The 72,089-nt window shown below is 40.6% G+C and overlaps 1 pseudogene; it reads right to left on the minus strand.

Annotated features, from left to right (window-relative positions):
* Positions 1-40,184: 40,184 nt before the first annotated feature.
* LOC117286177 lies at positions 40,185-40,285 on the minus strand (annotated as a pseudogene).
* Between the last annotated feature and the right edge of the window lie 31,804 nt (positions 40,286-72,089).

Consider the following 72,089-nt stretch of genomic DNA (forward strand, 5'->3'; position numbering starts at 1 on the left):
GAGAGCTACAAACTAGAAGGAATACTCTTTGTTCCACCACAGGGGGGGAGTATACTAGGAAAGTAACACAGTTTCACCTGCTTGCTCTTAGGAATTACTGCACATTTTGGTTTCCGTCCATTGAGTTCAATGGGAAAAACACTGAGGAAAACTCTTGCTGTCAAAAGTGTAGTTCCAACTGCAGAAGGACTCTGCAAATTGTGCTTGCTTTCTTACATGAACTTCTACTTATCATAAAATTGATGGTTCTCCAAGCACTTTTTGGGAGTGGTAACTGCTCAGCACTCTGTGTGCTGTTTACCTTCAGGATACATGTGTCTGAGAAGTGCTACTCTCTCTGCCATACAGAGAGCTACAATCTAGAAGGAATACTCTTTATGTTCCACTACAGAAGGGGAGTATCCTGGGAAATTAACAGCATTCCAGCTGCTTGCTCTGAGGAATCACTGCACATTTAGTGAAAAGCACTGCTTAAAAAATGTTGCTGTTAAAAGTACACTTTCAACTGCAGAAGAACTCTGCAAAGTTCGTTTGCTTTCTAACATGAACTTTTACTTATCCTAAAGTTGACAGTCCTCCACACTCTTTTTTGGAGTGGGAACTGCTCAGCACTCTGTGAGCTGTCTACCTTCAGGATATGTGCATCCGAAAAGTGTTCTACTCTGACTACCCTACAGAGAGCTACAAACTAAAAGGAATACTCTTATTTTCCATTACAGAAGTGGATTACACTGGGAAACAGTGTTCCAGCTGCTGGCTCTGTGGATTCACTGCACATTTTGTGAAAAACACTGTGGAAAAATGTTGCTGTGAAAAGTATACTTTCAACCGCAGAATGACTCTGCAAAGTGCATCTGCTTTCTAACATGAACTTCTGCTTATCCTAAAGTTGACAGTCCTCCAAACTCTTTGTGTGAGTGGGAACTGTTCAGCACTCTTTGGACTGTTTTCCTTCTGGATTGAAGCATCTGAGAAATGTGTTTCTCTTTCTGCCATATGGACACCTACAAAGTATAGGGAATACTCTTTGGTTCCACTATAGAAGTGGAGTACACTGGGAATGTAACAGAGTTCCAGCTGCCTGCTCTGAGGAATCACTGCACATTTTGTTTTTCCGTCCATTGAGATCAATGGGAAAAACACTGTGGAAAAATTTTACTGTGAAATGTGCAGTTTCAACCACAAAGGACTCTGCAATGGGCTTATGCTTTTTAACATAAACTTGTACTTATCATAAACTTGACAGTTCTCCACATTGTTTTTTTTTTTTTAGTGGGAACTGCTCAGCACTCTGTGGACTGTTTGCCCTCAGGATCAAAGTATCTGAAAAATGTGTTTCTGTCCACCATAAAGATGGCTACAAAGTAGAAGGAATACTCTTTGGTTGCTGTACAGAGTAGAGTATACTGCAAAACTAACAGAGTTCCAGCTGCTTGCTCTGAGGTATCACTGTGCATTTTATGTTTCCATCTATTGAGATCACAGGGAAAAACTGGGGAAAAATGTTGCTGTGAAAAGTGCCGCTTCAACTGCAGAAGAACTCTGCAAAGTGCTTATGCTTTCTAACATGAACTTGTACTTATCATAAAGTTTACAGTTCTCCATGCTCTTTCTAGGAGTGGGAACTGCTCAGTACTCTGTGGGCTCTTTGCCTTCAGGATCAAAGCCTCTGAGAAATGTGCTTCACTATCTGCCATACAGAGAGCTGCAAACTAGAAGGAATGCTCTGATGTTCCACTACAGAAGTGGAATATCCTGGAAATTAACAGAGTTCCAGCTGCTTGCTTTGAGGAATCACTGTGGAAAAATGTTACTCTTAAAAGTACACTTTCAACCACAGAAGGACTCTGCAAAGTTAGTTTGCTTTCTAACATGATCTTCTAATTATCATAAAGTTGATAGTCCTCCATGCTCTTTTTGGGACTGGGAACTGCTCAGCACTCTGTGAGCTGTTTACCTTCATAATCGAAGCCCCTAAGAAATGTGCTTTTCTCTCTGTATCAAGGCCGGCAAAGGGAGATGCGATGTCTAAGCAGAGGTGCTTTTCCTGGATCTCATCTTCCTGGCTGGTGATGAGGCAGTGATGTCTTTGTCCATAGCAGAGGGCTTGGCTACTCAACCTGTGGGCTTTTTCCAGGCTGACAGCGGGAGATTTGATGTCAGAGTGGCACCATCTGCCCGGATCTCACCTTACTGGTTTGGGCTGGTGCAGCAATGGTATTCACACAGCACAGTGCACAGTGACTCAGAAACATGGACTGGGTCCAAGCCGGCGGTGGGAGGTGCGATATCTGAACTGAGCCACTTTCCTCAAATCTTACCTTGCTTGCTGGACCTGGGGCAGCTATGGCATTGCCCACAGTATGATGCGCAGCTCCTCCAACCCATGGCCTGTGTCCAGGCAGGCAGAGGGAGATGCAATGTCTAAGGTAAGCCACTTTCCCTGGATCTCACCTTGCTGGCTGGTGCTGTGGCAGTGATGGCGACACCCACAGCAGAGGGCTGGTCTTTTTGGACCCGACTGCTTGGTCCAGGCAGGTAGAGGTACATGTGATGTCTGAGCAGAGCAGCTTCCTCGAATCTCACATTGCTGGCTGGACCTGGGGCAGCAATGGCGGCATGAGAAGCAGAGGGCGCAGCTTCACAGATCTTTGGGATGAGTCCACACCTGAGGAGGGAGATGTGAAGTCCAAGCTGAGCTGGTTTTCTTGGTTCTCTCTTTGCTGGTTGGCACTGCCGGAGCAATGGTGGCGCCCTCAATAGAAGACCAACTACCAGGGACCCTTGGGCTGGATCGAGGTTCATGGTGGGAGATGCGATGTCTGAGCCTAGTTGCTTTCCTCAGATGTAGTCTTGCTTGCTGGTGCTGGGGCAGTGATGGTGGCACCCAGAACTGAGGGCATGGATACTCCAACCCGTGTGCTGGGTCTAGGCCTGTGGAGAGAGATTCAATGTCTGAGCCGAGCCGCTCTCCTGGGATCTCACCTTGCTGCTTGGCATTGGGACAGCAACAGCACTGACGAAGGAGAGGGCCGCCAGAGGGAGATGCAATTTCAGAGTGGAGCCATCTCCCCGGATCTCACCTTGCTGGCTGGCCCTGGGGCAGAGATGGTGATGCACGCAGCATAGTGCACAGCTACTCGGACTTATGGCCTGAGTCCACATGGAAGAGCAAGATACAATGTTTGAGCTGAGCCACGTTTCATGGATCACACCTTGCTGGTTGGGGCTGGGGCCATGATGGCGGTGAATGCAGAAGAGGGCCCGGATACTCGGATACGTGGGCTGTGTCCAGGCTGGCGGAGGGAGACGTGACACCCTAACCGAGCCATTTTCCGCAGATCTTATCATCATGGATGGTGCCGGGGGAGCGATGATGGGGCCAGCAGCAGAATGCATGATTCTAGGACCCATGGGCTCTGTCAAGGCAGGCAGAGGGAGATACTATGTTCAAGCTGAGCCACATTTCTTGGATGACACGTTCCCAGTTGGAGCTGGTGCAGCAATGGCTGTGCCCACAAAAGAGGATGCAGATAAGGTAGTGATGACGGTGCCCACAACAGAGAGGGTGTGGCTACTCAACCGGTGGGCTTTGTCCAGACCAAAAGAGGGAGATGCGATGTCAGAGTGGCTCCATCTCAACGGACCTCACCTTGCTGGCTGGCCTTGGCCAGCGATGGCAATGCACACAGCATAGTTTGCATTTACTCGGACCCATGGACTGGGTCCTTGCCAGGGGAGGGAGATGCAATTTCTGAGCTGAGCCGCTTTCCTCAAATCTCACCATGCTGGCTGGTCTTGGGGCAGCGAAGGTGATGCATGGAGCATAGTGGGTGGTTACTCTGACCTCTGGACTGGGTCCAAGCCAGCAGAGGGAGATGTGATTTCTGAGCTGAGCCAATTTCCTTGAATCTCACCTTGCTTGCTGGACCTGGGCAGCAATGGTGGCATCAGAAGCAGAGGGCGCAGCTTCTCGAAACTTTGGGATGGGTCCACTCCTCTGGAAGAAGTTGAGATGTCAGAGCCCAGCCACTTACTGCAGTTCTCTCTTTTCTGGTTGGCACTGCAGGAGTGAGGGCAGCGCCCAGAGTACAAGGCATGGCAACCCGAACCCTTGAGCTGGGTTGAGGCCTACAGTGGGAGATGGGATGACCGAGCCTAGCTGTTTTCCACAGATGTCAACTTGATTGCTGATGCTGGGGCAGCAATGGCAGTGCCAACAACTGAGGGCATGGCTACTTTGACCCATGTGCTGGGTCCAGGCCTGCAGAGGAAAATGAGATGTCTGAGCTGAGCCACTTACTCCTGATCTCATCTTGCTGGTTTGCTCTGGGACGGTAACTGCACTACTCAAGGAGAGTGCCACCAGAGGGAGATGTAATGTTAGAGTGGAGCCATCTAAACAGATCTCACCTTGCTAGTAGGCACTGGGCTGTGATGGTGGCGGCCACATCAGAGGGTGGGGTGACCTGGACCCATGGGCTTGATACAGGCTATTGGAGGAATATACGATATCTGAGTCCAGCTGCTTTCACAGATCTCACCTTGCTGGCTCATACTGGGACAGCGATGACACTGCGCAATCAGTGTGGCTACCCAGATAAGTGGGATGGGTCCAGGCTGGCAGAGGGAGATGCGATGTGCGTTTGGAGGCATTTCCCCTGATCTCACCTTGCAGGCTGGCCCTGGGGCAGCGATGGCATTGCCCACAGCATACGGAGTGGCTACTCGGAACCATGGCCTGGGTCTAGGCCGGCAGAGGGAGATGTGATGTCTGAGCAGAGATGCTTCTAATGGATCTCAACTTGCTGGCTGGAGCAGGGGCAGTGATGTCTTTGCCCACAATTTAGGACGTGGCTACCCAACTGGTGAGCTTTCTCCAGGCTGACAGAGGGACATGCAATGTCAGTGTGGAACCATCTCCCTGGATCTGACCTTGCTGGCTGGTGCTGGGACAGCAATGGCTGTGCCCACAAAAGAGGGCGTGGAGACTTGGACCCCTGGGCTGTGTCAAAGCCAGTGGAGAGAGATGCGATGTCCGAGCCGAGAGGCTTTTCCCGGATCTCAACTAGCTGGTTGGCACTGGGGCAGTGATGTCTTTGCCCCCAACAGAGGGCGTGCCTACACAACTGGTGGGCTTTCTCCAGGCTGACAGAGGGAGAGGTGATGTCAGTGTGGCACCATCTCCCTGGATCTCACCTTGTTGGCTGGCCATGGGCCAGCAATGGCGATGCACACAGCACAGTTCACGGCTACTCAGACCCATGGACTGGGTCCAAGCCGGTGGAGGGAGATGCAATATCTGAGCCAAGCTTCCCTCCTCTCACCTTCTTGCTGGACCTAGGGCAGCAATTACGGCATGAATAGCAGGGGGCATGGCTTCTCAGACCTTAGGGATGGGTCCATTCCTGTGGAGGGAGATGTGATGTCTGAGTCGAGCCACTTTCTGCAGTTCTCTCTTTGCTGGTTGACACTGTGAGAGCAATAGCAGTGCCCGAAGTAAAAGGCAAAGCAACCCAGACCCTTGGGCTGAGTTGAGGCCTACAGTTGGAGATGCGATGTCCGAGTATAGCTGCTTTCCTCAGATGTCACCTTGCTTGCTGGTGCTAGGGCAGCGATAGCGGCACCCACAATTGAGGGCATGGCTACTCGGACCCTTGTGTTGGGTCCAGGCCTGCAGAGGGAAATGTGATGTCTGAGCCAAGCTGCTTTCCCCAGATCTCATCTTGCTGGTTGGCGCTGGGACAGCAATGGCACTGCCCAAGGAGAGTGCCACCAGAGGATGATGCAATGTCAGAAAGGAGCCATCTCCCTGGATCTCATCTTGCTGGATGGAGCTGGGGCAGCGATAGGGGCTCCAACAGCACAGGGCGTGGCTATCCAGAGCTGTGTGCTGGGTCCATGCCCACAGAGAGAGATGCAATGTTCCAGCAGAGCCATTTCCCCTGACCTCACCTTACTGGCTGGCGCTGGGACAGCAATGGCAGTGCCCACAGCATAGTGCGTGTCTACTCTGACCTATGGCCTGAGTCAAGGATGTTGGAGTGAGATGTGATGTTCCATCCGAAGCCGCGATTCTTGGATCACACATTTCTGGTTGGGGCTGGGGCAGTGCTGGCAGTGCTCGCAAAAGAGGGCGAGGATACTCAGACCTGTGGTCTGTGTCCAGGTCAGCGGATGGAGTCGTGAAGCCCCAACCTAGCCGCTTTTCACAGATCTCATCTTGCTGGATGGCGCTGGGGCCACAATGGTAGTGCCCGCAGCAGAGAGCCTGGATTCTCGGACCTGGGGCGGGGGTGTCTAGGCCGGCGGAGGGAGATGCGATGTTCGAGCCGAGAGGCTTTTCCCAGATCTCAACTTGCTGGCTGGCGCTGGGGCAGTGATATCTTTGCCCACAACAGAGGGAGTGGCTACTCAATCGGTGGGCTTTGTCCAGGCCAAAAGAGGGAGATGCGATGTCAGAGTGGCGCCATCTCAAGGGATCTCACCTTGCTGGCTGGCCTTGGGGTAGCGATGGCGATGCATGCAGCATAGTGCCCGGTCACTCGGAACAATGGATGGGTGCAAGCCGGCGGAGGGAGATGCGATATCTGAGCCAGGCCGCTTTCCTCAAATCTCACCTTGCTTGCTGGACCTGGGGCTGCAATGGCGCCATGAGAAGCAGAAGGCAAGGCTTCTCAGACCTTTGTGATGGGTCCATGCCTGTGGAGGGAGATGAGATGTCTGAGCCCAGCCACTTTCCACGGTTCTCTCTTTGGTGGTTGGCTCTGCAGTAGCAATAGTGGCACCCGCAGTAGAAGGCGTGGCTACCTGGACCCCTAGCCTGGGTGGAGGCCGATGGTGGGAGACACGATGTCCGAGCCTAGCTGCTTTCCTCAGATGTCATCTTGCTTGCTGGTGCTGGGGCAGCAATATCGGTGCCCACAACTGAGGGCATGGCTACTAGGACCCGTGTGCTGGGTCCAGGCCTGGGGAGGGAGATGCAATACCTCAACCGAGCTGCTTTCCTCGAATCTCACCTTGCTTGCTTGAACTAGGGCAGCTATGGTTGCTGGTTGGGGCTGGGGCAGCAATAACAGTGCCCGCAAAAGAGGGCGGGGATACTCGGATCCGTTGGTGGTGTCCCGGATGGTGGAGTGCATGGTGATGCCCGAACCGAGCCACTTTCCACAGATCTCATCTTGCTGGATGGCCCCTGGGGAGCAATGTTGGCGCCAGCAGCAGAGTGCATGGCTTCTCAGACCCGTGGGCTCTGTCAAGACTGGCAGAGGGAGATGCAATTTCCGAGCCGAGACTCTATTCCCGCATCTCACCTGCGCTGCGGCAGCGATGTGGTTGCCCACAAAGGAGGGCGTGGCTACTCAACTATTGGGCTTTGTCCAGGCCGACAGAGGCAAATGCCATGTCAGAGTGGCACCACCTCTCCGGATCTCATCTTGCTGGCTGGTTCTAGGGCAGCAATCTCGGTGCACGCAGCATAGTGCGCAGCTACCCAGACCCATGGACTGGGTCCAAGCCTGCGGAGGGAGATGGATATCTCAACCAAGCCACTTTCCTTGAATCTCACCTTGCTTGCTGGACCCGGGGCAACTATGGGGTTGCCTGCAGTATAGTGTGCGGCTACTCACACCCATGGCCTGTGTCCAGGCCAGGGGAGGGAGATGCAATGTTTGATCCCAGCCTCTTTTTGCGGATCTCACCTTGCTGGCTGGCGCTGGGGCAGCCACTGAGACTTCCACTACAGAGGGCATGGCTAACCTTACCCAGGCGCTGGATCCAGGCTGGTGGATGGAGATGCAATGCTCTATCCGAGCCGCTTTCTGCGGATCTCTTTGCTGGTTGGCAGTAGGGGAGTCATGGCAGTGCCCACAGTAGAAGGCACATCTACCTGGACCCTTGGGCTGGGTCAAGGCTGGCGGAGGGAGATGCAATATTCAAGCCGAGCCTGTTTTCCCATATCTCACCTTGCTCTCTGGCTCTCAGCAGCAATGGTAGCGCTTGCAGTTGAGGGTGGGGTACCCCGACCAGTGGGCTGGGTCCAGGCCTGCGGAGGGATATGCGATGTGTGAGCAGCTTTCCCCAGATTTCACCTGCTGGCTGGCTCTGGGGCCGCAATGGTGTCTCTTGAAACAGAGGACGAACCTATTTAGCCCAGTTGCCTGGGTCCAGGCAGCCGGAGGGCGATGCCATATCCAACCACAGCCGCTTTCCCCGGATCTCACCTGGCTGGCTCAGCCTCGGGCTGGGATTGCAGCGCCCATGAACAGGAAGGGGCTATCCGAATCCTCGGGCTGGATCCAGGCAGGAGGAGGGAGATGCAATGTCTGAGCCGAGAAATTTCCCCGGGTCTCACCTTGCTGGCTGGCGGTGGGGCCGCGATGCTGATGCCCCCAGCAGAGGGCGCGGCTCCGGCGGAGGGAGATGCGATTTCCCAGCCAGCCACTCTCCTCGGATATCACCTTGCTGGCTGGCGCTGAGACAGCAATGGTGGCTCACCAAGAGGGTTTGGCTACACGGACCCATGGTTTGTGTCCAGGACAGCTGAGGGAGATGCGAATTCCCAGTCTTGTGGCTTTCGCCAGATCTCACCTAGCTGGCTGATGATGGGGAAAAGATGGAGGCTCCCCAAACAGAAGGCATGGCAACCCGGACTCATGGGCTGGGTCCAGGCCAGAGGAGGGAGCTGCGATGTCCAAGTCAAAAAATTTCCCCTGATCTCACGTTGCTGGCTGGCGCTGTGGCAGCAATGGCAGCGAGCGCAACAGAGGGCATGATTCCTGCAGCAGATGGTGTGGCTACCCGGATCTATGGCCTGGGTTCATGTCAGCGGAGGGAGATGCGATGACCGAGTGGAGCCATTTCCCTGGAAATCACCTTGCTGGCTGGAGCTGGTGCAGCAATAGCGGTGCCCACAGCATAGTGTGCCACTACTCGGACCTATGGCCTGAGTCCAGCCAGCAGGCGGAGATGCGATGTTTGAGCCGAGCTGCGTTTCACAGATCACACCTTGCTGGCTGGAGCTGGGGCAGCGATGGTGGAGCCCTCAAAAGAAGGCGTGGATACTCAGACCCGTGGGCTGTGTCCAGGCCAGCGGAGGGAGACGTGACGCCTGAACTGAGCAGCTTTCCGGAGATCTCATCTTGCTAGATGGCCCTGGGGAGCGATGGTGGCACCAGCAGCAGAGTGCATGGTTTCTCTGACCCGTGGGCTGTGTCAAGGCTGGCAGAGGGAGATTCTATCTCCCTCTGCCAGTGTCTTGGTAGTGGCAGTTACCTCTGCAGGTGCCATTGCTGCTGTGCCAGCACCATGAGTGTGAGTTTCAGCAAAGTGGTTGGCTTGGCCTTCAGATCTCCCACTGCCAGCCAGGGCCCGGTATTAGGGTCTTAGTAGTATCAATTACCTCTGCTGGCGCCATTGCTGCTGCTCCAGCACCAGTAGGGTGAATTTTGGGAAAGCAGCTGGCTTGGATTACATATCTACCACTGCCGGCCATGTCCTGGTATACATTTCTGGATAGGGGTGATTACAACCGCTGGCATTATTGGTGCAGCTCCAGCACCAGGAAGGTGAGTTTCAGAAAACGGGCTGGCTTGGACTTTAGATCTCTCTGGCAGCCTGGGACCAGAGTATGAGGCCAGGTAGCCATGCTTTCCCTTGCAGGCCCCATTGTTGATGCTCCAGTGACAGGAGGGTGAGTTTTTGCAAAGCGTCTGCCTTGGAGTGCAGGTTGCCCTCCACTGGCCAGGGACTGATCTACTGGTCCGGGTAGCCGAGCCTGCTCCATGTGAGCCATTATTGCTGCTCCAGCGCCAGGAGGGTGAGTTTTCACAAAGCAGCTGGCTTGGACTTCCTATCTCCCTCCACGTGGCGGGGCTCGTTCTACAGGTCTGGGTAGTCGCACCTTCCCCTGCGGGCACCATTGCTGCTGCTCCCATGCCAGGAGGGTGAGTTTTGGAAAAGCAGTTGTCTTGGACTTCAGATTACCCTCCACCAGCAGGTGTTCAGTCTACATGGTCAGGTAGGCATGCCTTCCTTTCCGGGCAACGTTGCTGCTACTCCTGTGCCAGGAGGTTGAGTTTTGGCAAAGCAGCTAGCATTGACTTCAGATCTCCCTCTGTAGGCTGGGGCCCGGTCCATGGGTCCCAGTAGCTGAGATGTCCCGAATGGCACCATTAACGCTCCTCCATTTCCAGGCAGGTGAATTTTGGGAAATGGGCTGGCTTGGACATCAGATCACACTTCATCAGCATTTGCCATGGCTAAGGGTCTGGATAGCTTTGGTTTCCCCTGCTGTCATTATTGCTGCTGCTCCACTGCCTGGAGATGAGTCTCAGGAAAGCATCTGGCTTGGATTTCAGATCTTCCTCTGCCTGGAAATCGGCTAGTTTGGACTTCAGATCATTCTTCATCACCCAGGATACTGGCCACTGGTCCCTGTAACTGTGACTTCCCCTGCTGGCTCTATTGCTGCTGCTCCAACACCAGGAGAGTTTCAGGAATGCAGCTGCCTTGGATTTCAGATCTTCCACTGGCTGCCGGGGCCCGTTCTATGAGTCCGGGAAGCCGAGCCTTCCCCTTAGGCCCCACTGATGCTGCTTCAGCACCAGGTGGATGAGTTTAGGGAAAGTGGCTGGCTTGGCCTTCAGATCTCCCTCTGCCAGCTGTGGACAGGGCTACGGGTCCGGGTAGCCCAGCCTTCCCCTTGGGTAGCATAGTTGCTTCTGCAGTGACAGGCGGCTGAGTTTTGGCAAATCAGCTGGCTTTGATTTCATATCTCCCTCCACCTGCCACTGCTCAGTCTACTGGTCTGGGCAGCCATCCCTTCCACTGTGGGCACCATTGCTGCTGCTCAAGTGTCAGGAGGGTGAGTTTCATCAAAGCAGCTGGCTTGGAATTCAGATCTCCCTCTACCAGGCGTGTCCCGGTCCAGGGGTCCTGATAGGCAAGACTTCCCATTTGGCACCATTAATGCTGCTCCAGGGCCAGGCAGACAAGTTTTGGGAAATTGGCTGGTTTGGACTTCAGATCACGCTTCATCAGACAGGGCCCTGGCTACAGGTCCGGGTAGCTGTGAGTTCCACTGCTGGAGCTATTGCTGCTGCTCCAGTGCCAGGAGGGTGAGTATCAGGAATGCAGCTGGCTTAGATTTCAGAGCTTCCTCTGTCTGCAAGGACCATTCTATTGGTCCTGGTAGCTGAGCCATCCCCTAAGTTGACACTGATAATGCTGCAGCAACAGGAAGCTGTCTTTCAGGAAATCGGCTGGCTTGGACTACATATCTCCCTCCTCTATGTGAGGCCCAGTATATAGGTCTGGTAAACACGCCTTCCCCAGCTGGCACCATTGCTGCAGCTCCAGTGCCCCGGGTGTGAGTTTCAGTAAAAGTGTCTGGCTTATCCTTCAGATCTCCCTCTGACATCTGGGACCCAGTATTAGGGTTTGGGTAGTGGTAATTATCCCTGCAGGCGCCATTGCCGCTGCTCCAGCTACAGTAGGGTGAATTCCAGGAAAGCAGCTGGCTTGGATTACAGATCTCTCTCTGCTGGCCAGTCCCGGTATATGGGTCTGGGTAGGGGCTATTACACCAGCTGGCACAATTTGTGCTGCTCCAGTAAAGGAGGGTGAGTTTTGGCAAAGCAGCTGGATTGGATTTCAGATTGTCATCTGCCTGCCAGGGACCGGTATATGAGTCCGAGTAGTCGAGCATTCCCCTTAGGCTCCAATGATGCTGCTCCAGGCACAGGAAGTTGAGCTTCAGGAAATTGGCTGGCTTCAACTTCCGGTCTCCCTCTTCCAACTGAGGCCTGGACTAGGGGTCTGGGTAGCCATGCCTTCCCCTGCAGGCTCCATTGGTGCTGCTTGAGAGCCAGGAGGATTTCTGAGAAAGCTGCTGGCTTGGACTTCAAATCTCCCTCCATGTACCAGTGTCCTGTGTACATGGTTGGGTGGGCATGCCTTACTTTGAAGGCACCATTGCTGCTGATGCTGAGCCTGGAGGGTGAGTTTCAGCAAAGGAAGAAGTTTTCCTCAGTGTTTTTCCCATGGTTTTCAATGGATAGAAACACAAAACATGCAGTTATTCCTCAGAGCAATAGCTGGAACTCTGTTAGTTTCACAGGATACTCCACTTGTGCAGTGGAACCAAAGAGGATTCCTTCTAGTTTGTAGCTCTCTGTATGGCAGAGAGAGAAGGACATTTCTCAGAGGCTACTATCCTGAAGGTAAAGAGCCCACAGAGTGCTGAGTAGTTCCCATTCACAAAAAGGGCTTGGAGAACTGTCAACGGCATGATAAATAGAAGTTCATGTTAGAAAGCAAGCACATTTGCAGAGTCCTTCTGTGGTTGAAACTGCACTTTTGACAGCAACATTTTTACTGCAAGCTTTCCCCATGGATCTCAATGGATGGAAACACAAAACATGTGGTTACTCAGGAGAGCAAGAAGCTGGAACTCTGTTTGGTTCCCAGTATACTCCACATCTGTAGTGGAACCTAGGATGATTCCTTCAAGTTTGTAGATCTCTGCATGGCAGAGAGAAGAACAATCCTCAGAGGCTTCTATCCTGAAGGTAAAGAGCCACAGAGTGCTGAAGAGTTCCCACTCCCAAAAAGAGCTTGGAGAACTATTGATTTTATGATAAGTACAAGTTTATGTTAGAAAGCAAACACACTTTGAAGAGTCCTTCTGTGGTTGAAACTGCACTTTTTATAGCAACATTTTTCCTCAGTATTTTTCCCTTTGATCTCAATGGATGGAAACACAAAACATGCAGTTATTCCTCAGAGAAAGCAGCTGGAATTCTGGTAGTTTCCCAGTATATTCCACATGTGCAGTGGAACCAAAGAGTATTCCTTCTAGTTTGTACCTTTCTGTATGGTAGAGAGAGAAGCACATTTGTCAGAGGCTTCTATCCTCAAGGTAAAGAGCCCACAGAGTGCTGAGAAGTTCCTTCTCCTAAGAGAGCTTGGAGAACTGTCAAATTCATGATAAGTAGAAGTTAATGTTAGAAAACAAATGCACTTTGTAGAGTCCTTCTGCAGTTGTAACTGCTGTTTTGACAGCAACATTATTCCTCTGTGTTTTTGCCATTGTTCTCAATAGATTAAGCATAAAACATGCAGTTATTTCTCAGAGAAGGCAGCTGGAACTGTGTTAGTTTCCCAGTATACTCCACTTCTCCAGTGGAACAAAAGAGTATTGCTTCTATTTTGCAGCTCTGTCTATGGCAGAGAGAGAAGCACATTTCTAAGAGGCTTCTGTCCTGAAGGTAAAGAGCCAACTGAGTGTTGAGCAGGTCCCACTCCCAAAAAGAGCTTGGAGAACTGTCAGCTCTATAATTCGTAGAAGTTCATGTTTGAAAGCAAATGCACTTTGCAGAGACCTTCTGAACTTGAAACTTTACTTTTGACAGCAATATTTTTCCTCAGTATTTTTTCCATTGTTCTCAATTTATTGAAACACAAAACGTGCAGATATTCCTCAGAACAAGCAACTGGAACTCTGTTACTTTGTCAGTATACACCATTTCCCTAGTGGAACCAAAGAGTATTCATACGAGTTTGTAGCTATCTCTGTGGCAGAGAGTGAAGCACAATTCTCAGAGGCTTCTATCCTAAAGGTAAAGAGCCCACAGAGTGCTGAGGAGGTTCCACTCCCAAAACGGGCTCGGATATCTATCAGCTCTATGCTAACTAAAAGTTCAAGTTAGAAAGCAAACAAACTTTGCAGAGCCCTTCTTGTGGTTGAAACTGCACTTTTGACAGCAACATTTTTTGTGAGGTTTTTTCCTACTGATATCAGAAGGTGGAAACATAAAATGTGTAGGAATTCATCAGAGCAAGCAGCTGGAACTGTTAGTTTTCCAATATGCTCCACTTCTGTAGTGGAACCAAACAGTATTCCTTCTAGTTTGTAGATCTCTGTATGGCAGAGACAGAAGAACATTTCTTAGAGGCTTCTATCCTGAGGTAAAGAGAGCAAAGATGCTGAGCAGTTCCCCCTCCCAAAAGAGTTTGGAGAACTGCTGACTCTATGATAAGTGGAGGTTGATGTTAGAATGCAAACACACTTTGCAGAAAGCGTCTGTGGTTGAAACTGCACTTTTGACAGGAACATTTTTTCCTCAGTGTTTTTCCCTTTGATTTCAATTGAAGAAAACACAAAAAGTGAAGATATTACTCAGAGCATGCAGCTGGAACTCTGATAGTTTCCCAGTATACTCCACTTCTGCAGTGGAACAAAATAGTATTCCTTCTAGCTTGTAGCTCTCTGTATGGCACAGAGAGAAGCACATTTCTAAGGGGATTCCATCCTGAAGTAAACAGCGCACAGATGCTGAGCTGTACCCACTGCACAAAAGAGCTTGGAGAACTGTCAGCTGTATGGGAAGAATTTTATGTTAGTAAAAAAACACATTTGCAGAGTCTTTCTGCAGTTAAAACTGCATGTTTGACCGCAATATTTTTCCAGAGAGTATTCTCCATGAATCTCAATGGATGGAAACTCAAATCATGCAGTTACTCCTCAGACCAATAGCTGGAACTCTGTTAGTTTCACAGGATATTCCACTTGTGCGGAGGAAACAAAGAGGATTCCTTCTAGCTTGTAGCTTTCTGTATGACAGGGCAAGAACCACATTTCTCAGAGGCTTCTATCCTGAATTTAAAGAGCCCACAGAGTGCTGAGCAGTTACCACTCCCAAAAAGAGCATGGAGAACTGTCAACTATATGATAAGTAGAAGATCATGTCAGAAAGCAAACCGACATTGCAGAATGCTTCTCCTCTTGAAACTACACTTTTGACAGCAAGAGATTTCCTGAATGTTTTTCCCTTTGATCTCAGTGGGCAGAAACACAAAACGTGTAGTTATTCCTCAAAGCAAGCAGGTGAAATGCTGTTAATTTCCCAGACTACTCCCCTTCTATGGAACCAAACCGTATTCCTTCTTGTTTGTACCTATCTGTATGGGAGGCCGAGAAGCACATTTCTCAGAGGCATGTATCCTGAATGCAAACAGCCCACAGAATGCTGAGTTGTACCCACTCTGAGAAACAGCTTAGAGAACTGCTAACTTTATGATAAGTAAATGTTCATGTTAGAAAGCAAACCCACAATGCAGGGTCCTTCTGCTATTGAAACAGCACTTTTGCAGCAAATTTTTCCTGAGTGTTTTTCCCATAGATCTCAATGGACAGAAACACAAATCATTCAGTTATTCCTCAGAGCAAGAAGCTGGAACTCTGTTAGTTTCCCAGTAAACACAACTTCTGCAGTAGAACCCAAGAGTATTCCTTGTAGTTTGTAGCTCTCTATATGGCCCATAGAGAAGCACATTTCTCAGAGGCTTCTATCATGAAGGTAAATGGGCGAAAGAGTGCTGTTGAGTTCCCACTCCCAAAAAGAGCTTGGAGAACTTCCTGCTTTATGAAAAGTTGAAGTCTATGTTAGATACCACACGCACTTTGCAGAGTCCTTCTGTGCTGGAAACTGCTCTTTTGACAGCAAGAGTTTCCTCAGTGTTTTGCACATTGCTCTCAGTGGATGGAAACACAAAATGTGCAGTTATTCCTCAGAGCAAGCAGCCCAAACTCTGTAATTTTCACAGTATACTCCACCTCTGGGGTTGAACCAAAGAGTATTCCTTCTAGTTTGTAGCTCTCTGTATGGAAGAGTGAGAAACACATTTCTCAGCGGCGTGTATCCTAAAGGTAAACAGACCACAGAATGCTAAGCTGCACCAACTCCAAAAAAGAGCTTGGAGAACTGCCATCTTTATGATAATTAAAATTTCATTTCAAAGGTAAACCCACTTTGCAGAATCCTTCTGTGGTTGAAACAGCACTTTTGACATCAACATTCCTCCTGAGTGTTTTTCCCATTGATCTCAATGGATGGAAACTCAAATTGTGCAGTTATTCCTCAGAGCAATAGCTGGAACACTGGGAGTTTCACAGGATACTCCAATTGTGCAGTGGAACCAAAGTGGATTCTTTCTAGTTTGTAGCTCTCTGTATGGTAGAGAGAGAAGAACATTTCTCAGGGGCTTCTATCCTGAGTGAAAAGGGCCAGCAGAGTGCTGTTCAGTTCCCACTCCCAAAAAGAGCTTGGATAACTGTCTAGTTTACGATAAGTAGAAGGACATGTTAGAAAGCAAAGACACTTTGTAGAGTCCTTCTGCAGTTGGAACTACACTTTTAACAGCAAGAGATTTCCTCAGTGTTTTTCCCATGGATCTCAATGGACGGAAACACAAAACGTGCAGTTATTCCTCAGAGCAAGCACCCGGAACTCTGTTTCTTTTCCAGAATATTCGACTTCTTCTGTGGAAACAAGGAGTATTTCTTCTGGTTTGGAGCTCTGTGTATGACAGGGCAAGAAGCATGTTTCTCAGATGCTTCTGTCCTGAATTTAAAGAGCCCACAGAGGGCTGAGCAGTTCCCACTCCCAAAAAGAGCATGGAAACCTGTCAACTTTACTAGAAGTAGAAGTTCATGTTAGAAAAAAAACTCACTTGCAGTGTCCCTCTGCTCTTGAAACTGCACTTTTGACAGCAAGAGTTTTCCTGAGTGTTTTTCCCATTGATCTCAATGGGGAGAAACACAAAATGTGTCGTTATTCCTCAGAGCAAGCAGCTAAAATGCTGTTAACTTCCCAGACTACTCTGCTTCTGGAGTGGAACCAAACCATATTCCTTATTGTTTGTGCCTCTCTGTATGGGAGGGCGGAAAGCACATTTCTCAGAGGAGTGTATCGTGAAGGTAAACAGACCACAGAGTGCCAAGCTGTACCAACTCAAAAAAAGAGTTTGGAGATCTGCCAACTTTATGATGAGTAAAAGTTCATGTTAAAGGTAAACCCACTTTGCAGAATCCTTCTGCGGTTGAAACAGCACTTTTGACATCAACATTTCTCCTGAGTGTTTTTCCCATTGATCTCAATGGATGGAAACTCAAATTGTGCAGTCATTCCTCAGAGCAATAGCTGGAATTCTGTTAGTTTGACAGGATACTCCATTTGTGCAGTAGAACCAAAGAAGATTCCTTCTAGTTTGTAGCTCTCTGTATGGTAGAGACAGAAGCACATTTCTCATAGGCTTCTATCCTGAGTGAAAAGGGCCAACAGAGTGCTGTTCAGTTCCCACTCCCAAAAAGAGCTTGGATACCTGTCTAGTTTATGATAAGTAGAAGGACATGTCAGAAAGCAAAGACACTACAGAGTCCTTCTGCGGTTGGAACTACACTTTTGACAGCAAGAGTTTTCCTCAGTGTTTTTCCCATGGATCTCAATGGGGAGAAACACAAAATGCACAGTTATTCCTCAGAGCAAGCAGCTGGAACTCTGATTCTTCTTCAGAATATTCTACTTCTTCTGTGGAAATAAGGAGTATTTCTTCTAGCTTGTAGCTCTCTGATTGGCAGAGAGAGAAGCACATTTCTAAGAGCCTTCAAACCTGAAGGTAAAGAGCACACAGTGTGCTGAACAGTTCCCACTCCCAAAAAGAGCTTGGAGAACTGTCAATTTTACTATACATAAAAGTTCATGTTAGAAATCAAACACAATTTTCAGCGTCCTGCAGTTGAAACTGCCCTTTTGACAGCAGCATTTGTCCTGAGTGTTTTCCCATTGATCTCAAAGGATGGAAACACAAAACGTGCAGTTATCCCTCACAGCAAGGAGCTGGAACTCTGTTATTTTCCCAGTATATGCCACTTCAGGAGTGCAACCAAACAGCATTCCTTGTAGATTGTAGCTCTCTGCATGTCAGAAATAGAAGCACATTTCTCAGAGGCTTCCATCCTGAGGGTTAATAGCCCACAGAGTGCTGAGCAGTTCCCACTCCCAAATAGAGTTTGGAGAACTGTCAGTGTTATGATAAGTAGAAGTTCATGTTAGAAAGCAAACACACTCTGCAGAGTCCTTCTGCACTTGAAACTGCACGTTTGACAGCAAGAGTTTTCCTCAGTGTTTTTCCCATTGATCTCAATGGACGGAAACACAAAATGTGCTGTTATTCCTCAGAGCAAGCAGCTGGAACTCTGTGACTTTCCCAACATACTTCAACTCTGGAGTGGAAACAAAGAGTATTCTCTCTAGTTTCTAGCTCTCTGTGTGGGAGGGCAAGAAGCACATTTCTCAGAATCATCTATCCTGAAGGAAAACAATCCACAGAGTGCTGAGCAGTTCTCATTCCCAAAAAGAGCTTGGGGAACTCTCAACTTTACAATAAGTAGAAGTTCAGGTTAGGAAGCAAACACAATTTGAAGAATCCTTTTGCTTTTGAAACTGCACTTTTAACAGCAGCATTTTTCCCGACTTTTTTCCCATTGATTTCAATGGAAGGAAACACAAAACATGCAGTTATTCCTCAGAGCAAGCAGCTGTAACTCTGTTAGTTTCCCAGTATACTCCACTTCTGCAGTGGAACCAACAGGTATTCCTTCTAGATTGTAGCTCTCTGTATGGCAGAGAGAGAAGCACATTTCTCAGAGTCTTCTATCCTGATGCTAAAGAGCTCACAGAGTGCTAAGCAAAATCTCCCTCCTGGCGCTGGATCGGCAGTGATGGTGCTCTCAGGGAAAGGCAAAGTACTCTGACCCATAGACCAGGTCCTGGCTGGCAGAGGGAAATCTGAAATTCAAACTAGCTACTTTCACGAAACTAGCAATCCTGCCTCTGGATCCACAGTGATACAACCTGCAGGGAAAGGCAGTGCTGTGCGGACCCATAGAATGGGCCCCAGCTGGTGGAAGGCGATCTGAAGTCCAAGGAGCCGCTTTTCCAAAGCACACCTCCTGGTGCTGGTTCCGCAGGGATGGTGCCCAAAGGGAAAGGTGTGGCTATGTGGTCCCATAGGCTGGGTCCCAGCCAGAGGAGGGAGATCTGAAGTCCAAACCAGCCACTTTCCTGAAACTCACCCTCCTGGCACTTCAGCAGCAGCAATGGTGCCAGCAAGGGAAGTAGAGGCTACCTGGACCTGCATATCAGGCCCCAACTGGCAGAGGGGGATCTCAAGTACAAGCCAGCCTCTTTCCTGAAACTCACCATCCTGGTGCTAGAACAGAAGCTATTGCGCTGCAAGGGAATGCACGGCTACCTGGACCCATAGATCGGGGCCCGGCCAGCAGAGGTAGATCAGATGTCCAAGCCAGCCATTTTCCCAAAACTCACCCTCCTTGTGCTGAAGCAGCAGCAGTGTGGCCCACAAGGGTAGGCGCCACTTCCAGGACCCATAGACTGGTCACAATGGTCAGAGAAGGGAGATATAAATTCCAAGCCTGCCACTTTCCCGAAACTCACCCTCCTGGCTCTGGAGCAGCAGCAATGGCCCCCGCAGGGGAAAGCAGGCCTACCCAAACTGTAGACAGTGCCCTGTCAGGTGGAGGGAGATCTGAAATCCAAGCTAGCTGCTTTCCCAAAACTCACCCTTTGTGCGGTGGAGCAGCAGCAAAAGTGTCAGCAGAGGAAGGCTCAGCTACCCGGAACCGTAGCCCAGGCCCCGGCCAGGGAAGGTCGATCTGAAGTCCAAGACAGTCGCTTTCCTGAAACTCACCCTGCTGGCACTGGAGCAGCATCAATGGCGCCCCCATATGTAGTCGCCACTACCCAGACCCATAAACCAGACCCCATCCCCTCAACTTAATAAAGGCTCTCTATGAAAAACCATCAGCCAACATCATATTAAATGGCCAAAAACTGAAAACCTTCATGTTAAAATCAGGAACAATACAAAGATACCCATTATCACCACTCCTCTTCGATATAGTTCTGAAAACATTAGCCACAGCAATTACACAAGAGAACGTAATTAAAGCAATAAAGATAGGAAAGGAAGAAGTTAAACTGTCATTATTTGCTGATGATATGATACTCTACATCGAAGACCCAAAAAACTCCACCAAAAGCCTTCTAGAATTCATTGACAGCTTCAGTAGAGTATCTGGATACAAGGTGAACACCCAAAAATCAATAGCCTTCTTATACACAAATAACAGACTCACTGAGAGAGAAATTAGGGAAACAATTCACAATAGCATTGAAAAAAATGAAGTACCTAGGAATCAATCTAACAAAAGAAGCAAAACATCTCTGCACTGAAAACTACAGCACTCTAAAAAAAGAAATTGAAGAGGATATAAAAAATGAAAAGATATCCCCTGCTCCTGGGTAGGAAGAATCAACATAGTGAAAATGGCCATACTACCAAAACTGCTATATACATTCAATGCAATGCCAATTGAAATTCCAACACTATATTTCACAGAACTAGAAAAAAGAAATCAAAAATTCATTTGGAACCATAAGAGACCTAGAGTAGCAAAAGCCATCTTAGGCAACAGACACATGGCACCAGGTACAACAATTCCCAATTTGAAACTATACTACAAAGCCACTGTGATAAAAACAGCATGGTACTGGCAAAGAAACAGACCTGAGGATCAGTGGAACAGACTGGAAGACACAAAAACAAACCCAGATGTACTCAGCTACATCATCTTTGACAAAGGAGCTGACCATCCTCAGTGGAGGAAAGATAGCCTCTTTAATAAATGGTGTTGGAAAAACTGGATGTCAACCTGCCACAGATTAAAACTGGACCCATATCTTTCACCATGCACTAAATGAAAATCCAATTGGATTAAAGATCTAAATATAAAAACAGAAAAAATAAACTTTCTGGAAGGTAAGTTAGGCAAATCTCTGGAAGACATTGGCATAGGAAAAGACTTTAAAATCCTCAGTAACATGGGAATTAGCAGAAAGAATCAACAAGTGGGATCTCATCTTATTAAAAAGCTTCTGTACTGCAAATAAACCATCAGCAGAACTAAGAGACAACCTAAAATGTGGGAAAAACTTTTCACCAGCTGCTCCTCAGACAAAGGACTATTATCTAGAATATGTAAAAAATTCAAAGCAATCATCCCCACCCCAAATATAAAGACCCAATTCAAAAATGGGCATCCAAAATGAACAGACATTTCTCAGAGAAAGAAGTAAAAGCAGCAGGCAAATATATGAAAAAATGTTCCACATCCCTGGTCATTCAAGAGATGCAGGTGAAAACAACACTGAGATTCTAACTTACCCCACCAAGAATGGCCACTATCAAGAAATCAAACAATAACAAATGTTGGCGGGGTGGTAGGGAGAAAAGAACTCTACTCCATTCTGGGTGGGAGTGCAGACTGGTGCAACCACTATGGAAATCAATATGGAGATACCTCAAAGACCTGGGACTAGAGGTTCCATTTGACCCAGCCATCCCTCTGCTGGGTATCTTTCCAAAAGAATTAAATAATCATATCACAGTGCCATATGTGCACCCATGTTTATAGCAGCACAGTTTGTAATAGGTAAAACTTGGAAACAGCCCATTTGCCCATCAGTTGGAAAGTGGATGAAGAATATGTGGTTTTTCTGTAACATGGAATATTACTCAGCCATAAAGAATGAGAAAATAGATTCATTCATAGGAAAATGGATACATATTGAAGATATACTCCTAAGTGAAACAAATAAGTCACACATGTGTAAATACCGAATAGTTTCTCTGGTGTGAATAATCTGCAATAATACAGAAGATCCTAATAAGATTACTGACATTGAGAAATAGGAAGAAAGGAGCTAAAAGTGTAGGGAAGGTGGGACGGGTAGGGGAAGGGTAAAAATGGAAAAGAAAAAATGTGAGATAATGAAAAGATGGAAATAAAGTGGTTGTAGATGGGAAGGGGAGGAGGGGGTAAAGGGAGGGCAGGTACAAGGGGAAAAAATGAGAACCAAGACTCATCATGTGGAGGTACAAGATCCCAACAATGAATTTAACTGTACTGTATCCCTAAGATGTACCAATAAACTCAATTAAAGCTGGGGGAAAAAAGACAAAAAAAAAGAGGTAGAAAGCTAATAAGGGAAAAGAAAAAATATGAGAAAATGAAAAAATGGAAATGAAGTGTTTGTAAAGGGGAAGGGGAGGAGGGGGTGAAGGGAGAGCAGGGACAAGGGGAAAAATGAGAACCAAGACCTGTCATGTAAGGTACAAGATCCCAATAATGAATGTAACTGTAATGTGTTCCTAAAATGTACCAATAAACTCAATGAGGGGGAAAAGAGAGGTAGTTTAACTATTCCATTCCCATCAGCATTTCATATGAACTTTAGCAAAAAGATATTTGCAGAGTGATGTTTCAGTATTTCTGCATTTAACATACGTTGGGCACTTCTAAACACCTAGGTGAGACTAGATGTTTCAAGTAAAGACTCAATTTGTCCGTTATATATACACAGCAGTCTTGATTAAACTGCACACATGTAACAATAGTTGAAACTGTCTTGAAAATACAAGCATTTTAGTCTAGAATCCTTCCTTTCTCTACTAACCCAGTAGGCTAAAATGCTCAAATTTTCAGAAGACAATCTTTCCTGCAATTTTAATACAAAATGTACAAAATTTGTCAGTTTACTATCCCTACCTTTATCAAAACTGGCAACCTCTTTAATGTCTAGGAAAGCTAGATGATGTATAAGATCTCATTTAGCCTTTTCATACCCTACAGACATAGCAAAGTAAAAATGCACAGACTTAAGGGACAGTGGTAACTTGCTTTTCTAGAAGTGAACTAGCACAGCACTCTGCATTTCCTTCTCTTCCAAGAACGAATATATAAAGAATGTGTGCTATTCAAGAGGGGGTGAGTCTGCCTACTCCCCCGACAAAATAATACTTCCTGTGAGTTCTAACAAAAAGAAATTTATAAAATGTGTTATTTTACTACTTTTACAGTTTAACATGCATCAGGCACTTGAGAATTATCTCAAAGGACCAGATGATTTAATAAAGTACTTAGCGTTGTCAAATATGTATATATATACACACACACACACACACACACATACACAGACACACACACATACACACACACACACACACATATATAGTAAAGAAGACTAAAATTAACACAGAAAACAATGGTTACCATACAAACAATGTCTCCTACATGTACTGGATGTTCTTCTCTTCTGTCTTCTGCTCCATGTCCTCCAACCCACAGAACAAATGCAGACAAGTATCACTAGTGTCACTTCTCCAGGTGGTCTACCCAACTTCATTTCAATGTCACTTTCAGAAAACATTTCTTTTCTGGCTTTTAAACAAATGGTCATTTTGAAGACATGTGATTGTTCTAACTACTTTATCATGTGTCAGGAACTTCTTTACACCTGTATTGTCCACATGCAGGAAGTTTTCTTTAAAAAGGTTGGGGGAATGTTGAGAGCACCTTCTTCATATTATATACACAGGCCTTCCAAAAATGGCCAGTAACTCTTTCCAAAGGGTGGTGGGAATTTCCATTTAGCCAAATGGAATGTTACCTTTTGTTTCTCTCTTTGGCAACTGTCCATGGCCCACCAGCCTTTTCACCCATCCTTGGCCTTAGCTCCCTCACCTTCCAGGGTAGGTGAGGTCTTTATTCATCTTCCTCACAAGGAGTTGCAGTCTCCTCTACAACTGGGACACAGCAGTCACCTCAGGGCCCAGATCAGCACAGTTCTATGGCCAGAAGTGGCCAAGCTTTCAAGCCCACCTTCTACAGCCCTTGATGTAATGGCCCTCTGCTGCAGTCAGGAGGCCACCATTCTTCTCACCACACCTCGCTGCAGCTGCTGAAAGATGCTAAGTCCTTGACTGCTGGAGGGGGCTTTCCTAGGCAGCAAGACTGGACCAGGAGACCCTTTGGCCTGAGGGGTTCTGGCTCCAAGGCCACTGCCACCATAAGGTTGTTGAAGTGGGGTGGGGGAGCAGTTCACCTGTTCTTCAAAGCCTGGTTCCAGTCAGTGGTCAGTCACAGCAAGGGATCCAAGAGCCTGCAGGGCAGAGGCACGGCCCATCCACAGGCCCCCCAGTTCACCCACTGCCATTGGCAGGGGAACTGGAGGACCCTGGGGAAGCAGGCCATGCTCTGTTTCTCACTGCACTCTCTGCAGGTAATTTTTCAACCCATCTGCCTATCTGTATTAAGGATGTGAAGGGCTGTGGGGCCAAAAAGTGACTGTGATGTTTGAGGGAAGAGAAAGAGCTGGGAGAGTTCTAAATGTTTCCCTCAGAACAACTCAAGGTTAGAAGCCAAACCACCTTAACAGAATGGTTCTGTTGTTTGAACTGCATTTGGCATGCCAAGTTTTTCCTCAGAGGGATTTGGCCCCACTAAAGTGAATGGTAGTGCAGGACATAGAGTGCCTTTGCTTTTCAGTAGAAACTCTTCCAAGTCTGACTTTGATTCAGATCACTCCCCATACAGAGTCTCATGTACAGGCATTTATCTGACCCATCTGCCTGTCTGTATTAAGAATTTGTATAATGCCATCATTCTCAGGCTTCCAACTGAGAAGAGCCATTGTGCCAAGTAATGACTGCCCAGCTCTGGGGCAGAAAAAGAGATGAGACAATTCTAAGTGTTTCCCTCAGAACAGCTCTAGGTTGGAAGCTGAACTGTTTTTGCAGAATGGTTCTGCTGTTTGAACTGCATTTGCCTCACAAAGATATTATCCAGGTGGATTCACACCATCAAAATGAATGGTGCGCAGGACATGGAGTGCCTTTGCTCCTAAATGGAAGCACTTCCAAGTATGACTTTGTTGCAGATCACTCCCTGAAGAGCACCTCATGTGCAGCGATTCGTTGAACCTGTCTGCCTGTCTGTATTAAGTATTAAGTAGTTGTTCAAGGCCAATTTTCTCAGGCTGCCAACTGAGAATGTGTATAGTTTAGAGAAATTACTGAGCAGCTTGGGAACAGATGAAGACCTAGGAGAGTTCAAAGTGTTTTATTAAGAACCACTCTAGGTTAGAAGCTGAACCAGCTTCCCAGAATGATTGTGGTGTTTGAATTGCATTTGACAAGCAATGATTTTTCCCAGGTGGATTGGATCCCCTTAAAATGAATGGCGGTGCTGTACATAGAGTGCCTTGGCTCACAAGTGGAATCACTTCCAAGTCTGACTTTGGTGCAGATCGCTGCCCAAGAAGAACCTCATCTTCAGGAATTAATTCCACCCATCTGCTTATCAGTATTAAAGATTTGTAAAACAACACCTTCCTCTGGCTGTCAACAGCTAAGGGCCCAGAAATGACTGCTAAAATGTAGGGCCGAGAAACAGCTGGTAGACTTCTAAGTGTTTCCCTAAGAAAAACTCTAGGTTACAAACCAAACTGCCTTGTCAGAATAGTTCTGCAGTTGGAACTGCATTTGACATTCAAATATTTTCTTCAGGTAGACTCAAGCCCATTGAAGTGAACAGAGGTGCAGGACATAAACTGACTTTGCTCCTAAATCAGAACAGTTCCAAATCTGAATAGTTGCAGATCACTTCAAAAAGAGAATCTCATATTCAGGGATTGGTTCCCTCTATCTGCCTATCTTTATTAATGATTTGTCCATTGTCACCTTTCTCAGGTTGTGAAACCCAAAGGGTTCTGGGGCAGCGAAATTACTGAGCAGCTCTGGAACAGAAAAATACCTGAGAAAGTTCTAAATTTTTCACTAGGAACAACTTTAAGTTAGAAGCTGAACTGCATTCCCAGAATTGTTCTGGTATTTGAATTGCATTTGATAGGCAAAGACTTTTCGTGGTAGATTAGGCTCCATTGAAGTGAATGGAGGTGTAGGACAGAAAGTGTCTTTGGCCCATTGTGAAAAAAAATTCCATCTCTGATTTTGTTGCACATCACCCCCCATAGAGAAACTCATATGCAGGATTTTATTATACCTGTCTGCCTATCTGTAAAGATTTCTCCAACTCCACCTTTCTCAGGCTGTCAAACAGGAAGGGCTCTAGGGCTGAGAAATGACAGTGCAGCTCTGGGGCAAAGAAAGATATGGGAGAGTTCTAGGGATTTCCCTAAGAACAACTCTAGAAGTCAAACTGCCTTCTCAAAATGGTTCTGCTGTTTGAACTGCATATGGCAGGAAAAGATTTTACCCAATTGGATTGAGCCCTTTGAAGTGAATAGAAGTGCAGGACATGAAGTGCCTACCTTTGCCCCTACGTGGAAGCACTTCTAAGTCTGATTTTGTGGCAGATCACTCCCCTAAAAGAACCTCAACTGCTAGAATTCATTGGACCCATCTGTCTTTCTGTATTAAGTATCTGTCCAAAACCACATCTCTCTGGCTGTCAATCATGAAAGTCTATGAAGTCTTGAGGAATGTGTAGCTCAGTAGAAATGAAAGAGATGGGAGAGTTCTAAGAGCTTCCCAAGGAAAACTCTAGGTTACAAGCTAAATGACCTTTCCAGAATGGTTCTGCTGTTTGGACTGCATTATTCACACAAAGATTTTCCCCAGGTGGATTCACCCTGATTGAAGTGAATACAGGTGCAGGACTTAAAGTGTCTCTGCTCCTATCTGTAATCACTTCCATGTCTGTCTTTGTTGAAGATCACATTCCAAAGACAACCTCATATGTAGGGACTCAATCCACCCATCTGCCTGAATGTATTAATGTTTTGTCCATCACCACCTTTCTCAGGCTGCCAAATGGGAAGGGTTCTAGAGCCAAGAAATGTCTGACAAGCTCTGAGACAGAGAAAGAGCTGGGAGAGTTCTAAGTGTTTCCCTAAGAACAAATCTAGATTAGAAGCAGAACTGCCTTTCTCAGAGTGGTTCTGATGTTTGAATTGCATGTGGCATGCAAAGGTTTTTCCCAGATGGATTCAGCCCATTGGAGCAAATGGAGGTGCAGGACATATAGTGCCTTTGCTCCTAAGTGCAAGTACTCCCAAGTCTGACTTCATTGCAGATCACTTTTGAAAGAGAACCACATATGCAGGGATTTATTCCCTTCATCTTCCTATCTGTATTAATGATTTGTCCATGGCAACCTTTCTCAGGCTGCCAAACCAGAAGGCCTCTGGGGCAGAAAAAATTACTGTGCAGCTATGTGGCAGATAAAGAGCTGCGAGAGTTCTATATGTTTCCTGAAGAAGAACTTTAGGTTAGAAGATGAACTGGCTTCTCAGAATTGTTCTATATAAACTGCTTTGGCACCAAAAGATGTTCCCCAGATGGGGGGACCCCCACAGAAGTGAATGGAGGTGCAGGATGTAAGGTGCCTTTTCTCCTAACTGGAAGCACTTCCAAGTCCGACATTGTTGCAGATCACTCCCCAAAGACAACCTCATCTGCAGGGGTTCATTCCACTTACCTACTGATGTGTATTAAAGATCTGTCCAACACAATCTTTCTAAGGCTTCAAATTGGAAATGCTACATTGCTTAGAAAATGACTATGAAGGTCTTTTGCAGAGAAAGAACTGGAAGAGTTCAACATGTTTCCCTAAGAACAACTGTAGGTCACAAGCTGAATCACCTTGTCAGAATGTTTCTGCTACTGAACTTCATTTGCCAACCAAAGATTTTCCCTGGGGGAAAATCCCACTAAAGTGCACAGAGGAACAGAACATAAAGTGCCTTATGGAAACTAAGAAAATAATACAAAAAATAAATGAATTGAAGAGTTGGTTTTTTGAAAGAATAAATAAAATTGATAAACCCTTAGCTAACCTTATCAAAAAAGGAAGGAAAAGGCTCATATCCATGCAATCAGAAATGAAAAAGGTGAAGTCACAACAGATCTGACAGAAATCCAGAGGATCATTAATGCTTACCTTGAGAACCTGTACGCTAATAAAATGGAAAACAGAATAGACAGATTTCTAGATACTTATGAATTACCAAAGTTGAACAAAGAAGACAAAAACATTTTAAACACCCCAATTACAATCAGTGAAATTGAAAATGCAATTAAAAACTTACCAACAAAGAAAATCCCAGGTCTTGATGGATTCATTGCTGAATTTTACAAGACATTTAGAGAAGAACTACCTCCACTACTCTTCAAACTTTTCAATGAAATTGAAAGGAAAGCAATACCTCCAAACTCATTCCCAGAAGCAGGTGTCACTTAGATTTCCAAACCAGGGACAGACCCAACTTAAAAAGAGAACTACAGAGATAAGTTAGGCAGAACTCTGGAAGACATTGGCATAGGAAAAGACTTTATGAACAAATCCTCAGTAGCACAGGAACCAGCAGAAAGAATCAACAATTGAGATCTCAACTTCTTAAAAAGCTTCTGCACTGCAAAAGAAACCATCAACAGAACTAAGAGACAGCCTACAATGTGGGAAAAAAATTTTACCAGCTGCTCCTCAGACAAAGGACTATTATCTAAAATACATAAAGAACTCAAAACAACCAGCCCCCTCAAATAAAAAGACCCAATTTTAAAACAGGCATCTGAAATGAACAGACATTTCTCAGACAGAGAGGTAAAAGCAGCAAGTATATATATGAAAAACAGCTCCACATCACTGGTCATTCGAGAGATGCAGATGAAAACAACACTGAGATTTCACCGCATCCCACAAAGAATGGCTGCTGTCAAGAAATCACACAACAAATGTTGGTGGGGTTGTGGGGAGAAAGGAATCCTTCTCCATTGGTGGGAGTGCAGAGCGGTGCAACCACTGTGGAATTCAATATGGAGATACCTCAAAGAACTAGGATTAGAGGTTCCATTTGATCCAGCCATCCCTCTGTTGGGTATCTTTACAAAATAATTAAAAGAATCATACCACAGTGAAGTATGCACACCCATGTTTATAGTGGCACAGTTTGTAATAGCTAAAACTTGCAAACAGCCCATCTGCCCATCAGTTGGAAACTGGATAAAGAAGATGTGGTTTTTCTATAAAATGGAATACTACTCAGCCATAAAGAATGAGAAAGTAGATTCATTGATAGGTAAATGGGTACATTTTGAGGATATACTCCTAAGTGAAATACATAAGTCACACATATGCAAATACCAAATAGTTTCTCTGGTATGAAAAACTAAAATAGTACTCAAGATCCTAATGGGACAGTTAGCAATGTGAAATAGGAAGAAAAGGACCAAAGGTGTAGGGACAGTAAGAAGGATAGAGAAATGGGAATAAGGGAAAAGGAAAAAAATATGAGAAAATGTAAAAATGGAATTAAATTGTTTGAAGGTGGGGTGGGAAGGAGGGGGTGAAGGGAGGGTGTGGACAAGGGGTAAAAATGAGAACCAAGACCTGTCATGTAAAGGTACAAGATCCCAGTAATGAATGTAACAGTATTGTCTACCTAGAATGTACCAATAAATTCAATTTGAAATTTAAAAAAAAAAGAGAACTACAGGACAATCTCCTTATTGAATATAGATGCAAAAACACTTAATAAGATACTAGCAAACAGAATACAGAGGATCATCAAGAAGACCATACATCCCGACCAAGTCAGATTTATTCCAGGGATGCGAGGATGGTTCAACATACATAAGTCAATAAATGTAATATACTATATTAACAAAGTCAAGAACAAAAACCACATGATCCTCTTGATAGACACAGAAAAGGCATTTGACACAATTCAACACTCATTTATGATAAAAACCCTGCAAAAAATTGGAATAGATGGTCTATATCTCAACTTAATAACGGCTATCTATGAAAAACCAACAGCCAACATCATAGTAAATGGCCAAAAATTGAAAACCTTCACGTTACAAACAGGAACAAGACAAGGATGCCACTATCACCACTCCTCTTTGATGTAATTCTGGAAGCATTAGCCACAGCAACTAGACAAGAGAAAGAAATTAAAGCAATAAAGATAGGAAAGGAAGAAATAAAACTGTCATTATTTGCTGACAATATGATACTGTACATTGAAGAACCAAAAATCTCCACCAAAAGACTTCTAGACTTAAATGACACTTTTAGCCAAGTGGCAGGATACAAAGTCAACACCCAAAAATCAATAGCTTTCTAGTATACAAATAACAGACTCACAGAGAGAGGAATTAGGGAAACAATTCCTTTCACAATAGCATCCAAAGAAATAAAGTATCTAGGAATCAACCTAACAAAAGCAGCAAAAGACCTCTACACTGAAAACTACAGCACTCTGAAAAAAGAGATTGAACAGAATATAAGAAAATGGAAAGATATCCCCTACTCCTGGGTAGGAAGAGTTAACATAGTGAAAATGGCCATACTACCAAAACTTTTATACAGATTCAATGCAATGCCAATTGAAATTCCAACACTATATTTCACAGAACCACAAAAATAATTCAAAAATTCATTGGGAACCATAGCAAAAGCCATCCTAGGCAACAGACACATGGCAATGGGTATAACAATTCCCAATTTGAAACTATATTACAAAGCTACTGTGATAAAAAAAACAGCATGGTACTGGCAAAGAAACAGACCTGAGGATTAGTGGAACAGACTGGAAGACATAAAAACAACTCCAGATATACTCTGCTACCTTATCTTTGACAAAGGAGCTGACCATTCCCACTGGAGGAAAGATAGCCTCTTTAATAAATGGTGTTGGAAAAACTGGATCTCAACCTGCTAAAGATTAAAACTAGACCCTTGGCCAGGAGTGGTGGTGCATGCCTGTAATCCCAGCACTTGGGAGGATGAGGCAGGAGGATTGCTGTGAGTTCGAGACCACCCTGGGTTACATAGTGAGTTTCAGGCCAGTCTCAACTACATAGTGAGAACCTGTCTCAAAAAACCAAAAATAAATAAATAAATAAATAAAACTAGACCCTTATCACTCACCATGCACTCAATTAAAATCCAAGTGGATTAAAGATCTAAACATTAAAACAGAAACACTAATTTGCCCATCCGTTGGAAACTGGATAAAGAAATTGTGGTTTTTCTATAAAATGGAATATTACTCAGCCATAAAGAATGAGAAAATAGATTCATTCATAGGAAAATGGATACATATTGAAGATATACTCCTAAGTGAAATAAATAAGTCACACATGTGTAAATACCGAATAGTTTCCCTGGTGTAAATAATCTGCAACAATGCATAAGATTCTAATAAGATTACTGACATTTAGAAATGGGAAGAAAGGAGCTAAAGGTGTAGGGAAGGTGGGATGGGTAGGGAAAGAGTAAAAAAGGGAAAAGAAAAAATGTGAGAGAATGAAAAGATGAAAATAAAGTGTTTGTAGATGGGGAGGGGAGGAGGGGGTGAAGGGAGGGCAGGTGTAAGGGGAAAAAATGAGAATCAAGACTTGTCATGTAGAGGTACAAGATCCCAACAATGAATGTAACTGTACTGTATCCCTAAAATGTACCAATAAACTCAATTAAAGCTGATTTAAAAAAAAAACAGAAACACTAAACTTATAGGAAGATAAGTTAGGCACAACTCTGGAAGACATTGGCATAGGAAAAGATTTTATGAACAAATCCTCAGTAGCACAGGAATTAGCAGAAAGAATCGAGAACTGGGATCTCATCTTATTAAAAAGCTTCTGCACTGCAAAAGAAACCATCAACAGAACTAAGAGACAACCTACAATGCGGGAAAAAAATTTCACCAGCTGCTCCTCAGACAAAGGACTATTATCTAGAATATATAAAGAACTCAAAACAATCAGCCCCCCAAATATAAAGACCTGATTAAAAAATGGGCATCTGAAATGAACAGACATTTCTCAGACAAAGAAGTAAAAGCAGCAAGTAAATATATGAAAAAATGTTCCACATCAATGGTCATTCGAGAGATGCAGATGAAAACAACACTGAGATTTCACCTCACCCCACAAAAAAATGGCTGCTATCAAGAAATCAAACAATAACAAATATTGGTGGGGTCGTGGGGAGAAAGAAACCCCTCTCCATTGCTGGTGGTAATGCATACTGGTTTAACCACTATGGAAATCAATATGGATATACCTCAAGGAGCTGGGACTAGAGGTTACATTTGACCTGGGCATAGCTCTGCTGGGTATCTTTCCAAAAGAATTAAAAGAATCATGTCACAGTGACATATGCACACCTATGTTTATAGCAGCACCGTTTGTAATAGCTTAAACATGGAAGCAGCCCATTTGCCCATCAGTTGGAGACTGGATAGAGAAGATGTGGTTTTTCTATAAAATGGAATATTACTCAGCCATAAAGAATGAGAAATTAGAGTCATGCATAGGAAAATGGATACATATTGAGGATATACTCCTAAGTGAAATAAGTAAGTCACACATGTGTAAATACTGAATAGTTTCTCTGGTGTGAAAAACTATAATAGTACACAAGATCCTAATTGGATAAGTAACACGAAATAGGAAGAAAAGGGCTAAAGGTGTAGGGAAAATGGGAAGGGTATTGAAAAGGGAATAAGGGAAAAGAAAAAATGTGAGAAAATGAAAAGATGGAAATAAAGTGTTTGTAAATGGGTAGGAGGGGGTGAAGGGAGGGCAGGGACAAGGGGGAAAAATGAGAACCAAGACCTGTCATGTAAAGGTACAAGATCCCAGTAATGAGTCTAATTACACTGTATACCTAGAATGTACCAATGAACTCAATAAAAAGAGAAAAAAAAGAACATAAAGTGCCTTTTCTCCTAACTGGAAGCACTTCCAAGTCTGACTTTGTTGCCAGGTCATTCTCTAAAAATAATCTCATCAGCAGGGATTCGTTCAGCCCATCCGTCAATCGATATTAAGGATTCGTCAAATGACACCTTTCTCAGGCTGCCAACCACAAAGTAATATAGGATGGAGAAATGACTGCACAGCTCTGAGGCAGAGAAAGAGCTGGGAAAGTTCTAAGTGTTTCCCTAACAGCTCTAGTTTAGAAGCAGAGCCACCTTCCCAGAGTGGTTCTAGTGTCTGAACTGCATTTGGTGCAAAAAGACTTTTCGCAGGTACTTTTGGCCCCATCAAAGTGAATGGAGGTGGAGGACATAAAGTGCATTTGCTCCTAACTTGAAGAAATTAGAAGTCTGACTTTGTTGGAGATCACTCCCCAAAGACAAATTCATCTGCAGAGAATCATTCCACCCCACTGCCTAGCTGTAATAAGGATTTGTCAAATGCCAACTTTCTCAGGCTGCCCACTGCAAAGGTTTGTGGGGCTGAGAAATGACTAGGCAGCTCTGTAGCAGAGAAAGACCTGTGAGAGATCTGTTTCACAAAGAATAATTCTGAGTTATGAGTCAAATACCTTCCCAGATTTTTTTCAGCTAGAGGAGCTACCTTTGGCTTGCAGTAATTTTTACCATGTGGATTTAGCCCCATTGCAATGAATGGAGGTGTAGTACATACATTGTCCCTAAATGGAAGCACTTCTGAGTCTGATTTTGTTGAGGTTCACTCCCTAAAGTGAACCTCATCTCCAGGGATTCATTCCACTTGTCTATCTGTATTAAGTATTTGTCTAGCACCACCTTTGTCAGGCTGCCAACCTGAAGAGCTGTGGTACTGTGACAAGACTGTGCAATTCTGGGGCAGAGAAAAGGCTGGGAGAGTTCTAACAATTTGCCTAAGAACTGCTCTGAGTTAGAAGTCAAACTGCATCCCCAGGCTTGTTCTCAGTACCCTATTGATCTCCAATTTCATCTCACTAAGGTCTGATAATTAACAGGGGATAACTTCATATCCTTTGCACTTACTTAAACATATTCTATCAGCAAATAAGTGGTCTATTTTGAAGAATGACCCATGTGCAGCCAAAAAGAATGTGTATTCTGCTTCTTTGAGATGGAGCACTCTGTAAACATCTGTTAAATTCATTTGCTCAAGAGCTTGAGAGAGTTCTAGTATTTCATTGTTTATTTTCTGTATAGTGGATCTAATTGTGGCAGTGGGGTATTTAGATCCCCCACTGCTATTGCTTACTTGAGTTTTCATGTTCATATTTTTTATATAATTGGGTGCACTAGTATTTGGTGCATATATATTTATGATTTCTTCCTCTTGGATTTTTCCCCTTATGAGGATGTAGTGTCCCTTCTTTGTCTCTTAATCAGTGTTGGTTTGAAATCCATTTGATTTGCAAAGAAGATAGTTACTTCTTTTTGGGGGGTTTCTTTCACATGGAGTATTGTTTTCCTCCCTTTAACTTTCAGTCTCTGGGTTTCTTTTTTAATTGTTTCCTGTATGCAGTGTATTATTAGATCTTGCTTCTTGACCCATTATGACAGTCTATTTCTTTTGATTGGTGAATTGAGACCATTAATATTGATGGTTATAACTGATATATATTGACTTATCCTTGTCATGATTTTTTTTCTTTTTGTTGGGTTATCCCCCTTTGCATCTAATTTCTTGTGCCTGGTGGATTTGTTCTGCTGGGCTTCCTGGGGTTGTGGTCCTCGTTGCCTTTTCCTAAGATATTGTTTTAAATTTTTTGAAGTGGTGGTTTGGTATTTATGAAGTTCCTCAGGTGCTCTTTATCATGAAAATATCTTGTTTCTCCATCAATTTTGAAAGGTAGTTTTGCAAGGTACATTAGTCTGGGTTGGAGGTTGTTTTCCTTTAGGGTTTGAAATATTTCAGGCCAGGCTCTTATTGCCTTAAGGGTTTGTGTTGAGAAATCTGCTTTGATTCTGATGAATTTTCTTTTGTATGTGATTTGTTTCTTTTCTCTACCTTCTTGTAGAAATTGTTTCTTCTGTTGAATTTCTGGAATCTTAACTATTATATGTCTAGGTGTAGATTTTGTTAACCACAGCTAGTTGGAGCCCTACATGCCTCACTTATCTGTATGTCTAGTTCTTTTCCCCTGCTTAGGAAATCTTCTGTCATTGCTTCTGTGAATAGGTTTATTTTTTAATGTTATTTGCACTCTCTCCTGTTTCTTTATTGACTCTGATCAGTCTTATGTTATTCTTCTTTACATCATCTAGCAGCTTCTGGATTGATTTCTTGTGGTCCCTTAATATTTTTAATAATATTTTGTTTTCCTGGTCACTAATTTCAATCCTGTCTTCTATTTGTGAAATTCTGTCCCCACATTGGCTTGTTCTGCTGCTTAAACTTTCAATAGAGTTTTTAATCCTCTAGATATCTGTTTGCATCCATTTTATGAATTCCATTTGCTTCCTATGTTGGAAACATGTTCCATCATTTTCCATCATGTTTCTCAGCTCCTCTATTTTTTTAAATCTGTGTCTGCTGTAGATTTATTAATCATGTCTTATAGTATGAGCACAATCTATACTGTTATCTGAGAAATTATTTCTGATTTCATTTTTTCCAGGTCCTCTTTCATTGCTAGTTCAGAGAGTCCAGGTGGTTGAGTATCAGACAGTTCCCTCATTTCCATTTGGAGTGGCCTTAGGTGATCTGAAAGTCTGGTTTTGAGACTTGTTTATATGTCTTCTCATTTCAACAGATGCAGCCTTCTGCACCTTTGTTGAGGTGACCTATTGGTCATGCAATGGCCTTTAATTCTCAGCAAGCCACCTAGAGGCCTTTTCTGTGCTGCTCACCCCTGTACCACTTCCTGGGCTCAGAATGGTGGCTTTCTGTGTCCCTGCTCTGCCCCTGTTGTTCAGGCTGGGTTCTGGCTGGGTCCAGTGCACACTTGTGATGGTATCTGGGAATGCCGCTGGTTGGTGCCCCTATATATAGCTATTGTAGTGAGGGCCTTTGGCTGAGGGCTGTGCACCCCAGTCCCTGGTGTCTGAACAGGCTTCCAACTGGGGTCTTCCATCACTTACCAATGGTATTGGGGGAGGCTCTGGCTGTTGCTTTTGTGCTTATGCAGGTCTTTTCCAGGCAGGCCTTTGGCTGGGCCTGTGGGTCAGAGCTGCTGGTGTTAGGGTGGGGCCCTGGCTAGGACCTGTCTGCAACTGTGCCACTGCCTCAGCAGGCTTCTTGCTGAAATCTGTGCACACTTGTGAATTGAATAGAGGTGGGCCTCTGTCTGTTGCTTGTGCACCTGTCCAGCTCTTTTCCAGGTGGGCCTTTGGCTGGGCCTGTGGGTCCAAGCTGCTGGGGTCAGGGCAGAACCCTGTCTAGTACCTGCACCCAACCACCATGATCTTTTTGATGACTTGTTGTATTGTTTGCCAGTATCTTATTGAGAATTTCTGCATCTATGTCCACTAAAAGTATTGTTTTGGTTGGATTGTTTCCTGATTTTTGTATCAGGGTAATACTGGCTTTCAGGGATGATTTTTAGAATATTCCTTTCCTTTTGATTTCATAAAAAATTTGAGGAGTGTTGTTATTAGATCTTTCCTGACCTTCTTGTAGACTTCATCAGTGAATCTTTGGGGACTTGATATTTTATTAGTTGGTAGATTTTTTTAAATTACTGCTTCAATTTCATTGCTTGTTTTTAAGTTATTCAAGGTTTCTTATATCTTCTTGGTTCCCTTTTGGTAAGACATATATATTTAGGAGTCTTTATTTCTTCTGAATTTTCCAATTTATTGTACAGGTTTTTGAAACAGTTGTTAATAATCTGCTGGATTTCAGCAGTGCTCATTATGATTTCACCCTTTTCATTTCTAATTACACAGGTTTGGGTCAATTTTTTTCTTGTTATGGTAAGACTGGTGAAGTATTTATCTGTTTTGTTTATTCTTTCAAAGAATCAGCTTTTTGGTTCACTGATTCTGTAGAAACCAAAATAACTCCATTCTAAGACAGAAAGCCATTTCATGTAAGGTGTGACTCCTAGGTGAACTGTGGGAATTCATTAGCAAAAGATAAAGGCAAGGCCAGATGCCTGGGAAAGGGAACCATAAAACTGCAGGAATTTGCTTAGCAAAAGAAAAGACAGGATGTTCTGTATAGAACTCTACATTCTTGAGTGCACTAACCTCTCCCTGAACTAGTCCACTAGCCCCCTCCCCACCCTGAGATAAGTTTTCTTCCCACTCTCGCTAGTGCCCCAGCTACACCCAATAGAAATGAGAAATAGAAAATAGCACCAATGAAAAAAAGAGAGGATTTCAAGCCTCCCAAGCCCTATAAATTTATGCTTTAGAAAGGGTTCAGGGCTCTCGTTTCAGATTAGCATGGTCAGTGAGGTACGATGGTCCAGGCTCAAGCTTGCAATAAACTCCTTGTGCATTTACATTGGACTCGACTCCTTGGTGGTCTTTGGGGACTTTGCAATCTGAGCACAACAATTCTTTGCATTGTTTATTTAGTCTCAATTTTATTAATTTCTGCTCTGATCTTCATAATTTACTTCATTGTGTTAGCTTTGGATTCTTCTTGTTTCTCTAGAACCTAAAAATGAAACATTAGGTTATTTGGGCTTGCTATGTGTTTCTGATGTGGCATTCACAACTGTAAACTTTTCTTTTATGTTTGCTTTCATAGGTTTTGTTCCATAGGTTCTGATTTGTTGGTAGTATCATTTGATTCTAGGAACTATCAAACTGCTTTCTTGATTTCTTCTGATCATTAAAGAATGTGTTCTCTAATTTCCATGTATTTATTTCCATGTATTTGCATATTTTGGGGGATTTCTTTTCCCATTGAATTATAGTCTTATTGGATTATTATCTGATAATATGAATGGTACTATTTTAATTATTTTATATTTACTTAGTCATGCTTTATTGGCTAGTTTCTGGCCTATTTTGGAAAAGTTCCTTGTGCTGCTGAGAAGAATATGTATTTTGTTGTGGGGTGGAACACTGCCTGAAATCCATTTGTCTAAAGTTTGGTTCAATTTTGATATTTCCTTATTGATTTTGTGTTTATTTGATCTGTTTACTTGTGATATAAAAATATAGAGATCTCTCATTATATTTTTATCTTATCGTGTAATTCCAGTAGAGTTTGTTTTATGATGTTTGATGCACTGTTGTTTAGTGTATATATGTATATAATTGTTATTTCTTCCTGTTGAATTATTCCTTCAACCAATATATTGTGACCTTCTGTGCATCTTGTGATCAGTTTTGACCTAAAATCTACATTATCTTAATATAGGATATTTATGTCTAACTTTTTGGTTTCCATTGCATGGAATATTGTTTTTGATCCTTTGCTTTTTATCTATGAATTTGGAGGATGTTTAAATATGTTTCTTGTATACAGTATGTTGTTAGATGTTGTTTCTTAGTCCATTCTGCCAATCTGTATTTTGTTTGGGGAATTGAGACTATTCACTTTGAGAGTTATTACTGAAAATATTGACTGATTTCTGCCATTGTCTTATTTTTGGTTGCTGATTCACTGTGTTTTTCTTCTACTTAACCTTTCATCCTGCTTGGTACATTCATTCTGTTGGGCATTTTGGCATTGTTCACTTCATTTTTTTCTATTTATATCACTGAGAATTTTTGGAGTGCTGGTTCAGTGAATTTATTTAAGTGTTCTTTATTATGTAAATATCTTATTTCTCTGTCAATTTTGAAAGATAGTTTTTCAGGATATATCAGTCTAGGTTGACAGTAATTTTCTTTTAGGGCTTAAAACACTTCAATCAAAGCTCTCCTAGTTTAAGGTTTATATCAAGAATGGCATTTTAACTCTAATGGGTTTTCCTCAAAAATAATTCATTGCTTTTCTTCCGCAATGGCTTTTTAGGTTCTGTTCTTCTACTGGTATTTCTGGATTTTGACTATAATGTGTTGCAAATAAGTTCCTTTGGCATTCTATAAGCTTTGCTTATTTGTTAAATTTCTCATATTTGATTTTTTTTCTATTAATTCAATAAACAAGTTTTTATGCCACTTGTACTGTTATCTGATTTTTTTTACTAATTCCAATTAATTTTTTTTCTTTTTATTGAGTTTATTGGTACAATCTAGGTATACAATACAGTTATTCATCATTTTATAAGCTTTGCTTATTTGTTAAATTTCTCATATTTGATTTTTTTTCTATTAATTCAATAAACAAGTTTTTATGCCACTTGTACTGTTATCTGATTTTTTTTACTAATTCCAATTAATTTTTTTTCTTTTTATTGAGTTTATTGGTACAATCTAGGTATACAATACAGTTACATTCATCATTGGGATTCTGTACCTTTACATAATAGGTCTTGGTTCTCATTTTTTCCTCTTGTCCCTGCCCTCATTTCACCCCAACCTCTCCTCCCCATTTACAAACACTTTATTTCCAGTTTTTCAGTTTATCATGGTTTTTTTCCTCTCCCTTATTACCTTTCCCCCACCCTTCCCACTTTCCCTACACCTTTATCCAATTAATTTTTAATGTATGTGTAATCTATCAGCTATTGGATCCAATTTTCATGTTTTTAAGGTATCTATCATTAATTGACAACAGGCCAATTATCTAGTTCTGACACTGTCCTCACATTGGTTACTTCTGCTGCCAATACATTTGATATAAATTTTAATCTGAATTTCTTTTTGTTACCCTTCTACAGATTCTAATTATTTTCTATGCTAAGCATTCACATTTTGTATCATTTCATTTAGCTCAGCTAGCTTTTTATTAGCATCTTCTGTAAAGTTGTTGATAATCTTTATTAAGTCAAATATCTGTTTAGTCATATCTTATTTCTGCTTTTTAAAGCAACTTATTGAACTGTTCTTTAATGTCCTCTGTAATCCTTTCAAATAATTCCACTGTATGGCTTTTGATTTTCTCCCTCTTTATCCACCATAGACCAGATTTGATTATTTTTTGAGACAGGGCCTCACTAGGCAGCTCAGACTGGCTCTGGACTCACTAGGTAGCCCAGGCTGTCCTTGCATACACAGCAATCCTCAGCCTCATGAATGCTAGCATTACAAGCATTCACTGCCACACTGGGCTTCAGCTTTGAGTGTGAAGTTTTGGCAGGTATTTTACTGTTCTTGTCTTCTCATTTTTCTAGTTTGCTGTTGTTGTTCTGAGGCTTGATGATTAAAATTGAATGCTTTATGTTAATATGGAGACCACTTTAGTTAATGTATGCTTTTCATTGATGCCCTCTGGGCATGGCTAACTATGGACCTTTGCTTCTGTCCCAGAGGTTAACCACCTTTTTTTATTTGAGAATAGAGGCTGCAGTATAACTAGCCAGATATGCAGTTCTTCAGGAATGGGACGCTGTATTTTACTGATACAAAGGCAATATAGATATTGACACAGAAAAAAAATCAATTAGTAGCATCATCTATGTGCTCTTGCCTGTAATAATAAAAGCACCAGCAATAATAATGTCACAAAATGGATATTGACATACCCAAAAACCAATAATGCAGCACCCTTAACCATAAAAAAGTGATCTATAATTACTATATAAACAAACAAAACATTGATTGACAGCAAGTTTCCACTAAATGAAACAACTTCACCTCCATTATCAATAAAACAGTATTCAAAATTAATAACAGAGTTAATTATCTAAATATTCATAAAATATGGATTGTTTCACAAATATGTATGTCATTCTTGTGCAGGGGCCATGCTAACCTGTATTGTTTAAAGTTTAGTTTGTGTGCAGCCAAGTGAGCACTCACATTTAGAAAGTCATCTAAGAGTTAGGTATTAATTACATGCTCAAAAGAAAGTTTTGTAAGAAGAACCTGATGGCTCTGCACAGATCCAGAAATTCCCTGACTCAGCAATACCCCCCCCAATTACGTTTATTGGTACATTTTAGTTATACAGTACAGTTCATTCATCATTAGGATCTTGTACCTTTACATGATGTATCTTGGTTCTTATTTTTTTCCCACTCCCCTGCCCTCCCTTCACTCCCTCCACCTTCCCTATTTACAGAGACTTTTTTCCATGTTTTTATTTTTCTCATATTTTTTATTTCCTTTCTTTCCTTTCCCCTACCCCCCACTTCCTCTACTCCTTTAGACATTTTCTTCCTATTTTGCAATATTAATTATCCATATTTACACTTATTTACACTTTTATGGTGCAAGATGTATAAATTTTACAATCTATGTAAAGGCACAGCAATGCTCAACAACTAAGCCACACATTGAGAGGTCCAAGAGGAGACTTTATTAGGGAAGGCAGATTAGGGAGAAAGGAGAGAGGGAAGAGGGGAGAGAAAGAGGAAAAAAGAACAAAGAAAGGAAGGTCCTTTTATTGTTTTTGAGCTGGGCAATTGCTTATTTATGAGGAGTGGGCTACTTTTAACCTATCACGGGCCAGGTTGTCTTTTATGGGTTCAGTCCTGCAGAAACAGGTTTAACTTCTCCAAACTGCTGAGGCCTTGGAGGGATGGAAACTAAAGATAAGAGCATGAGGTCATTTTAAGAGGCAAGAAGAACCAGGAGAATACAGCCTGGGATGGCAGTGTCAGGTCCCTAACAATCTATATATAGTAAAAATAGTTTTCCTAAACATTGATACATTTTACCTCTGTACCTTATTATATGCTCACTTTTGGATGTTTCAAGGCTTCTGTCTGAAAAATGTAAAAATGTGAATGCTCAAGGCTCCTCACAAACAAGATCTGCTTCTTGCTCATCTTGTTAATTCTGAGGGTCCTGGTCATGCACAGGCTCCAGCTCCAACATATCCTAACCAAGATGATGAAAAACATAAAGTAGAATAAATATGTTATCCCAAGAGTTGGTGGTTCCTCTAGTCCTACCCAATGCTCTTCTTCTGGGAGCAAGCATATAAGCCTCTCTACAGCGAGCACCTATAACAGATAAGCCAAGAAGCTTTTTGTTCAGGTCACAGAAGGCTGTAACAAGGGCACACACAACATTTTTGTCCACATGCAAAGCTCTTTTCAGTGTCAGTGAGTCATTTTCTTAGTCATTTTCTCATTGCTGAGACACAATGCCCAACACTCAAAGAAAGGAGAAGAAACTTACTTTGGTTTACATTTTTCAGTTCATGATTATCTGGCTCCAAGGCAGAAATGGTAAGATGAAAGGATCTTTTAGGGGCACAGATGCACATGTCATGGCAATCAGGAAGTAGAGAGAGAAAGAAGTACAGGGGAGGGAGATATACGCTTTAACATTATACCCCTAGTGACCCACTTCCAATCAGGCCTCGCCTCCCATCATGTCAGCTATAGTGCCCCCATGATCCAGTTATCTTCCAGAAGCCCTACCTCTGAACACATGAGTTCTTTGGGGGGACATTCTAGATCTAAATCATAACAGTGAGTAATAGAATTCCACCTGATCATGGATTCTAAGCCTGCATTCATATAAGTTGACTACTGATCTCTTCAAAGATTCAATATCATAGAATAGACAAGGTGGTGGAAATCTTTAATATTGAGAGTCTAAAGAGAAATATTACTTAATGCATTGAATAGATATTGTTTTGATATTGATTTAAAAATACAGCTCTAAAAACATTTGGGGCATTTAAGAGAACTGAGAATATTAGATTATCAAATTACAGTTAAGCTTTCTAGATGTGATAGTCGTTTTGGAAGGAAGTAGATGTTTTCTGAAATAAATAGGAAGTATTGTCTTCAACCTCCTTTTAAATGGTTGAGAAACTTCCATTTGTTTATATAGATAAACAAATGTGGTGAATGTTATCAATTTTTACAAATAGATGTTGGCATTTGATTGATAATTATATAATTCTTTTTTCTTCATAGTCTAATAAGGCTATTTTTTGTTTTTATGTCTTTCATTAGTACCTATTGGTTATATAGGTTTTTGGGCTTCATCTTGGCAGATCTATATATGCATATAACATCATTTTCAGCACACTATTGTACCTCTTGCCCACTACCACTGTATAATTATTTTAAATTCTTTTATTTAAATTCTCTTTTCTTAAAATAATATTAGAGAAACAGCCTCCTTTATAAGTTTTAGCTACACAATTTCTTTCTTTATTCTTGACCTTATAAAAAATATTCCAAACACTTTTGGCATTTCAATTGCATACATACAAAAATTGAAAATAATTCATCTTTGAACACTTCTCTGTTTCATAAATTATATCATGAAAGAGTTCTGTCCTTTGATGAAGTCTGATCTAAAATTTATGTGTCCAAGCAATTTTTTTACTGGAAAAAATAAATTTGGAGTAGGGAAAATAGTTTCTTACAGAAACATATTCATAAATTAATAGCTATGTCAGTGAATAACTCATTTAACACTCACATGTGGCTCTGCACATTATTTCTTTTCATTTTCATTATAGACTCTAAGTGAATCAAGACAGGTAGTGAATCTTCCAGGCCATTCATATTTAGCGATTCATACAAGTTCATATAGTTTCCCTCTCCCCAAGGCCACAGTGGTCCAGAGAAGTTAAAACCTGCTTCTACAGGACTGAACCCACAAAAGACAACCTGGCCTGTGATAGGCTAAAAGTAGCCCACTCCTCATAATTAAACCATAGCCCAGCCCAAAACTAATAAAAGAACCTTCCTTTCTTTGTTCTTCTTCTTCTTCTTCTTCTTCTTCTTCTTCTTCTTCTTCTTCTTCTTCTTCTTCTTCTTCTTCTTCTTCCTCTTCCTCTTCCTCTTCCTCTTCCTCTTCCTCTTCCTTTTCCTCTTCCTCTTCTTCTTCTTCTTCTTCTTCTTCTTCTTCTTCTTCTTCTTCTTCTTCTTCTTCTTCTTCCTCCTCTTCCTCCTCTTCCTTCTCCTCCTCCTCCTCTCTCTTTGCTCTTTCTCTCTGCTCTCTCTCTCTCTCTTTCTCTCTACTCCCACCCCTTGAATAAAATCTCCAGTCAGACCTCTCGGTGTGTGTGGCCTTAGTTGCTGAGCATCACTGTTCCCTTTCAGTCATTAACTGATTATTAGTCTGTGCAGATGTCATTGGGGACTTGGGATTGTATTTCTAAGCAAAAAAGTGCAGAAGCCTTTCTGGATCTGGATGTGAATAAAGACAGAAGACAAGGCCAGGTGCATGGAATGAGTAGGCACTCAGCTTGGGAATTTTTTCATCTTACATTAAAGTGAGAATAGAAATTATTTGCAGCCTGTCTGTTCATTGGGCAGTTTGTTTCAAAGGTTTATTTGCATCATCCCAGATCCTTAGTGAAATTTTATGTGTTATTATCCTGTTTTTATTCCACCACAAGGACGGAGAACACTTGTTTAGTATTGCATACTAGGCTGGTGTCTTTTTGCAGTTGTGCCACATGTTCTTCTTTATATCTAAAAAGATATAACAGCTTTCAATTAAACATCTTGAGGAGTGGGAACATTGCATACTACAGCTCGTTTCTTTTAAAGCCCCTTTCCCTTTCCTGCCTCCACCATCCTTCTTCTTCTAATTCCTTTATTCTATTTTTATTATTTTTGATACTATTAATCTTAGCTCATGTTATGGCATATAATTAATTGGAGTTATTAGGTCAATACATAGCATATTTTTATTCTACTTATTTTCCTTTCTCCTCCCCTTCATCCCTCATGCTTTGTTCCTTGGACCACTTCCTTATTGAAAGAGATCTATTCCTTTGCCCTTTCAATCCATCCTTTATTATTTTCTTTGTTTGTATTTTACCTAATTCAAATGACAGATACCAAATGGTATTCAAGATTGTGTGTCTGATTTAGTTCACTCAACATTGCATCCATTTTCCTATAGATGTCTCAAAAAAATTGTTTTCTTTTTTTTGAGTTGTTAAGTATATTATGTCTTCTTGGGTTAGTTTTGGTAGTTTGAATGTGTCCAGGAATCTGTCCAATTCTTCATAATTTGTTAATGTTTTGGAATATAATTTTTCAAAATAGTATCTTCTGAAGTTCAACACTGTCTGCTGTTATTTCAATTTTTTCATTTCTAATGGCATTGATGTGAGTCTTTTCTCTCTTTATCTTTATAAGTCTGGCTAAGGCTTTGTTTTATTTATTCCTTCAAAGAACCAGCTCTTTGACCAGTTGACTTGCCTTTGCTGTTGTATTACTTTCAGTTTCATTGATTCCCATCCTCATCTTTGTATTTTTACCTCCTTAATTTCAGTTTGTGGCCAGTTTTTTGTTGTTTCTGAAGAATCTTAAGATTTCTCATAAGATTATTTGGGCTTGCCATGTTTATCTATTGTGAGCAATGTTTGTGATGAACTATCCCCTTAGAACTGTTTTCATATTGTCCCAAAGGTTTCAGTGAGTTGTATCATGATTGTCATTAACTTCTAGAAATTATTTAATTTCTTCTGTGATCTCTTGGCTGTTTAGGAGTATGTTGTTAATTTTCCAGAAGCATTGTACTATTTTTGAAATTTTTTTGGTTGGTAATTTCAGTTTTCTTTGCACAGTGGGCTGATCATGTGCATGAGGTAAACAAATTCTTTCATATTTAATTAAGCAGGCTTTGTGAGCTAGTATATGGTATATTTTGGAAAAAGTACTATGTGCTACAGAAAAGAATGTATACTCTGTTGTAGAGGGGTGGAATAGTCTGTAAATATTATTAAGTTTGTATATTCAAGTGTATGGTTCAGCTCTGATATTTATTGGCTTTTGCTTACTTGATCTCTCTCTTTGTGAAAGTGGGGTTATGATTCCCTATTATAATTGTGGTAGTGTTTATTTGACCTTTTAATTTCACAAGTTTTTGTTTTTATGAAAATAGGTGCTCTTGTATTCGGTCTTTATTGATGGTATCTCTTTTTGTTGACTCTTTCCCTCAGCTGGTATGTAGTGACTTTGTCTCTTCCAATCAGCTTTAGCATGAAGTTTACCATGTCTGATGTTAAAATTACTACCCCTGCATGTTTTCTGGGTCCTGGTTAATGAAATGTTTTCCATTCTCTAATTTTTAGTCAGTGAATATCTTTTTAGATTAGACAAGTTTCTTGAATATAAGAGACTATTGGATTCTGGGTTGTTTTTTTTTTTTTAACCTAGTCTACTGATCTGTGTGCTTCAGTTGGAGAGTTGAGGCTGTTAACATTGAGAGATATTACTGAGATGTATTGGTCATTGCCTTCTTTATCAGTTGATGAATCATTTGTTCTTTTTCTGAGATGTTGTTGTGTGTTTTTTGTTTGTTTGTTTTTGTACCAAGGATTGAACTCAGGACCTTGTGCTTGTGAGACAGGCAGTGGCACCACTGAGCTAAATCCCTACCCTGTGAGGATTTTTTGTTGTTGTTGCTCTTTATCAATTGATCTTACTAGGTTCTCTGCTTTTAGCTGTGTCTATTTCATTATTTCAGTCAAGAATGTTCTTATTTTCTTGAGAGCTAGTTGAACACTCATATATCCTTTGAGCTATCTTTTTCATGGCAATATCTATTTTTTGCTCAATTTTGAAGGGTAGCTTTGAAGGATAGGTTAACCTGGTTTGAAAGTTACTTGATTTTAAGGCTGAGAATACTTCACTTGAAGCTCCTCTGGCCTTTAGGGTTTGTATTGAGAAGTCTGCTATGATTCTATTTGGTTTACCTTTATATGTGAGTTTTTATTTTTCTGTCATTGCTTTTAAAATTCTTTTTTTTTCTACCTGTGCATCTGGTAATTTAATAAAGACATGCCTTGGCAAGCTTCTTTTTTGTCATAAATGCATTGCTTAGTTGTATTTTACACTCTTTTCTATATGTCAGAAATTTTCTTCTATAATTTCTGTAAACATATTAATAGATCAAACTGTGCCATCTTCTAACTTTTTTTCTATCTCCAATTAGCCTTAGATTGGCCTTCTTATTGTCATCTAGTAGCTGCTGGATAATCTTCTCTTGTTCTTTTATTTTCTTTGTGGTTTCATTGAGACCTTTACTATTTTGTCCTCAGTTTCAAACAGTTTGTCTTCATATTGTTCATTTCTGCAATTTATGAATTCTATATATTTTTTAATTTCAGGTACTTCTCTCTAATATCTTTTCTAGGATTTTATACCCTTATTGAATATGCCCTTCAAATTTTGAACTGTTTTTGTTAGCTCATCCAGGTTTTTTTTACCTATTTCCCCAAAATTTACCATGGGCATATTGAGTGAAATTGCTATCAACTCTTGGTTCATTTCCTGTTTGACCTTATCTGTTTTCTTAATCCTTTCTATAAATTTTTCATAGAATTTTGCTCTCTGGCATTTTTTTTTCTCCTTATGCCCTGTAGTTCACCTTGCAAAAGTTAGGTAATTTGGAGATCTTCTGTTTCTTACTTCCCCACAATCCAATCCTATTTTTGTCTGGTTTTTGTTCATCTTTTTTTTAATTCATTAATGTTATTGGTACATTTTAGGTATACATTATCATATTCATCATTGAGAACTTGTACCTGTACATGATATATCTTCGTTCTTTTTTGTTGTTGTTCTCTTTCCCTCCCTTAAACCCCCACACCCCTCCCAATCTACAAAACCATTGTTTCCATTCTTCCTTCTTTTATAAATTTTCTTTCCCTTCTTTCCTTTCCCTGAGCCCTCCTCCCTTGATCTGCCTCCCATTTGAACATTTTTCCTATTTAACAATATTATGCAGTTTTGTCCTCATTTATACTTTCAGTTTCTCACACCAGAGAAACAATTCAGTATTTATACAAGTGTGTCCTATTTCTTTCACTTGAGTATGGTCTCCAGGTTCATCCATTTAGCTATAAAAGTCTCTAGTTTACCATTCTTTATGGTTGAGTAGTACTCCATTTTATTTTTTTTAAAACCCACATCATTATTGAATCATCAGTTATTCAATTTCCATGTATTTATGAAATACTTGTGGTTTGTTTTGGTATTGATCTCCAATTTCATTGCACTATGGACTGATAATATACAGGGGATAATTTCAATTCTTTGCATTTACTTAAGCATGTTCTATGACCTAGCATGTGATCTATTTTTGAGATCACATGTGTAGTAAAGAAGGATATGTATTCTTATTTTGTGGAATGGAATGCTCTGCAGACATCTCTTAAGTTTATTTTTTCAAAAGTTTAGTTCAGTTTTAGTTTTTTATTGTTGATTTTTTTTTGTCTAGTTAATCTATTTGGGACAGTGGAGTATTGAAGTCACCCACTACTATAGTAATAGTGTTTATTTGATTTTTTATGTCTATTAGTATTTGTTTTATATAGTTGGGTGCACTAGTATTTGGTTCATATATATTTATGACTGTCATCTCTTCCTCCTGGATTGTTCCCTTTAAAAGGATGTAGTAGCCTTTTTTGATTCTCTAAGTTTTGGCTTGAAATCCACTTTGCCTGCTAATAGAATAGCTAACCCTGCTTTTACCAGGTTACTATCACATGGAGTGCTTTCCATCCTTTGACTTTCAGTCTATGAATTTCTTTTTGAATTGTGTTTCTTGTATGTAGCGTATTGTTGGATCTTGCTTCTTAATCCATTCTGCTAGTCTATCTCTTTTGATTGGTGGATTGGAACCATTAACATTGATGGTTTTAGCTGATATGCATTGACTTATCCTTGTCATGATATCTTCCTGTTGTTGGTTCATTCCTCACATCCCATTCAATTTCTTGCCTTGCCTGATGGATTCATTCTGTTGGGGTTCATGGTGTAACCTTCGATATCTTTTTCTAAGATACTTTTTTGGTCTTACATCGGTTTTCTGGAATCTTTACTATCATATACTAAGGTGTAGTTTTTTTTTTAATGACAGCTAGTTAGATTTCTATATGCCTCAGTTATCTGCATATCAAATTCATTTTCCCTATTTGGAAATTTTTCTGTGATTACTTCTGTGAAAAGCTTATTTATGTCTTTTGTTCATCTTCTACTCCTTCATTAACTCCAATCAATTTTAAGCTATTCTTTGCTGCATCATCTAGTAAATGTTGGATTGATTTCTCATGGTCCTTGCTATTTTTTAAGAAATCTTTCTTTTTGTGATTGCTAACCACAATCCTGTCTTCTATATCTGAAATTCTATCTTCACACACACTTTTTCTGCTGCAAAAATGTTCAAGTGAATTTTTAATGTCTTGGATATCTATTTGGATGTGTTTCATGTATTCCCTTTCTTTCCTATGCTGGTTATTCATGCTTTCCATCACTTTCTTCAACTACTCTATTTTTTTCTTCTGTATCTGCTGTACAGTTACTAATCATATCTTTCATTATGGTCACTATCTCTACAGTTACCTGAGAGATTATTTGGGGTTTTTTTTGGGGGGGGGTTGAGACAGGGTCTCACTATGTAGTTGAGATTGACCTGGAACTCACTATGTAGCCCAGGCTGGTATCAAACTTGCAGTGATCCTCCTGCCTAAGCCTCCCGAGTACTGGGATTACAGGCATGTGCCACCATGCCCGACTTTTTTGTTTTGTTTTGTTTTGTTTGAGACAGGGCCTGAGAAATTATTTGTGATTTGATTTTTTCCAGAGCCTCTTTTATGTGATTTGTTACCTCCATTGTTACCACTTTAGGGAGTTCAGGTGAATGACTTTTGGATTTTTCCACCTAGTTGCTCCCTGGGTTTGCCTTTGGTGAGGTGGGAGCCTGCTTTGCATGCATGTGTATATGTCTTCTCATTTCTAATTTTTTGTTGTTGATTTTTTGTGTTCATTCCTTGGTGATGTTTGTAGATTGCCTATGGGGAGTATCTTCATTGCTAGTATTTATCTTAAGAAATGGCTACTTCTCAGAGGTCTCTCCCCAGTATAGCAGGTTTTTAAATTTTGAGTCTGTTGCAAGATCCTACCTCTTCCGTTTATCAGGGATGTGAAGTTCCTGCCCCCTTGGCCTATATAGTATTTTTAGTGACCCTTAGACAATCTCAGTTTTGTTATACCAGGAACAACAACAATTATGTCACCTTGGCTAAAGTAATATAATCAGTATTGAAAATAACATCAAGCAGCCTAGAAAATGACAAACTGTGGTAACTATTACTTTGCCACCTTTAACCATATGAAGTAGATGTGTGGTTATATAACAAAATGTAGAACAAATCAGAAATATGTTTGCAGTAAATAAGTGCTTCAAGATTTACTTTCTGAGAAGATTTAGAAGGAGTTGGAAGGGAATAGAGGAATAGAAGGTGAGGGAAAAATGAGAAGTAAAGCTAGAGTACACAGGAAGATCATGCAAAGTTTGGAAAATTGGTGAAAGCAGGAGGAAAAAGAAGACAAAAATGTTTCCTTCAAGGTGTATCTCTGTTGTGGCTGGTAGATAACATGGGCAGCATACAGATCCAAGATGATTAATCTCAGTGAGTCAGCCATAGTCTACTGAAGTTTAGACTAGTTTCATGGGAGACCAGAACTGATCTCCCTGGACTCATGTGGGTTTGAACTCTTCATGGTTCCACTGCAGGTTCAAACCTCCCTTCTCCTGCAGGGAGTCTGGGCTCTGATAAAATGTGCTGATCCCAACAACTACTTTCTGCTGCATCTTTATTCCAGCGATTCTTTTCACTTCTTCGTGGGCTTCAATTCTCAACAAGTCTTGGAGAAGCCCTCTCTATTCTACTCAGTACTGTGCCATCTTCCCAAGCTCAGAACAATGACCTTTTTGTGCTCCACTGCTGTCTGCTGGGCAAAGGTGCCCAGGGGTCCAGACTCTTGTGCTGCCTTCATGAGCCACTGTTTATCTTTTTCTACATGTATACTCACTCCTTTTTGGAGTTACTATAGGTTGTGGACTAAAAACATGAGTTTGTAAATTTCATTAATATATTTCTTCCCCACGAATAATTTTCAGCTTTGTATATCCAGTGCTAGTATTTACTCCTTTTATTTATTTTAAGTGATTTGGACTCTGTCACTATGTTTTGAAAAAAAAATTGCTTTTCGTTATTACAGCATCCACAGATTCAATCATTCAACACTTCTATATGAAGTGCTTGCAGTTACACTCCTCACTTTGCCTCTCCTCTATGAACACTATGGCAGTTTATTTCTGGTAGCTTTGCAGTGAGGTAGGCGAAGTGTGAGGGTGGATAGAATGGGATGGGATGTGTTTAGATGAGGAGCTTGAGATACTCGGGGGGAAAACTGAAGGATGGAATAATGGTAGATGAGAAAAAAAAGGTTGATGTAGGGTCTGACTTTATTAGAGTACTTTTAATTTAGTTGAAGGGTTATTATTAAGAATTTTCAGAAGATATTTGTGGAGGCAAGGTTGAGATATGGGAGAATAGATGTGTACTTTGTAAATCAGGAAAGCTACATTGTTGTCAGAACCTGCTGATAGAAGGACAATAAGCTAGGTAAGTTATGAAAAAGCCAAAGGCTTAGTGGGGGGGAAGATGGGGGATTAATATTAGAGAATATAGGAATGACTTTACAAGAGCTAAGTATGGAATATTCAAAAACTTGGGAGGAGGAATTTATGCTTTTGGAAAAAGAATAAAGGAATATAGTTAATAGTATTACTTCTGGCTTTTGAGGTGAAGAAATTAGATAAGGAGCTGAGATGAGGGAAAGAACCTAGACACTTATTAAATCAGAGCCAATGAAAGAAAAAATACAACAAATTAAAACTTAATAAACACAAGAAATCAAAAAAGAATATAACATAACCCCACATTGCTAAATAGATCAAGAAACATTTAAAAATTCAAACCTATAAGATATCTAACGGGAACACAAATTAGATATTCCAATGAGACACTGCATACGTGACTCCCAAGTAGCCACTTTTGCAGAAAGTCTGAATGCTCAATAATTTCTCTGATCCTTCCACTGCAATACTGAAGCTAACTCAGACTCAGGGCTTTTTTCCATCAGGTTTCATGCATTGTTGCAGGGTCTGATTCAGTCTAAATCCTTCAATTAGGAATTTTTGTTCCTCTTCATGAGTGTGGTGGTGGAATTGATTCACTGATAGATTCACTGGCACAAAATTAACCAATGGGTCTGGAGTATTCCTATCCTATCAAGTCAATTGCAGTAGTAACAAGCTAATTCATTGCAGTGGTACCTATCAGGGCAAGTTGAGAATTAACATATCCTAGTTTGGATCTCCCTTTAGCCTGGAGAAGAAATCCATGGTTACAATGTAAGCACCATAACAACACAAGTATTGACCAACAGTTAATGGAACTAAATGTGATAGCTATGTCTTTTTTATGGTGAAGAAAGCATTCAACAATAATTTTATAGAATCAAATATCTAAAGCCCAGGGGCTTGGAAATTGAGCAATATCAAAGGTGGGGAAGAGAAGAAAAAGAGCTCTGGTTTGTACGTCAACTGCTATGTGGTATGGTGTTATGCCTTGTCACTTCAAAAGGACATCTGTATGTCTCTCCAAAGCCTCATGTTATCATATGTAGGGTATTTCAGAGGTGGGTGCATCTGAAGTGTTTGATGCAGGGAATCTGTGTGTGATGCTGGGGTTAAGGGTATGATGGTGGGATTAAGATTGCCCCAACCTGGGTGTGGGTGGCACTGTCCAAAAAGCAGTTGGCTTGAATGAACTATAAAGGCAGGCTTGGTTGCTGCTACTGCTACTTCATTGTTGTGCTGAGTTCTACCTGCCCTGCCTTGCCATAGACTGTCTCTCCTCTGCAATGCCTCTCTGAGATACCACCTGCCTTGGAGCCAGCTGAGTATGAACTAAAATCTCTACATTTCATGAGCTAAATGAACATCTCCTTCTCTTACTTAAGTGTTCAGCATTTGGTCTCAGCAATGAGAAAAGTTACTAAGACATATGGGAAGGCGGAATAGCAGGGGGAAAGGGTCCTAATGATGGTAAAGTTATGTTGTATAGTCAGATGGGGATAAGAGGGAACACTGGATAAAAAATCAGTAATGAGAAATGGGGATGGGAAAAGATTCTATGATTTATATTTAAAAATATAGAAAAAGTTAAAGGGGGCACAAATGAAAAAGGGAAGAAAAAAGAAAAAAACTAGAGAAAGAATTAAAAAAACATAAATAAATCAGGCAAAGACCATGACCTGTCCTGGCAGCTGACACTAACAGAGGAGCTGAGGGACTCCGTACATGGTTCCAAAATGCCTGAGGAGTTTTCCCTGACCTTTATAGACAGTAAGAGGTTCGTTTTGATTAATACAATCTCATTTTAACTTGGTCTTAAATAACCAGCATAAAAGTATAACCAAAAGAGACGTAAAAACAATACCATAGTACTAAAAGCTAGATATAAAAGGGGGCTCCAAGTGCTTACCCCTTCTGAAAATTTTTCAGCTACCCTCGTAGCTGACCACTATTATGATTCAATGAGGCTAAAAACCACAGGAAAAGTTATAAAAATTCAACAAGTCTTCATATCCTTTATATAAAATTATCCTTCAAAACCACCAACCTTCCCATCTCCTTACAAATGAATCTAGAGAGACTTGTGACAAAAATTTCCACCAGTAGAGGGGGCCAAAAGGCAACCAGCTACACTTGCTACTCCAGTCTCTTCAAAGCATAATCTAGACATGGCTCTTCCCCCAACCTGCCTTTCCATTCTAATGTTCATGTTTTGATTAGATATGCCTGAATTTCTTGGAAATTTGTTTATTCTCCTCTAGAGTCTGCCAAACTCCAAGTAATCATACAGATGAAACCTATGACAAATGTGCAAGACTCCATTTATCAGGATCCACTAGATCAACTCTGTAAAGAGAGTTCATAACTGCTCAACTGCAACATGACTTCTATCCATGGGCTCTTAGATTACCCCTCTGGAGAATATCTCTGACTGCCAAATACAACTACAACCCTCTTCTTCAGTCTGAAATAGCCATAACTGCCCTCACCCCACCACCACCAACAGCAGTCCAGGATACCACTTCAGAAGGGGGACTATTGTAGACAGCTAAATTAGGTAGAAATAGTATAGGCAGGCAGACAGGGCTGAGTCCTTGACAGAGTCAGAGCAGAAGATGAAAACACATTACAGCCATGGCTAGAGACGCATCGGTTGGATACGTGGCCTTAAGATAAAGGCAAAATGACCAGGCCTGCATTCTTTCCCAAAGGACAAATATATGATAACACCTGGCCTAATGAAGTCTAGATAGATAGAAGTCACTTTTGTGAGTGACCAAGATCTCCAGACCCATCATTTCCTAGAAAAAGTCTTTGTTCTTTCCATATACATTTGTTTTGTGATTTGTTCACCACTGAACCGCTATTACCTAAATGACTGTACTTGTAGGCCTTAGTGATTGTTCATAGCTTTGACCCATGTTGTACTCACATGTTTTTAGCTCTATAAAACTTCCGCTAAAAAGTGGGGCCTTCAGATACCCATTAGGAATATATATATATATGAATATGAAAGTAGGATAAGGAAGATTTCCTTCACACTCTATAAATCATATTGGAAGAAAAAGATAATAGAGAAGCACACACATGCCAACACACATGCTTATAAAAGAAAAGAGGGAAAACAGTGAAATAATATCAGGGAAATGAACATAAAAAGAAAATAGCAAAAAATAAAACACAAAGATATATTTACTGTAGTCCTGATTTTCAGTCTTGAGACAGAAGACATAGCTACAGAGGTCTCTGGTCTTACCTGCTTTGCTTTACATCTCCTTTCTTTCTTAAGGGTTCAACCAGGGCTGCTCTCACCCCACCTGAGCAAGACACATGGATGTGACATTCTTTTTCCTCTGCACCTGCTCTGCTCCTTGAGCAGGGAAAGCCAGGTGACGGTGGCCTTCTCTGGAGTGAGACTGCTCCATCCCACCTGCAGCAAAAGTAGCTCTCTCCTAGGAGCCCCAGTGTATGATCACAGGGAAGGAAAAGTATAATTTGGAGGGGGCGGATACAATTTTGGGGATTTAACTCGGGTCCTTGTGCTTGCAAGGCAGGCCACCGAACCACTGAGCTAAATCCCTGGCCCTTGAAAAATACAAAATTTTATATCGTTTCTTTTAGCCAAATTGTGATTTCCTTGTCACCTGAGCCATTCTCCCACAATGGCATTGATTTCAAGGACACATAGCCATGACCTATTTTTGCTAATTGTGTAACTGAATGCTAAAACAGGAGGCAACAGATCTTGAAATCATTTGCAGTTTTTACTTTGGAATGTACTCAGGGTACAAGGCAAATGCCTGCTGATGCTGTGTTTATTTTTTCAGCTGGTGACAGAAGTTCTGGCCCAGTTATAATAGACAGGGATGCCAATGTCTTGTCCATTTTCAGATTTCCTGCGAATCTTGCATTGCATAAGGCTCATATTTCTACTCTCTGCATGTAAGATGAGTAACTTTTGTGTCAGTATTTCCAAAGTAAATATCATTGTGTTCATGCTCCCACCTTCACCCCATACAACTATTTAAAAATGAAAAGGCGGGGCTGGGGATTTAGCTCAGTGGTTCCAGCACCTACCTTGCAAGCGCAAGGGCCTGAGTTCAATCCCTGGTACCAAAAAAAATAAAAAATAAAAATAAAAAGGCATAAATATGGAAAAACAGTATTTCAAATTTCTGGGAGAACGTTGTTAATATCATTGTTTAAAGATAGTTTTTTAAATTAAAAAGACTTTTAAAATACTCTAAAAAATATATATTAAATTTTTTTAAATAACAAAAGAAAAGAAAGTTAAAAATTTGTTTTAGTTACATAGTTCTTTCCCACAGCCTAGGATTAAGAAGCAGAATGCAAGCCATGATGTATCTCTGTTTACAGTGGAAGTTCAAGGTGGCAGCACACCCCCATAACAGTGCTGTATGCAGATGTCTATATACAGTGAGAACAGAGTACCAATGTGACCTTCCTTTCCAATCCTGAACATGGCCTCTGACTGCAAGAGTTGGATCTATGTTTGCTATCTCCAGTCCCTCAGTGGAACCCACTCCCACCTGCTTTCCAGCCTCTGACTGTCTCCCATGGCTCCCTTCCCTCATCCAGTCTGGGAACTTGACAGTGTGGAGCCATGTAAATGGCTATTCCAACAGCTCTTGTTCTTCTATTGTGGCAACTGGACTGTTGTCTATGGCAGGCCATTCTGAAAGCAATATCCTGTGTTTTCCTTGCCAATTCCATCTGTTGCTGATCCTTTTGGTCCCAATGTGATTTTCTATGAGTGAAAAGTTTTTAGTTGCACTTTGTCTCCTGGCTTGTGGCTGGCCAACCACTCTTAGCTGTGCAGTGTGCAAGTGGTCTTCTCTGTCCTCTACAGTGTTGTCTATTTCTTCTGTATCACTTAATCTTTTTTTTTCTCCTTGTCAGTTCCTCCAGGTAACTTCCTCTCATTTTGATTCCTCCCCAGGCTACTGTTTCCCAGACTTTAGACACTTTGTTCTGAAAAAAGCTGAATTGCTGGCATTCAATGCTCTGTCATTTTTTCCTCTCCATGCATATATTTTAAAATATGAAAGAGAGTATAGTTAGACATACTATTCTGCATGTTGGATTTTTTTTCAATAACCTATCTTGGAGTACATCTTATGTTAGTACATATACAACTGCTTCAATTACAGATATCTAATTGGTAGGGTTTTATGAAAATGTCTAATAAGTTCTTTTTTTGTTTCAGTGTTAAGAGTCAAATCAAGGACCTCATATATACTACGCAAGTGCTTTCACTAATTCACATTCTCACCTCTAATCAGTAAATTTTTAATGGATACATACATTGCTTCTAAGCAACTACTACTACAAACAATGCTGCAAGAAATATCAGTACATCTCTTTTTATTATGTATAGGTACAAGTATGTCTAATGCATAAGCCTAAAAGTTTGACTTGTTATTTTAATATATATGCATATTCTAAATTTTGATAGATTTTACAGAGCATGCTTTAAAGTAGTGTAGTCAATTTACATTTCTAGCAAAATGAAGACAATGCCTGTGTTCCCACAAGTTCTAAGCCCTGGTCTTTATCAACCTCATATGTTTAAACTGATATCTCATTCCAGTGTTAATCTCTTTTACTGAGGCACTGCAAGCATATTCGACTATATACATATAACTCAGTTTTATTTCCTTTCCTTAGCAATTATGTTGATTATTATTTTGCTAAAGTGAATATATATATATAAACACACATTTTTAAATAAATCACAATAAATTTGTGATGCAGGTCTATGGTAGTACTTCCCAGCCCATGGTCCTGAGCCTTGGAGTGTATAGCAGGGAAGCCATATTTACCTAGAACAGGAAGGATAGCTGAAGTATATACACTTCTTTAGATTGAATAAATATTCCTTACATAAATAGGTGACACAAAATTTTCCAAATGTATATACTCCCGACTTGCTAGAATATAAATGTATTTTAAAAGTGCTTTTTGTTTTTGTTTTGTGGTACCAGGGATCAAACTTGGGTCCTTGCGCTTGCGAGGCAGACCACCAAACCACTGAGCTAAATCTCTGGCCCTTAAATGTGCTTTTTAAAATAAAATGGAGTACTACTCGACCACAAAGAAGGTACACTAGAGACATTTATAGCTAAATGGATGGACATTGAGACTACACTCTTCAATGAAAACGCTCATGTGTGAAGACTGAATGGTTTCTCCAGTGTGAGAAACTGAAAGTGTAAATGAGGAACAAAATGTATAATGGATATTGTGAAATAAGAAGTAAAAGTTCAAAGGGTAAAGGGAACTAGAGAGTGGGGTGGGGAAAAGGAAAGAAGGGAAAGAACAAATGAGAAAAGAAGGAGAAAATAGAAACAAAGCTTTTGTAAATAGGGAGGGGTGGAGGGGTGGAAGGGAGTAAAGGGGAGTGGGAAAAAAACAAGAACCAAGGTATACCACACGGAGATACAAATTCCCAATGATAAATTCAATCATAATGGATACCTAAAATGTACCAATAAATTTAATGGATTAAACAATTCCAATATCATAATACGTTTTTTTAGTCATGAGGTGTTCTAGAAATAAATGTATATATGTATGATGTAGTCAGGGTTTTGCAAAGGAATAGATTTATTACAGGACACACTATTTATAACACTATTTTATAATAATATTCACCAAAAAAAAGTCAAATGCAGAAGAGTGCAAGAGTTCTGCCCACACACTAGATACATGAGGAATCAAGCCAAGGGCCTGGATTGTCACCACAATGTCCAGCACAAGTCCAGTTAAAGGGCCAAAGCCCAAGGCAATGTCCTCCATGAGTCCAGCCAGAGACCTAGAGCCCATGGCAATATCTCGTCCAAGTCCACATTGAAGATCTGCCCCGGAGAGGCCCAAACCAGTGGTGGAAGCTAGAAAGCCTGCATTGGTAGGGTAAAGAACTTGAGCCACCAGGCTGAGGGATCCCCACTGGAGCCAGGAAGCAATGCTCAAGAAGATCAGAGCTTCCCTGATAAGAACAATAGCCATTCCCAGTGAGAGCAAGGAGCTGAACACCTCCTCCAGGGAGATCAGCCACATTTGCACCAGGAAAATCAGCTGTGGCAGACTTCTGCAAGCAATGGTCCACAATCTTCCCCGCCCCCTGCCAGTTCTCTTCTTGTGCTGTTAGAGACCATCCTCAGGTGGGTCTTCGTATCCAAAATCATGATGACTCAGTTCAGCTGGTTGTTCCAAGTTGACCATTGGTTGATCCACCACAACATGTATATGAAAAACTATTTGTGGTCCTTCTACTCCAGGAAGTATTTTATTTGGTTTATACCTTCAGCAAGTGAAGATAATGAACCCATGAAACAATCAACATTAAATAATTGTCCCCAGCTGAGATTAGCTTGGTAATTTATTTCTTTGGCATCTGCCTGGTTTATGCTCAGATGTCTCTTCGATCATACAGCCTAATTTCGTAAATGTTCATAAGGTCACAATATGGTGAATTGTAGAGAAGAATGTTTACCCAGACCCTGAATTTGAAAAATCACATCTTTTGCCTACCTCTGCCCTAAAGAAGTCCCTAGATATTTCCATGAGGTCAGCCTTGAATTACTTCATTGCATCATCAGGCACATCAAGGTTTTTGGAGAAGCCATTGTTCTTTTTAAAAATTTTTTTTGTTTTTACGAATACATGTTTGCAATACATGAATTTTACAACCAGCTTGAGGAGTTAGTACATGTATGTAATATGCCTCATTTCTCTTTTAAAATCCATTTTCATCTTCCTCCCTCCATCCTTCTCTAGTTCCCCTTTCCCACTTTCGTTTTTGTTGATATTATTAATCTTATTTCATGTTATGGTATATAATGTATCCATTCATTGAGGTTATTGGGACCTTGTACATGGCATGTCTTCACTCTACCTATTTCCTCATCCATAAGTCCTGTTCCCCTAGACTTCCTTCATCTGTAAGATATCCATTCCCTCGTCTCATTCAATCCATGCTTTATTTTTCCTTTAGTTTATACTTTGCTTTACCCAGATGAGAAATACCATCTGATATTTGAGATTGTCTGATTTATTTCATTCAAACTTATATTTTCCAGGTACATCCATTTGCCTCTCAAATTTGTCCTTCTCTATAGCTGGGTAGTATTCTATTATATATAGATATCACATACTTTTTATCCAATCATCTGTTGATAGGCATATAGACTGTTTCCAGAATTTTGCTGTTATGAATTGTGCTGCTATAAATATTGGTATGCATGTATTATTATAACATGATGTCTTAAGATCTTTGGGGAAGATACCTAGAAGGGGGATAGCTGGGTCATATGTAATTTCTAATTTTAGTTGAGAAATCTCCGTACTAATTTCCATAATGGCTGTACTAGCTTACACTCCCACCAACAATAAAGGAGAGTTCCTTTTACAACATGGTTATACCAGCATTTGTTATTGTTTGATTTTTTTTTTTATTTTTCATACCAGGGATTGAACTCGGGACCTTGCACTTGCAAAGCAGGTGGTGTAACCACTGTGCTAAATCCCTGGCCCTGTTATTGTTTGATTTCTTGATGATTGCCATTCTTTCTGGAATAAGATGGAATCTTAGTGTTATTTTAATTTTCATCTCTCTAATGGCCAAAGATGCTGAATATTTTTTCACATATTAGTTGGTAATTTGTATTTCTTTGTGCATTTTCTGTTCATTTCTCTTGCCCATTTTTGAATAGGTTTTTAATTTTAGATGGTTTAATTATTTTGAATTTTTGATACAGTCTAGACATTAGTCTTCTGCATGAAGAGTAGCTGGCAAATTTTTTTTCCATTCTGTAGGTTTTCTCCTCACTTTACTAATTGATTTTTTTTCTGTTCAGAAGCTTTTTGGTATGATATAATTTCATTTGTCGATTCTTGCTGGTATTTCTTATGCAGTTGAGGTTCTGTATACAAAATCCTTTCCTACACGTATGACTTCAAGTGTTTTGCCTATTTTATCTTCCAGTAGGTTTAATGTTTCTGTTTTAATGTTTAAATCTTTAATTCTGATTTTAATTTAGTATATGGTAAGAGGTAAGGGTCCAGTTTCAATCTTCTGCAAACAAATAATGAGTTTTCCCAGACACTTGTTGAACAGACTATCTTTCCTTTAAAGTATGCTTCTGGTCCCTTTGTCAAAGATCAAATAGCTGATGTGCCTGGGGAAGATTCTGTACCCTCAACTCTGTTCCATTAATCCAAGTACCAGTTTTTGTTCCAGTACCGGGCCATTGTTAATTACTATTGCTTTGTAGTATACTTTGAAGTCTGGTAATATAAGATCTCCTGCTGTGTTTTGCCCAAAATTGCTTTTGCTATTCTGAGTCTCTGAATGATTGAATTTTATGATTGTTTTCTCTAGATCTGTAAAGTATGGTGTTGGTATTTTTATTGAGACTGCATTGAATCTCTAAAAAAAGTTTTGGGAGTATGAAAGATTTGACAATATTGGTTCTTCCTATCCAGGAGCAGGAAACATCTCTCCATTTCCTGATGCCTTCTTAGATCTCCCTTTTGAGAGTATTGTAGTATTCTTTGTAGAGGTCTTTCAATTTTTTGGTTAAGTTAATTTGTAGATATTTTATTTTTCTTGAAGGTACTGTGAATTATATTGTTTTAATAATTTTTTTCATTGAATTCATTATTGGTGTACACAAATGCTAGTGATTTTTGAATGTTCATTTTGTATCCTGCTATATTGCTGAAGATGGTTATTAACTGTAAGAGAGTTTTGGTGGAGTTCTTTAGCTCTTTTATGTAAAGTATCATGTCATTTGCAAATAATGATAACCTGAGTTCTTCTTTTTGTATATGTATCCATTTTTATTTCTCTTGCCTTATTGGTCTGGCTGATGTTTCAAATAAAATGTTGAGTAGAAGTGATAATAGTGAACATCCTTCTCTTGATCCTGACTTTAAAGTGAATGCTTCTATTTTTTTCCCCATTTAGTATGATGCTGGCTGTTAGGCTTGTCACAAATACCTTTTATTGAATTCATGGATGGCCCTTCTATACCTGTTTTTTTTTTCAAGGTTTTTACTTTATTTTTTTTAATGTAATGCAAGTAGATATTAATAAAGAAAATATAAACAGTTCTGTGAAAAAATAATTTTTCATAACAAAAATAATTACAGAATAACAGTGGTAAATACTCTATATGTCATGATCTTAAAAGAATATATTTTCAATTGCTAATCTAGCTCTGAACTTATTTCCTAATAATGCTATACCTCTTTTGCATAAAATATTTTATTTTAATTATTAACAAAGTATCTCGCACATGGTATAATTTTGAATTATTTCTTCTTATTTCACAATATCCATTATATATTTCCTTATTTATACATTCATTTTCTCACATCAGAGGGACAATGCAATATTTACACATGTGTCCAATTAATATCACTTAAGAGTATGGCCCCTAGGTGCACCCATTTTCCTAGAAATGTATGAAGTTTATCCTTTTATGGCTGAATAGTACTCCATTATAAAAAACAAAATATCTTTTTTGTCCATTTGTCAGTTGATAGGCATTTGGGTTGTTTCTAAAATTTAGCTATTACAAACTGTGCTGCTATAAACATGGGTGTATATATAACACTGTAGTACGATGCTTTTAATTCACTTGGGAAGATAACAAGAAGGGGGATAGCTGGGTCAAATGGGACCTACAATCCTAGTTTTCTCAGGAATCTCCATATTGATTTCCACAGTAGTTGCACCAGTCTACACTTCCACCAACAGTGGAGAAGGGTTCCTTTTCCCCACAGCTCCTCCAGCATTTGTTGTTGGTTGATTTCCTGATAGCAGCCATTCTTTCTAAGGTGAGATGGAATCTCAGTATTGTTTTACTTTGCATGTCTCAAATAACCAGTGATGTTCAACATTTTTTTTTCATTTATTTACTTGCCATATCTCCTTCTTCATCTGATAAGTGTGTATTCACCTCAGACGCCTATTTTTTTATTTGGTCCTCAAATTTGGGGGCTCTGATTTTTTTTTCAACTATTATTTCTATATATTAGCTCTTTGTCTGAGGAAACACTGGCTAAAATATTTTTCCGCTCTGTGGGTTGACTTATTTTTACTATGCAAAACTTTTCAATAAGATGAGATCCCAAATTGTTGATTCTTTGTAGCATTTCCCATGTGGCCTGGGTTTTATTCATGAAGATTTTCCCTATGCCCTGGAGCATTTAACCTATTCTTTCTTCTTTAGGATTTTATAATGACGTGGTGGTGGATTTTGTCAAGACTTTTCTGCATGTATTGCTATGATCATATATTTTTTACCTTTCTTCCTTTTATGTAATGCATAAAATTCATTTACTCATGTATGTTGAGCCACTCTTGCATCTCTGGAATGAAACCTACTAGGTCATGCTGTATAATGTTTTTGATGTGCTGAATTTCATTCACTAATATATTGTTGAGAATTTTTGCATCTATGTTTATTAAGGAGACTGGCCTATATTTTTATTTTTTAGTTGTAGTTATCCATTTTTGTGATTAGAGTGATACTGTCTTTCATACATGAATTACGGAGCATGCCATAACTTTCAATTTCTTTGAAGAGCCTGTGATACAATATTCTTAAAGATTTTATAGTATTCAGCAGTTCCTTGTCTTCTTTTGGTTGGTAGCTTCTTTATTACTGTGTCAGTTTCATTATTTTTTATGGGGTTGCTAAGCATATTTGTATCTTCTTGGGTTAGCTTTGGCGATTCGTATGACTTTCAGAATTTGTCCATTTCTTCGAAATTTGCTAATTTGTTGGAATGCAGTCTTTCAAAGAAGTTACTATCTTTGGATCTTTGACAGTCTAATGATTTCAACTTTTTCATTTCTAATTGCATTGCTGTTAGTCTATTCTTTCTCTTGGTAAATCTGGCTAAAGGTTTGTCTATTTTATTTATTCTTTCAATGAACCAACTTTTTGATACATTGATTTTCCCCCCTTTATTTAATTTCAATTTCCTTGATTTCTCTTCTCATCTTTATAATTTCCCTCCTCAATTTCAGATTAAGCCTGTTTTTCAGGGTTTTTTCCCTAAAGGATCTTAAAAATTTCCTATAAGATTATTTATTTGGTCTTCCTTTATTCTCCTAATGTGAGCACTGATTTTGATGAACTTTCCTCTTAGAACTGTTTCCACAGTGTCCCAGAGGTTTTTTTGGGTTGCACCAACACTGTCAGTAACTTTGAGAAATTTTAAAACTTTTTCTTTGATTTTTGTGACCCATTTGTTGTTTAGGAGTGTGTTATTAATTTTCCATTTGCTTTTAAGTTTTCTTTGATTTCTTCTGTCTTTGATTTCTATTTTCATTGCACAGTGGTCTGATAGTGGACATGGGGTAATTTCAATTATTTTGCATTTAATTAAGCAGGCTTTGTAGATTAGTGTGTGATGTATTTTGGGAAAAATATACTGTGTGTTGCACAGCATAATGTATACTCTGTTACACTTTTTGATCCTTATTTACACTTTCAGTTTCTCGCACCAGAGAAACTTCTGAATTTGCAAATGTGTGTCCTGTTTATTTCACTTAAGAGTATTACCTCAGGGGCCAGGGATTTAGCTTAGTGGTGCTGTTACCTAAGTCAGAAGCTCAAGATCCTGAGTTAGATCCCAGAACTGAAAAAAAAAAAAAGAGTATGGCCTGAATGTGCATCCATTTAGCTATAAATGTCTCTAATTTCTCATTCTTTATGGCTGAGAAGTACTCCATTTTGTTTTTAGAAGCCACATTTTCTTTATCCAGTTGATGGGCAAATAAATGGGCTGTTTCCAAGTTTTAGCTATAACAAACTGCTGCTATTAACATGGGTGTAGCTATATTGCTGTGATTTGATTTATTTAATTATTTTGGAAAGATACCCAGTAGGGGAATACCTGGGTCAAATGACATGTCCAATCCTAGTTCTTTGAGGTTTTCCACAGTGATTGCACCAGTTTACACTCCCACCAGCAGTTGAGAAGGGTTCCTTTTTTCCCACAGCCCCACCAGCATTTGTTATTGGTTGATTACATGATAGCAGCTATTCTTTCTGGGGTGAGGTGGAATTTCAGTATGTTTACATTTGAGTCTCTTGAATGACCATAGATGTTGAACATTTTTTCATGTTTATTTGCTATTTCAACTTCTTTGTCTTGAGAAATGTCTTTTCATTTCAGAGCCATTTTTGGATTGGATCTTTAAATTTTGGAGGTCTGATTTTTTAAAAATTTCTTTATATATTTTAGATACTAGACCTTTGTCTGAGGAACAACAGGTAAAAATTTTGTCCCACATTGTGAGTTGTCTCCTCACGCTGTTGGTGGTTCTCTCACTGTGGAGAAGACTTTAAATAAAAAGAGATCCCACTTGCTGATTGTTTGTGCTAGTTCATGTGCAACTTAGCTTTGGTTCATGAAATCCTTTCCTATGCCAATGTCTTCAAGAGTTCTACATAACCTCACTTCCAGCCAGTTCAGTGTTTCTGTTTTATTATTTAGGTCTTTAATCCATTTTTATTTTAGTTTAGTACGTGGTGAGAGATATAGGTCTAGTTTTGGTCTTTGTCAAGTGGAGAGCCAATTTTTCCACCACCACTTATTAACGAAGCTATCTTTCCTCTGGTAGGGATGTTTGGCTCCTTTGATGAAGATGAGGTGGCTGAGTGTGTTTGGAGTTGTTTCTGTATCTTTCAATCTGTTCCACTGGTCCTCAGGTCTGTTTCTTTGCCAGTACCATGCTGTTTTTATCAAAGCAGCTTTGTAGTATAGTTTCAAGTTGAGGATTGTGATACGCCCTACCTTGTCTTTGTTGCCTTAGAATTGCTTTTGTTATTCTAGTTCTCTTCTTATTCCAAATGAATTTCTGGATTGTTTTCTCAAATTCTGTGAAATATACTGTTGGAATTTCAATTGGGATTGCATTGAATCTATATAGCAGCTCTGGTTTTCACTATATTGGTTCTTCCTACCCAGATACAAGGGATGTCTTTCCATTTTCTGATATCCTCTTTGATCTCTTTTTTCAGAGTGCTATAGTTTTCATAGTAGAAGTCTTTGATTTCTTTTCTTTTTCCTTTTTTTTTTTTTTTTGGATGCCTTTGTGAAGGGAGTTGTTTCTCCAGTTCCTCTTTCAGTGAGTCTGTTGTTCATGAATAAGAAGGCTATTGATTTTTATGTGCTGACCTTATATCCAGATATGCTACTGAATTTGGTGATTAAGTCTAAAAGTCTTTTGGTGGAATTTTTGAGGTCTTCTAAATAGAGCATCATGGTGTCTTCAAATAATGACATTTAACTTCTTCATTTCCTATCTTATTGCTTTTTTTTTTCTTTCTCTTGTCTAATTGCTATGGCTAATGTTTCCAAAATTATACTAAACAGGAGTGGTAACAGTGGATGTCCTTGTCTTGTTCCTGATTTTAGTGTGAAGGATTTCAGTTTCTGACGATTTATTATGATATTGGCTATTGGTTTTTCATAGATGGCTTTTGTCAGGTTGAGATAGAGACCATCTATTCAAATTTTCTGTAGGATTTTATCATAAATGTGTGTTGGATTTTGTTAAACACTTTTTCTGCATCTATTGAGATGATCACATAGCTTTTGCACTTGGCTCTGTTAATATACTGTATTACATTTATTGATTTGCACATGTTGAACCATTCCTTCATCCTTGGGATGAATCCCACTTGTTCAGAGTGTATGATCTTCTTTATGATCTTCTGCATTCTGTCTGACAATATCTTATTGAGGATTTTTGCATCTATGTTCATTAGTGAGATTGGCCTATAGTTCTCTTTTTCAGCTGGGTCTTTCTCTGCTTTGGGTATCAAGGCGATGCTTGCTTCCAGGAATGAATTTGGAAGTATTCTTTCCCTTTCAATTTCATTGAAGAGTTTAAACAATAGTAGTAATAGTTCTCCAAATGTCTTGTGGAATTTAGCAGCGAAGCTATCAGAACCTGGGTTTTTCTTAGTTGGTAAGTTTTTACCTCGTCAATTTCATTGAATTTATGTTGTTAAGAATTTTTAGGACTTTTGTTCAAATTTGGTGATTCATATGTATCTAGGAATCTGTCCATTTCTTCTGTGTTTTCCACCTTATTGGTGTATAGAATCCTAAAGTACATTTTGATGATCCTCTGTATTTCTGCTGGGTCCCTTGTAATTTCACCCTTTACATTACTAATTTGAATTCATTCCTAAATGTGTGAATTTGGGCCTTTTCTTTCCTTTTTTTGATAAGGTTGGCTAAGGGTTTGTCAATTTTGTTTATTCTTTTGAAGAACCAACTCTTTGCTTCATTGATTTCTTTATATTGTTCTTTTAATCTCCACAGCATTTATTTTTATGTTATAAGTTCCTCCCTTGCATGAGCTTTGGATTTGTCCTACTCGTCTTTTTCTAGGAGCTTGAGGTTCAGCATCAGGAAGTTTAATTTAGCTCACTCTGTTTTCCTAATATGAGTATTCACTTCTATGGATTTCCCTTGTAACACTGCTTTCATTGTGTTGCATAGATTCTAATATGTTGTCCTGACATTGTCATTTAATTGTAGACACTGTCTGATTTCTTTTTTAATTTCCTCTGTGACCCATTGGTTATTCAAAAGTATATTGTTCACTTTCCATGTGTGTATGAGATTCTTGTGGTTTATTTTACTATTAATGTCCAATTTCATCACACTATGGTCTGATGATATACAGGGATGGACTTCATTTCCTTTGCACTTACTTAAACATGTTGTAGGAGTGAATATGTGGTCTATTTTGGAGAACAACCCATGTGTAGCTGAAAAGAATGTGTATTCTGATTTTGTGGGGTGGAACTCTCTGGAAACATCTGTTAAGTCCATTTGTTTGAGTTTGATTGAGTTTTAGTATTTTGTCGTTTATTTCCTGTCTAGTTGACCTACCTATTTGTGGCAGTGGGGTATTGAGGTTGCCTACTTCTATTGTATGAGTGCTTATTTGATTTTTTATATCCATTAGTATTTGTTTCATATAGTTGGACACTAGTATTTGATATATATGATTGTCATCTCTTCCTCTTGGATTTTTCCCTTTACAAGGATGTAGTGTCCTTTGTGTCTCTTAATTAGTGTTGGTTTGAAATCCATTTGATCTGCAAAACGGATTGCTGCTACTGCTTTTTTTCAGATTCCTGTCACATGAGGTATTGTTTTCCACCCTTTAACTTTCAGTGTATGAGTCTCTTTTTTAATTAAGTGTTTCTTCTATGCAGCATGTTGTTGGATCTTGCTTCTTGACCCATTCTGCCAGTCTATTTCTTTCGATTGGTGCAATGAGACCATTAATATTGATGGTTATACCTGGTATGTATTGACTTATACTTGTCATGATTTTTTCTTTCTTTTTTTTTTTTTATTCTCCACTCCACCTTTGCATTTAATTTCTTATGCCTGATGGATTTGTTCTGCTGGGCTTCCTGGGGTTGTGGTCCTCATTGCCTTTTCCTAGGATATTGTTTAAATTTTTTTGAAGTGGTGGTTTGGTATTCATGAAGTTTCTCGGGGGCTCTTTATCATGAAAGTATCTAATTTCTCCATCGATTTTGAAAGATAGCTTTGCAAAGTACCAATGTCAGTTGGAGGTTGTTTTCCTTTGGGACTTGAAATACTTTACTCCAAGCTCTTAGTGCCTTCAGGGTTTGTGTTGAGAAATCTGCTTTGATTCTGATGGACTTTCCTTTGTATATGATTTGTTTCTTTTGTCTAACTGCTTATAGAATTTTGTTCTTCTGTTGGATTTCTGGAATCTTAACTATTATATGTCTAGGTGTAGATTTTTTGTTGACCACAGCTAGTTGGAGCCCTATATGCCTCACTTACTTGTATGTCAAACCCTTTTCCCATGCTTAAGAAGTTTTCTGCCACTACTTCAGTAAACAGTTTTCTTATGTCATTTGCACTCTCTCCTGTATCTTGTGATTATTTTTTGTACCGGGGATCAAACTTGGGACCTTATGCCTGCAAAGCAGGCAGCAGAACCATTGAGCTAAATCCCTGGCTCTCTCTCCTGTATCTTCATTAACTCTGACCAGTCTTATGTTATGTCTAGCAGCTGCTGGATTCATTTCTCATGGTCCCTTGATACTTTTAATAATTCTTTTTTCTTTCCTGGTCACAAACTGACCTTTCTAGAAGTTCTTCTCCCACACAAAATCTAGTTCAGAATCATTTATTGCATACTCCCACTTTTGGTTGACACACAATAATTGTACACCATCACATTTTTAAAATTACCTTTTATCTGGATAGCTTCTTAAATCTTTTTCATCCTACTGACATTTTTAAAGAGAAAGCTAGTTCTCTTTACCTTAGTTCATGAACTTAATTTATTCTATGATTCTGGTTGTGAATCAAATTGTCACAAACCAAATTAAATTTTCCCATAAGGTTCAGTGTAAATAAGGTTAATCCATTCTGATCCTCATGCATGTGGTCATGAACTGACTTTGGTCATGAACCAAAATTTCCATAAGGTTCACTGTAAATAAGGCTAATCTGTTCTGAACCATATATATTTTTAATTAAATCACAAAGTACAATATATTACAATATGAAGAGAGAGAATTCTACCCTTGCTTGTGACTTTTGGCATGAAAGACAGGAAGGTAGGTGGGGAGGAAGTTATTGTTTAGAGAGTCCTCCTCCACAAGGACATCAGGAAAATCTCCTCTCTTCTTTGTCTCTCAACTGCAGGGTCAGTTTTGATGAAAAATCTGTCTAATGTCACTTGTGTTTTCCTGTGCTGCATAACCCTCCAGAAATGAGAGACCACGTTATTATTTATCAGATTCAACACTCTGTTTGTTATAGTTTGTTGGGGTGGTACTTCTCAAAGAAATTAAAGCACTCATTTCATTTTTTCATAATGGATTTTATCACATCACTGTTAACCTTCTCCCTATCCTTCTCTTCGGTGGAATGCTCCTCAATAAGCACCTTCTTATGCTCACTCTGGAGTTCAGCAAGTTCTTTCATCCTCAGCTCTTCCTTATGATCTTCAATAAGCTCTTCTGTGTCTGTGCCATCAATGTCCAGATCCATACTCCATACTCTTGCCTGTTGACACAATCTCCTCCACTGCCTGTGCCTCAGACCCTTCAAAGTCACATTCAGATACAATCTGGCCACAGTTTCCTCCAGGCTGAGTTTAAAAGTATTGGCACATGACATCTGCCCAGGCTTTGTCAATGAGGTTGATGCAGTGGAGGACATTGAAATGTTTCCTTCAGAAGTCTTTCAGAGTCAAGAACATCTTTTCAGTGACATTAAAACACCTGATGAAGAGACCCTTGTGTACAGCTTCTTGAAGTTGCAGGTTCCTTGCTGGTTCATGGGCTTCAGAAGAGGTATTATGTTGGGAGGAGGAACTTGACCTTTGTGAAGTCATATTCAATGTCCATATAATCCACCAAGACTGGACGTGTGCCAGGAGCATTTTCATTAGAAGAAGGCACCTTTCAGGGAGTTGGTTGTCAGAAAGATAGTTTTTAACAGTGGGTTCAAGCACCTCATGCAGCCATTTTAGGAACAACTACCTTGTGATCCAAGCTTTCATATTGGCCTTCCACATGATAGGCAGTCTGGCCTTATTCATATTCTGTTCTATAATTGCACGAGGGTTCTGGGAATGCTACACAATAGCAGTTTAATTTTCAGATTGACACTTGTGTTCACACACAGTAAAAGGATCAATCTATCCTTCATGGGATTATGCCCCGGCAGTGCCATTTCCTCCTGTGTGATATAGGTTCTATTTGGCACCTTCCTCCAGGAGAATCCTGATTTATCACAGTTGAATGCTTGTTGAGGGATATAACTTTCTGCCTTCATGAATTCTGAAAATTTTTTCTTGGAAGCTTCTGCATTAGCCTTATCAGAACTGGAAGTCTCACCATGTCCTATTACACTGTGGTTGCCACTTCTCTTGCAGAATGTATCAAACAACCCACTATTGCCTTTAAATTTATCACTTGTTGCACTTGTGGCACTTACAGAGGGGTTTTCTTGTAGGAAATCACTATGCAGTTTCTTAAATTTTTCACAGATCGCAGGTTCATGAATGCTATCATCGGCCAGCTGTTTCTCATTCAACCACACTAGCAAAAGGTTTTCCACCTCTTCCAGCACTTGTGTCCTTTGCTTGATTGACATTGTTACTCCGTTTGCCACATCAGTTCCTTTGATGGGATCTTTGTTTTTCAGGATAGGCGAGATTGTTGACCTCACTGTCTTTTACTCCAAGGCCAGATAAGTCACATGAGTACCACACACATGCTTTTCTACAATTTCCTTCTTCAATCCAATGGTTATTTTATTCAAAACATTCTCTTCATCATTCTTACTCTGCTTTTTCTTGTTACCTTCATTGTTGTTTTGTACATTCTGGTTACTTTCATTATCATTCTGTGTGCTCTTGTCACCTTCATTACCACTTTCCTTCTACTACCATACTAACTCTGCACTTCCTTTGGAGTCATACTGGACTGAATACTGTGCAGTGATACATATGCTAAAAAGCATACAAAAAAGCTTCATGGAAAGTGTGCATAAGTCTGTCTGTGACCACAACCTCAACTAAAAGAAGCCATGACCATGTGTTAGAAAAGGGAAGATGGCTACATTTGTGTTCATCGGGAAGATGGCCAGCATCATGTTGGTCACCCAAGGTAGAGTTCACAAATAGAAATGAAATTTACCAAATGCTTCTGTTCTCAAGCAGAAGCATTTGTGAACCTAGGCATTACTGTATTACTGTATTTTACAGAATTTTCCCTAAGTTTGATGTTTCCTTATGATCAACTTCAGATTACACATTTTTAGATATCATATTACCTAAGTGATGTTATATCCTTTTCAGGGTATCTAAAAACTTGTGTAAAGTCCATCTGTTCCTCACTGGTGATATTAATTTTTATCAAGATACTGTCTGGTTTCCCCACTTATGTATTTCATGTTACAGTAATTTAATTGAAAAATGAACTGAATTTAAAAGAAAAATTCTGTAACATACTCTTATTTGTGAAAAGAACACCTACTACAGCTTATCAGTAATACTGAATTTAGGAGAGAGCAGGGCTTGAAAGCATCCGGCTGTAGAATAAAACTTTATATCTGGAGATATAAAGTAACTTGCTCATTGTTAGTGTCAGAGCCAGGACTAGGACTGATGTATTCTGTCTCTGTTCTGTCACCCTTCTTATTTTGCTGTATTTGTGATCCAAAGTATAACAACTGACTTCCTTGCTAGGCTATTGCCAAAGAACTCTTTAAGAGAATAAATCCTGTCCCTCCCTCCTCACCACTTGTAACACTCCCAGATCCTTTGTCCAGACTTCACATCTGTTCACACAAAAGCACTATCCATGTCCAAGTGAAAAATGAGTTTCCCTGTTTTATTATTTAAACAAATTACATTAACCCCAGTTAACTCGCTGCTCACTGTTCACTGCTTTTGCTTGCAATCCACTAAGAATGAGATAGACGAGACAGTTGGATTCAGTTCACAAAGGTGCTTTTAAATGACTTGTGTAAAGAATGATCTTTTTTCACCCAACAGAATTAACTGTGCTATTTTGAAATCTACCAATGGCAGACAGCCCAACAACCTATAATTTTAGAGGGACCATCTTTTCTGGAAGCTGTTTGTGTGTATAGGCCATGAAAATCAGGACGTACCAGCTGTAGATTCAATGCCAGGACAGCTGAGATTCAAACCTGCTGCTAACATGATACTAACATTTCCTGTGTTGCCATTTTCTTCATCATAGCAGTACTGGCCCTGCTGCCTTAGCATCTCCAAATAGTGGTAAGAAGAGCTGCTCTTACATCCTTACAAGATTATTGCTGAAAGCAAATGCCACATACTACAGGCACAATATCTTAGTGCCTCTTCCACTTACTGGCTCCAGGACTGCTGCAGACAGAATTGTGTCCAATTTACATGTGGAAGTTCTAACCCCCAAGACTTTAGAATGTGACTGTATTTGGAGACAGAGTATTTCAAGAGGTAAAAAATGAAAATGAGAGGGCCAGATTTTTAACTTAGTGGCACCGTGCCTGCCTGGCAAGTGCAAGGTCCTGAGTTCAATCCCTGCTACTGGAAACAAAAAGTAAGAATGAATGAAGGAATGAATTAAACAAATTCATTAATTAAAATGAGGCCATTAG

This window comes from Fukomys damarensis, unplaced genomic scaffold, assembly GCF_012274545.1.
Source record: "Fukomys damarensis isolate Sample0158 unplaced genomic scaffold, DMR_v1.0_HiC HiC_scaffold_15, whole genome shotgun sequence".
Classification (NCBI taxonomy): domain Eukaryota; kingdom Metazoa; phylum Chordata; class Mammalia; order Rodentia; family Bathyergidae; genus Fukomys; species Fukomys damarensis.